Consider the following 72,089-nt stretch of genomic DNA (forward strand, 5'->3'; position numbering starts at 1 on the left):
AGTAGGCTTGGGCACGCACTGCCAAAACTGGGTCAGTCCGCCTCGAGCACTGGGCCGCGTGACGAGATATATAGTCAGAGTCCCACAGTCCACGGTTTTCGTGTAGCTCGTTGGGGTCACCGAAGATTGTCCTCCCTGACAGTTGCACGGGGTCCCATACAGCTGTTGTAGGAGGTGTGTAGGGTCAGCCGGCCGGCCCAATCCGGCCTCCGTCGGTTGCACAGTCAGCAGCAGGATCATCATTGCAAACCCGCAGGGTCGGCACCGGACGACGAGCCGCATGTTCTCTGTAAGAAGAAAAGAGAGAATCCCTCTCAGGGGTTCCCCCTGGAGCATTCTGCGGACTCGGAAATCTTTAAAAACTCTCACTCCTTATGACCCTGAGGTAAGTAGCTTAAAATTTTTTTTTTTTTGTTATCTCAAATCAAATAAAACACTGGTAGGACAAGTTTTGCAACCAATATTACAACTCCAAAAAACTCATGTTTTAACTAAACCATTACTCTTCGAACCTGTTTTTACTACAATTATTTCAGCTCACATTCTAATAATCCAATGCAGATGTATAAGTACATTGACACAACAGCATAAGACCTTTAAACCATCAATTTTCATGAAACATGAGTAAATCTTCTTTGGCTTAAGTTCAACAGTTTTTGTACCTTAGTTCAAATCATGAGCTTTCTAACTTTATCAATTCCACAATACAAGCATGCTGTCAAACACAGAAAGAGCCCTTCGGGTATTTATATATATATATGTATATATATATATTTTTTTTTTTAACCAAACTTCGATAATAGCATAGAAAAAAAAAATTTTGACTATCAAATGTCTACGGAAACACAAGTAACTTTGTTTATTTTGAGGGTTTCTGTACCTTTGTTGTTTGAAAAACAGCTAAATTCCTCATTAAAATTAGCAGAGGCTTATAAGATAAACCTTGCACTCTGAATTCCCAATTCACTTTTAGATTTCTGGCTCTAGTTCTGTAGCTGTTTCTAGATAGTACAGATACTGGAATTCAAAAGAATTTCAATTGGTAATAACTATTAATGTTCTTCCAATAAAAAATTTAGACTAAAAATTTCAATTTCGTTGTAGGCGCCATATTCTAATTAGAAATCTTTGTTTAAACCTGGTCTAACAGGTTCCAAAATCACATAGATCCTTTAAATTGCTGAACTGCATATCACCCTGATCTCTCGAGATGATCCTGTTTTCCCCAGGCCTAATTTTTTTACCACTGATTTTCATTCTGGCTCCAGCACTCAAGTGTTCCACATAGAGAGACAGACAGACAGACAAACAGACAGACAATAAGTTCACTAAAAACACCACATGTACATGTGCACACATCTGCAGTTGATCTATCGATCTGACCCTTCAGAAATGGCAGGGAAAAAACTGATAGACTGAGAAAGGAAGGAACAAGTCCCCAGGGCAAAGTTAAGCCCTGTGGCCGATTGGGAACATTGCTCCCCGTTTCTCTGCCTGACCAGCCAGCTTCCTGCTTATTAAAATTGGGTCAAGAAAGCGCTTTTGTTGATATAAGCCGGCAAAACAATCCATGACAAAGTTGTTGAAACCTAAGTTGTCAGATGTTACAATTTTAAGATCAAGACTACTTCTGAGGTGGATAGACCACCTTAGCGACACTCTTTTTCATTCCTGATATTATTAAACACTCAACCACATGATCTTGCATTTTCCTGACTTCTCTGCTGATAATAATAAGCATAACTAAGAGAAATATAATGAGACAAATATACACACACACTAAAGGCACTCGCACAAATCACACTCCTGCACTCATTCGGACCGGTCCTCTTTCATTCCGGTGCGCACCCCGCGCACCACATTCACACAGAAATTCTTAAACCTGCCCTACGGGAGTCCACATTACCTTTGGTCTTGTCCCCCTGACAATGGGGTTGCTACAATGTACATCGGGCTCTTTCTAATAAGAAGCTAGCAATCTAGAGGCAAATGGGGGTGGGGTGCTGGGCTGTTCCTGCAGTAACAACTTGGCGGCCTGTAATTTTTCAATGGGAAGGGGGCCCTAGGTGTCAATTAGTAAAAAGCCCATTTGTGAGAGAATATCCCTGCCCCAGAGTTTGACAGGGAGCCCAGGCAGAACATAAGGGCATACAGTCCCGGATTTGCCCTCCTCGGTGCGCCAATCAAGTGGGGACAAACTTAACATAGGGTTTTGGGATTGGCCTGTACCCTGAAGGTGAGTCAGTGAGGGGGTGAGGGGCCACTCTTTTGGCCAGTCTTTTTTGGCAATGATCGTTACATCTGCACCAGTGTCAATCAAACCCGAAAGCACCTTCCCATTGATTTCATCCTTATTTATTTCTAACTTCTTGCCCCCACCGGGCAGTCCTTTTTCCTTATTTATTTCTAACTTCTTGCCCCCACCGGGCAGTCCTTTTTCCTTATTTATTTCTAACTTCTTGCCCCCACCGGGCAGTCCTTTTTCCTTATTTATTTCTAACTTCTTGCCCCCACCGGGCAGTCCTTTTTCCTTATTTATTTCTAACTTCTTGCCCCCACCGGGCAGTCCTTTTTCCTTATTGCTGGGTATTTTCATACGCGCGCCCAGCCCTCCTGATTGCTCGGTTTCTGACAAACTGTCTTGGACCTTTTCCAACACCTGCCGGCCTTCCCTGACCACTATGGAGCATGCCTCATCCTCCAAACAATTTTGAACCATCTTCCAAGTCGCCTCAGTGCCCATAGTAAAGACACAAGAGCAAAAGAGAAGGCAAATCCAAATAAGGAGGACAAAGTGCTCCCCACCACCAGGAAACGGGCATTCTTTTCTTACCAACGCTGGGCAGTGGTCCGCAGCACGCCTCTCCGAGCAATCGTCCTGCAGTTCTGAATCCTCCCTCCAAAAGGAGGGGTTCTTCCTCGCGGTGCAAGATGAAATTCCCGGGTTTCGGCACCAGTTGTTCGTGGCCCGCGTCGCGATTTCCCTTCGCCAGCAAAGAGTGAGACGACACGGGTTGAGGATCCTTCTGCAGCAATTTTATTCCATTAACTTCATGAGGAGAAAGAACAACAACCCGGGTAATGGCAGTCCTTATATAGCCTGGTTGCCCCGCCTCTAAGGTGGTGCTCATCTTCTATTGGCTCTCGCCCATCACCCCATAGGGTGGCGCTCATTCTATTGGCTCTCGCCAATCACCCCATAGGGTGGCACTCATTCTATTGGCTCTCGCCAATCACCCCATATGAGGTGGCGCTCTATTGGCTCTCGCCACGCATGCGCAATGCGGTCGTTGCGCATGCGCAATGTGGTTGTTGCGCATGTGCAATGTGTTTGTCGCGCATGCGCAATGTGGTTGTTGCGCATGCGCGATCATGCGCATGCGCACATGCGCAATGTGCTCTGGCTCCCTACAATTATAAAATAAAATACATTGTGAAAGAAGTATAATCATGACATTTTTGAAGATATAGACAAAATGTAGTTGAATTTTATATGGAGTAATAAAACCCCTACACTAGCCAAAACAATCAGGGAAAAAGCAGACAGAAACTTCCCTTCCTCAATTTTAAATTATACTAAAAAGTTTTAGTAATCAAGCAGTATGGTAATTCAATAAAACAGACTCTTAGACCAATAGAATAGACAGGATAGCTCCTTGGGTTGTGGACAGTTAATCTTAAGCAAAGGAGAAAAAAAAATATAAAGTGAATCAAAAAAAGCCTCATCTGGGGCTGGAGCAATAGTAAAGCGGTTAGGGCATTTGCCTTGCATGCTGCCAGCCTGGGTTTGATTCCCAATATCCTATATGGTCCCTCACGCATCACCAGGAGTAATTCCTGAGTGCAAAGCCAGGAGTAACCCCTGTGCATCACCATTACTTAAAAAGAAAAACATAAAAAAAAAAAAAACAGAAAAATAACCAGAGAAGCCTCATCCAAAAACACCATTAGAACAGGCCAGTCACATACGAAATATGCATGCAGATCCATTTTTAATATATGTACAAAATCCAAATCAGAGTGGATTAAAGACCTTGACATCAGACTTGAATCCATAAATTATATTTAAGAAAACATAGATAGAACACTTTATGACACTGAATTCAGATGAAACATCATGCTCTAATCTCATTGACCAAGCAAACAGAAGCAAAGACAAATGAGACTATATCAAACAAAGAAGCTTCTTTTGTCTTTAAACTGAATCACAGTGAGATGCAGTTACAAAGTTGTTAATGATTGAGTTTCTGTCATTTAATGTTCCAATACCTGTCCCTTCACCATATATTTTTCTCACCACCAATGTCCCAAAATTCCCTCTCTTCCTTTCCATCTGCCTCTCTCTCTCTCTCTCTCTCTCTCACTCACCTTTCAGTCATTGATCAGTCCTCCTAACTTGTTTTTCCTGGCCTTAGTCTCATACTTTTTTAAAATAAATAATTATACTCTTGTTTGTTAGTCTCATACTGTATTTTTTTATATCCTGCAAATGAATGAAGCCATTCTATATCTGTACCTCCTTTGTACCACAATAGATACAATGACCAGAATAAAAGGAAACACCACAAACTGGGAGAAAATATTTGTCTACCAGGTGGTCAAAATGTATATTGAAAAAATGCACTTTATCACTATGTATTTCTTCACTGCACTTCTCCTGATAAATTCCCACTCAAACCAATACATCAAAATCACGCAAATTCTTGCCCCAGAACTCAAAGTTAAGAATAGTTTGACCTTATTTTACCCTTCTCTTCCCCAGCCTAACCCTACTTTATGTTTGCCGATAAGATACTGTGCCTCAGGGGGTGAGCCCAAAAGGGAATCTATTAGTTTTTTTTTTATGAAAAAAAAATATGAATTTATTCTGGCTTCCACTTGTCTATAACTTACTGTTTTCTAAAAGTGTGCTTGCTTTTTCGCCTCTGGAGAAGCCCACTAACTCTCTTAAATGTGTTTCTTTCTCTCATTTCTTCTCTAACATTTCAATATTTGAATTCATTCTCCTGGCTCCCTTCCTCACATACAACTTCTAGCAACAGTGGAGTGATCATTTGTCCTTGCTCATATTTGGGATATATAGGGAAGCAAAAATCTGCCTCTCCCAAAATAGGTCACTGGCAGATGATGAATTTCCTGAAAGGGATCCTGAAATGAATGAGAGGTTGCCTTTTCAAGGAATATTCACATGTAAATTTCTACCTTAAGGAGAAGACTGCAACTGGAGCAAAAGCACGTTTATAATAGCAAGGGCATTTGCCTTGCATGCTGCCGACCCAGGTTTGATTCCTCTGTCCCTCTCGAAGAGCCTGGCAAGCTACCGAGAGTATCCTGCCCCCACGGCAGAGCCTGGCAAGCTACCCATGGCATATTCGATATGCCAAAAACAGTAACAATAAGTATCACAATGGAGACGTTACTGGTGCCCCCTTAAGCAAATCGATGAACAATGGGATGACTGTGCTATACTGCAGTGCTTAGGAGAGGATGGAACCAATAGCAAAGGTAAAATTTAAATTTTCTGCTATATCTTCAACTTAAAACCATTATTAGTAACCTTCTCCTTGTTCCCTGCATTAGCTGAACTCTAATGATCGTGGTTAAGATCACAAGGAGATACTTAACTCTGTGACACTTCATTGATGAGTAGAGGTGGTGTGCATATTATAATAAAAAAATGCTTCTTAATTTTCTTTTATTAATTTCTGATTTTTTTTAATTTGTCTAGTTTCTGGAGAATCTAGAGTTATACAGTGTAATATTGTCTTTTCTCCAACTGAGAAAATGGGAGTGAAGAAGAGACATCTCCTAAAGCTCAGACAGACTACTTTATTGAAGGCGTCTGAGGTGGAGATGCTTGAATCCAGACGCTACTGGGTCCAAGCCATGGAGTGGTAAAAGAATTTGACAGGATCAGGAAAAAGTCAGTTTATTGAAAGAACTTCCACTGCTCAGACTGGGATGGTGGAGGCCTCCAGAGAGAGACCCTTCAAGTATACCTAGGGAACACTTTTTTTCTTTTTTTTAATCTGGGCTGCTTCAGGCAGGGAATGTCTCCTTTCTGTAGATTAACTAGTCCAGGAAGGGGGCAGGCAGGAGATAAGTATTCAATTTGGAGAAAAAGTAAATTGTATCTAAAATATTATAAACCAATCACATCATAAGAATTAAAAGGACATAGTGGGCCAGAGAGATAGTACATTGTATAAGGTTCTTGCCTTATATATGTCAGACCCACATTTAATCCCTGGCACCATATATTGTGTCCTGAGCCTGTCAGGGATCATCTCTAAATTAGAGACAGAAACAAGCCCTCAACACAGTCAGGTGTGGAGCCCCAAAGGAAAACAACAAACAAACGAAAAACAAATAGCAATTGGATCAACTCTATAATGTTCTGAGCCATCATGTAAAGATGGAATTATTGTAACCTACCCTTGGAAGAAAATAGTGCTGTCAGTTCTGAGAATTTGGGTGGTAAAAGCAGAGAATGTACATCTTTCTGGACCAAATTGATGAGGTAGAGGCACCTAGTACAGTTCTAGGAATGGAGAGACAATGAGGGTTTCTAGATCACTTCACAAATTGATTATCTAGAAAGGAGGGTCTCAGCCTGCCAGGTCTTTGAAATGCAGACTCCAGTTAGGTGTCTATTTCGGGTGTTTTCTTCTGCTAGACCACTTCATACATGAATCACTCTTTAATAGGGGGGTGAGGCGGTGGGGAAGAGTAGCTTTGGGGTCCACACCATGCAGTCCTGAAGACTACTTGAACTCAGTGTTCCAAGATGGTTCCACGTAGTGCTGTGGATTGAGTTTGAACTGTATGCAAACTATCTCCTCAGCATAATTAAATCTTACTCTACCTCTTGTGGTATATATGTGGTATACATGTCCACTTCTGAATCAGTATGACTTGTAGCACTTTACTAGATGTGAATTATTTACTAAAAACTAACCATGGGAGTATGGTTAGTGTAAATTTTGTCCTGTTAAATAGAAGAGAAATGGCAATTTGAAAAAAAAAAGAATTTTGCTAGAGAAATAAAAGGGCAAATAGTGGCTGAAATGATAGCATAGCAGGTAGGGCATTTGCCTTGCACATGGCCAATCCAGGTTCGATTCCCAGCATCCCCTATGGTCTCCCCACCCCAGCACCACCAGGAGTAATTCCTGAGTGCATGAGCCAGGAGTAACCACTGTGCAATGCTGGGTGTGATGCAAAAAGCCAAAAAAATGGAAAATAAAGGGGAAAATTACTTGGAAGTATAATAGTTCTTAATGTAAATGAAAAATTTCAGTGATTATTGAAAGAAACTGTCAGCACCAAGAGATATGCAGAGAAGTAATTACTTACATAATATTGAGGAGTCTCTTGCCCCCATGCCTGCCTGTCTTCCCCAGGGTCCCTCAGAAGGGCTGGGTTTCAGTTTTCCTCACTGCCCCAGCAGAGCTCCCGCAACTGAAGACCTCTGGAGCCTAGCCACAGCCATACTCAAGGCCCCTTGCCACACATTCAGATGAGCCTCACACATGAAGCTATCAGCAGAGGAACCCAGGTGTGTGGGAACCGGGGCTGAGACCTCCAAGCCTGCTCTGATCAGGACTGGGCCGTTTCCGCCCAAATTCCCCATTTTCCAGTAGCTAGACGGTCACACCCAGGGACTGCCCCTGGCTCAGTGTAATAACACCAATGGCCAACATCCAGAGACTATAAAGCCAAGCTCCTGGAAGCACAAGGCCACAAAACCTAGTTCTTTTAGCCTAGTTCTCCCTCTGGGAGAACCTGGCAAGCTACTGAGAGTTTCCTGCCAACATAGGAGAGCCTCACAAGTTCCCCATGGCGTATTCATATGCCAAAACCAGAATGGGTCTCATTCCCCTGATCCTGAAAGAGCCTCTAATGCGGCACCATTGGAAAGGACGAGTAAAGGGAGGCTTCTAAAATCTCAGGGCTAGGATGAATGGAGATGTTACTGAGATCGCTCAAGAAATTCAACGATGAACGGGATGATGATGATGATTGAGAAGTAAAAGTCAGAAATGTTTCTGAAGAAGGAGAAAAGAAAAGATGCTCTGAAAACTGACAAAGAGATTATTAAGATGAGTGTGAGGTACAAAGATTGTTGGGAAGTTTTAGTCTAAATCTGACATTCTAATTTTTCAGTGCTTCAAAATACCTACCTGGAGGCTTTATATTTATCATTTGGATTTTGTTCTTATCAAAAAGAATGTGTCAATGCTTATATAAAGCAAGGAAAACTAGACCCATTGACCTCTAAAAACCACAATTTCTCCAAGGCTCACTGTTTTCAAACATATTGAAAATTAAAGCCATACAAAATGTTTCTTACTGTATTGATCTCTGAAGATTATGGTTCAGCAGTTCTTAGTAAGACTCTGGAGCGCAGATATGTAATGCACTCACAAAACTTCAGTTAGTTAAGTTTTTGAGAACACTGTTTTACACCATAATGGCTTAATATTTACTGAGTAGTGATCTATGAATATTTGAGCCCATGAAAATGAATACATGGACCATTAAAATCAGATGATTTTTTTATAATGTGCCCCAGCCATGAAATGGATCTAGCCACCAACTCTGGCATCAATCTATGAATAAAGGACCATTTGCTTTACCCCATGCCTGAAATAAGAGCACCACCACTAATGAGGTATCTCTTTGCCCATTGCCAGGAATATAATAAGATGATACTTTTATAACAATATTTCTCTAGAAATATTGTTATAAAAGTATAACATATAGGCTTTATATAATATCAAATATATTTAAAAATATAATATATTTATTATATATTATATATGTATCAATATATTTAATATATTTATATAATATATAATATAAAAGTATAAAATATAGGCTTTATATAATATATAATATTACAAATGTTATAATATTATAAAATTATAACACAGGCTTTATATAATATTTTATAATTTTTTAATATATGCAATTTTATTATATGTTTTACAAAATACATGATATTAAACTTCAAATATGCTTATTTCAGATATTTTTTAAACTACATATATCAAAGTCAATGAGATGTTTTAAAATTCTTACTAAATATTTACAGGAGCAAGAGCAATAGTACAGTAAGGAGATTTTCTTGCAAATAACTTACCTTGTTTCAATCCTTAGATCCGCATATGTTTCCCTGTAGTCCTGTAAAGAGTGGACATTGAGCATGAAAACAGGAGTAAGCCCTGAGCACCATTGAGCGTGGACCATAACCCCTCAAATAATAATAAATAAATAAATAAATAAATGCATCTTAGTTCTCAATTTTTTGTCACTAGAGAATAGAATCATAAATCTTTTTGGTATAGGCTATTTCATGTAGTTACATATATCTCTTGTGGAATAGGGTTTAGAAGTTTGACAGTAATACTATTTTTGTGGCATGAGAAAGAATCTTGGAAGAGGCAAACTCCATCTGGAGAATAAAGGCTGTTGTCTCATCATTTCATCTCTCATTCTTTTTCTACTATCCCATTTGTTTAGAAGCTAGTTGCAAACATTAAGTATGATACTGTGTTTGTCCCAGAGAAAACTCACTTACAGACAATATCAGGCATACTGTTATTATATGAAATACTGCCCACTGATTCATTTTAATCTTTCTCAATAGCTGACTCCATTTTATCATTAATGCATAATAAAGTATCCGTGTCTCTGCAAACTCTGAAGCAGCTTATGTGGCAGTGGAACAATATTTATAAATGAAAGATCTCTAATAAGCAAGATTCCTTGATGTCGAATTCAAAGATGACTAATGATAATTATTCTGTTCTGTGAGATTCGTATGTAAAGTACAAATTGTGCTATTGTTTTGTGGCTGTTTGTGGTATAATTTCATACAGACTTAAAGATGTCATAGAAAAGGATAAAATGATACATAACTGGAAGAATAATGTAATTTTTTTAAGTAAGGAAACAGATCACGCTATGCAGTTACTGCTGGTAATAGCCTGTGAAGACCCTTGCCTCTCTAGCAAGAAATGAGCTGGCAGCTATTGAAAACTGAGTATAGATCTCTGAGATGCAACAGTTTAATTCAGTCTCTGGTGGCTCTCCCCTCCTCCCCCCCAAAAAAGCCTGTAGATTATAAAAGAAAACAAAAAAGACCTTAGAAGCTTAAATTTTTTTTTGCAGAGGCACAATTATTTAAAGAAGTAAAATTGTACAAAACATCCTTGTATATGTGGCTGGAGCAATAGCACAGTGGGTAAGGTGTTTGCCTTGCACACAGCCGACTTGTGCCCTATTCCCAGCATCCCATATTGTCCCCTGAACACCACCAGGAGTAATTCCTGAGTGCAGGGCCAGGAGTAAACCCTGTGCATTGCTGGGTGTGAAACAAAAAGTGAAAAACAAACAAACAAACAAACAAACAAAAAAACATTCTTGTATAGATTCACAGAGTTTTGACAAATATGGAATCTGATTTCTATCTCTACTAATTGTTTATAATATTTACTTGCTCAAATATGCAAAAATATAATAAGGTTTGTGCTTAGATAAAAATAGATGAGAATTTTTAGAAGATGAATTAAAGTGGAAGCAGAAATGATAAGACTCTTAATTTAATGACAACATGTGTATTTTGCATGTGTACGGGTCTTGGATGACCCTTATTTAATCTTGCCACCAATTTTTTTTTGTTTTGCATTTTTGCTCTCATTTTGACTTCAATGATTCTTAGCAATGTTAAATGATATGTTAATAATTATTCACATTTATTTAATGAATGTCACAGTCAACCATACTGTCTAAATTTATGTTATTTTTTTCACAAGCTTGAAAAATGTATTTACCTACTTTGATTAACTATGGATTAGATAATAGCTTTTTTAAAAATCTCTATTTTCTTGATGCACATTTCTATACAAAGTGCTTAGTTTCCTTTTGTTCTTATTTTAAAAGATATACTGTGGTAACTAACATAATACCAAAAACTTTAACCAGGAATAGCATTTGATAGAGGAACAGTATTTTTGACATTCTATATTGATAGTACCATCTGAATCTACTAGTACTTTAGTCAAAGTACCATCTGAATCTACTAGTACTTTAGTCAACAAAAATTTAAAGTCACATATATAAGATCCAGCAAATCATGAATCAGAGGTGATACAGATTTACATATACAAATAACACTGTCACTAAGATAAACTATTTCAGAAGATAAAAAGAGATACTGTTTTCAGAATATATTTTTCAGTAATCATTCTTTGGTTGATATAGAAATGGCAGTGGAATCTTTCTGCAGATTATTCCTATTTTCCAGTATTGTTGCACTTGAGTTAAAACAACTTAATATTCAACTTTCAAGCCATATCATAAATAATATAAATATATGATAAATATATTATAAAATGAGTGTTGAATACAGAAAATTCAATTATATTCAGCTGCCACTATCACTGCATTTATATCAAACAATAGTGATCAGAAAAACATGTAAAGTACACACCATTAGAATATCTTATGTGCATAGGATTTTATTCCTTAATTATAAAGCTAATCACTTAACCACACCCATAGTATTTTTAATCTCTGACTGAGAAAAGAAATAGTATTGTTCAATGTAGTTGCTCTAAGGTCAATTTCTCACTGACTCTAGTTAGTTCATGCTATTATTATTATTGTTTCAATCTTCAGCATTCAATGTGTCTAAAAATTATTTTGAAAACTCAAGAGTGTTCCTTGTGCCCATTAAACACTTAGATGGAGTTTTGGTGTTATTGCAATGGCATTATCTTTATTATGATCTTCAGTGAAAAATACATAGGCTATCTGGATATTCTTTCTACATGAATCACTGTATCACTGTCATCCCATTGCTCATCGATTTGCTGGAGCGGGCACCAGTAACGTCTCCATTGTATATTATTATTATAGTTTTATTTTGGTTGGGGGAATCACACCTGTTGGTGCTCAGTATTTACCCCTGACTTCGATCAAGAGTGACTCCAAGGAGTGTTCTGGGCCCAAATGAGAGATTGGCCCATGCAAAGCAAGGGCCTTAACTCCTATATTATTTCCTAGTGCTAGGTCTAATATTTATATTTTACCACTTTAAAACAATTTTAATCTTTCCCAATAAAAATTTATATGAGCATTCTCTGCATTTTTACAAGCCAAATAACAAAAGTAGGCTGATTTAATTTTAAAATAGTCCAGCCCGCCAGGGCCAGGGCTCCGCTCCGGCCAGCCGGGTTTTCGGCCCGGGTGCCCATGTCTCTGCAGAGCCGGTGGATGTGCAACGAGTGGGAACCAGAGACAGCTTTATAAATTGGGGTTCCAGCAAGTGCTTGCACCCATGTATGGAGACTGTGAACTAAGCTTTTGCCCCACGCCGGCTAATGGAGGAAATAACCTTCCTTCTTGGTCTCTCCCCTCCGGGAGACGGCATGGTGTCGACATTTTGTGGGTCCATTGAGACGGTATGAACTTTTGACGCGAGAAGAAAAAAAAAAAAAGGTGTGCTTTGAACTTGAAACAGCCGCGGGATACAGGGCCAGCCCCTGCCAGGGCCGGGGCTCCGCTCCGGCCAGCTGGGTTTTCGGCCTGGGTGCCCATGCCTCTGCAGAGCCGGTGGATGTGCAACGAGCGGGAACCAGAGACAGCTTTAGAAATTGGGGTTCCAGCATCTGGCAGAATACATTTATAATTGCCAGCAATGTGAAACGGTTCCTTTTGAACAGGTCTGACTTGGAGGGGAAACTCCAAATAATAACAGTAAGTTTTTGTTGAAATATTGAATGTTTTTAATGTAGCAGCCAGCTCTCTGGACTGTGAACTAAGCAAAAGCCCCATGCTGGCCGACGCCTTGTGGCATACACCATACTATGAGGCGCTGGAAGGAGGATGAGGGGGAAAAAGGAAAAAAAAAAGGGAAAAGGAAAAAGGGAGAGAGAGAGAGAGAGAGAGAGAGAGAGAGAGAGAGAGAGAGAGAGAGAGAGAGAGAGAGAGAGAGAGAGTTATGTACTTGTAGCAGTGGGGCTGCATATCTCTTCACTTCCAGCAATGAAAAACTAATTATCAAATGTAGTAGGTCTGTCTCTCTTGCTTGGAAACTCTAACAACTATAGTGAGTTTTGTGTTGAATTATGGAATGTAATCAAGGTAAAGAAAAAATGAAGTGAAATTTATTAGTTATACAGTAGGGGGTAGGGGGTGGGAGCGGGGGGTATACTGGGGTTTCTGGTGGTGGAATATGGGCACTGGTGAAGGGATGGGTGTTTGAATATTGTATAACTGACATATAAACCTGCAAACTTTGTAACTTTCCACATGGTGATTTAATTAAAAGTTTAAAATAAAATAGTCCAATATTTTGACCTTGAGTGGATTTTCTCTAAAATTTGTGAAGTCATTCCTTTAATTGTAAGACAAATGCAATGTAATACTTAAAAGGGCAGAGTGGTGGCCAATTTAAACCCTACAGCTAGTCTCATTTTTTAGGTAGAGATTAAGTAGTTGTCCTCTTTTTGAGATGCTAATAAGAGTAAAAAGGGAATTTTATATCACAATAGTCTTTGTGACCACTCCCCCAACCCTACTACCACCAGTTGCTTCCAGGTTTGTAGAGTTTGCTGTGTTTGAGGCTATGAAATTTCTTTTCAGATTAAGTGTGCTCTTTGTGGGGTAGGGGCAGGTGAGAGAGGGGATGGATGGTGGACTCTGAGCCCTGAAATGGAGATTGTAGACTGAATACTTGCAACTCTTTCCAGGATTGGTTTTCCTAGGGAAGGGAGGGAGCCTGCATCCCACTGATCTCCTGCAAATGGGAAAACTCTCAATTCTTGAATGTAGCTATTATCTTTCACATTTAATAACTTATCTTCTGGCACTTTGAAAATAAAATGACACACTAAAACTAAAACTTCAGTTTAAAATATCTCGAGTAAGTCAGAACCTTTTAAGCTACTAGACCTTCAAAATAACGGAGACATTATTTTTTAATTTTATTTTTTATTTTTTTGCTTCTTGGGTCACACCTGGCGATGCATAGGGGTTACTCCTGACTCTGTACTCAGGAATTACTCCTGTCGGTGCTCAGGGGACCACATGGGATACTGGGAATTGAATCCTGGTTGGCCATGTGCAGGCAAACCCTCTACCGGCTGTGCTCTCGCTCCAGCTCCACTGTCACTGTCATCCCCTTGCTCATTGATTTGTTCAAGCGGGCACCAGTAACGTCTCTCATTGAGAGACTTATTGTTACTGTTTTTGGCATATCCAATACACACGGGTAGCTTGCCAGGCTCTCCCACGCGGGCTCGATACTCTTGATAGCTTGCTGGGCTCTCCGAGAGGGGCGGAGGAATTGAACTTGGGTGGGCCGCATGAAAGGCGAACTCTGTGCTATGGCTGTTCCTCTAAGAAACATTACTGAACCCCTTCATGGAGCCAATCCTGCTCCTGCCTTACAGTAGGACTTTGAAGATGCAAGACAAGAGGACAAAAAAAGAAACAAAAAAAACAGAGTTTATTTTAAAAAAGTAGACTTTATGCTATGGCCGTAATGATGAAAATCAAGTAGACCCCTTTTCAAGTCATCTCTAACTGTTTTTCTTTCTGGAAAGTACCCAGTCATATGCATTTCGATTATATTTGCCATCAAATCAGAGAACTGGAAGACATCTATTTTAATTTCCTCTTCCTCCCAAATACAATTACTACTTTACATCACTGAGTAAAACTAATTTACTGTTGGTGTTTTAACCACTCATTCGGGATATGTGATTACACTTTAACTCTTAGTTCTTTGTCATTTTCTTCATTCTAGACCTGACATTAGTGGACTATTAATTCTCATACTTGCATAAAGCATGTTGTACCCTGACAGCCTCAGACAGAGTTCAGAGTAAATATTTGCTTTAAAATGGCTAAGTCAGAAGTTTTTAATCCATTGATCTTTCTAAATTTGGGTCAGTTTTAAGGCTAGTAATGATAAAACAGCTGACTCACCATAATCTGAGTGGAAGAATTTTCCACCAAAGCTTTCAGCAAGGCTAAAATGTCCTTATAAATAGTTTAGAAAGACTATTTTCTTATATATCTTCATTCAAATTAGAATCCTTTTTTTTATTTTTCCAAATTCACAAAATTTTCTTGCATGTTTTTAATTTGATTGATGTAAATGCAAATGAGTAAAATATTGGATGAAACTATAAATGCAACCCTTATTTGTAAGGCTGTATTCAATCAGTGAGATTTCAGCTTTAGTCTAAAAGTTCTGAAATTATACAGTAACAAAAAATTTGTAAAAAGAGATCAGCTATTTTCTTTTAGGAGTAGAACTTCTCTCCCAATTCAGTGATTGTTGGTTATTTTTAAAATTCCTGCAACTTTTCATTTTCATATGTTTGAACACTTAGTTAGCCAATTAGTGTCCAAGTAGATGAAAGTAGATTTCTTGTTGTTTCTTAACTTTTAATTATATTGCACATAATTAGAATATGTGGCTAGAATGATTTCTGCCCTTGAACATTTAATTATGGCTTGAACCAAAGCTGTATTTTTCAATTTGCAAAGATTTGACAACATAGATAAATATCTACATGGTATATTAAATATAAACTTGTTGAATATATATTTATCATAGTTAATGTTAGTAAATAATATTTCTTAAAGATTTAATAGTTCATTATGTTAATCATATTCCCTAAATTTTATGCTATAATTATAATATCTCATAACTGATTTTTAATATGGAAATTCCTATACAGAGCACAAAGCTTGCATAAATAAAAATAAACCTTATTATAAAAATTTATTTTTAACAACAGATAATTTAATTAACAAATATTTATTTCTTAATGGTATTTAGTTAATCTTCATTTATAAATTCCTACTGCTTTAGTAGATTAGTTTTCTTTCTTAAAATGTTTTCAACTAATTTTTCAGTTCTTAAAGTAACAGTTTTCCTTATCCACATAAATTCATGTGTTGCTTTTCATAAAATTAATATATGATGCAGATGTGACCAGTTATGTACATTGATTCAGAACCAATCCCATTGAACATTAAGTTAGCTTCCTTTGGATAAACTCTAAGCAATGAATCAACAATATTTTATTTCTATGCTTATTTCCTTTTTTTTCTGAGGGTTTTAGCGCTTTCAACTTGTGTCCCCAAAAAGTGATAGAGTTTTCAAAGCTTTCTAGATACTGCATAGCATAGTGTTCTTTAATTGTGATTTGCCGACTAATTCTTTCATCATTATAAAAATGTATGTATTTTCACTTTTCTATTGTAGTTCTTAGCCCATACATAGTATTTATCTCCTGAAATAGGAGAAATCAGATGCTGGCCTCTCTGGGATAAATCAGGTCAATTCATCACTAGTCTACCCATTGTTGGCAAGTTATTAGGTTATTATATGTGACACTAGGCTTATTAGGTCTTCCTATTTATGGCATAGATACTTTATTTCTTAAAACAAATTGGTCGATTCATATTTCTTTTTTACTTGTGCTTGCCAATTTCTGTAAGGAGGTAGATGTTGGTCAACCTAGTTTCAGAGTACTGAAATATTTGTCATTTAACTTATGTAGTGACAAAAATTTTATAAAAATTTATTTGTAATTTTATTGAGGACAGACATTGAGCCAACAAAACTTTTGCTGTAATCATATGCTAGCATTGTGATTTTGTTTTTCGTTTTGTTGTTGTTGTTTGTTTGTTTTTCTTGGATGCATTTGGCAAGGTACTTAAAAAAAGAAAAAGAAAAGACATGGGACCCAAAAGACAGTACAGCTGGTAGCGCACTTGTCTTCAAGCCTTTGATATCTACAAGGGCCAGGGGGATTGCCCCATATCTGGAAGACTGCTTTATGAGCAGAGGGGAGAAGGCAGATGGAATCGAGAGGGGATTACTAAGAAAATGATGGCTGGAGGAACCAGTTGGGATGGGAGATGCATGCCGAAAGTAGATAATGGACCAAACGTGATGACCTCTCAGTGTCTGTGTTGCAAGCTATAGTGCCCCAAAGTAGAGAGAGAGTATGGGGAATATTGTCTGCCATAGAGGCAGGGAGAGAGTGGGAAAGGGTGGGGGGGTATACCTGGATGTTGGTGGTGGGGAATGTGCACTGGTGGAGGGATGGGTGTTTGATTATTGTGAGATTGTAACCCAAACATGAAAGCTTGTAACTATCTCACGGTGACTCAATAAAATTTAAAATAAATTTTAAAATAAAATAAAATTTAAAATAATTTTTTTAAAAGCCTTTGATATCTAGCACAACATAATTATGAAATGCGACTACGTTCTGTTAAGGGAGTTTAAAGGGAAGAAATGAGAGTATGAACATTCTATGCAATCCTAATGAACACAGAATGAATATATACACATTCTGAACATTTTCAAACTATCTATATATCTATAAGTAGGTAGATACATAGATGTAAAGTTAAAGATATTAGTCTGCCACTGTCACTGTCACTGCTATCCCGTTGCTCATCGATTTGTTCAAGCGGGCACCAGTAATGTCTCCATTGTGAGACTTGTTTGTCACTGTATTGTGTACATAATAAGTGAGACTATTGAAGAAAATATTAAATTGTATAAAGCATATGAAACTATCATTTTCAGTGATATAGTTATTGATAAACCTCTAGGTTTTGATATAGTTATACTACCAAGAAACCAAGTAAAGCTAGACTGTGTAAAATTTACAAATGACTTTGAGATCGTCTATTTTTATAATGCAGATTGAAAAACTAATGGCATTATAGTTTCCAGAAGAGTCATATAACCCAGTGTGAATCCTTCTGTAATGACAAGAATAATGGAAATAATTTGATCCCAGGGACTTTAGAGGACAAAGAATAATAACCAATATTATGAAGCAATAGTGGTTATGAAAAATCAGAAAATTTCCTGAAATTAATGTACCCAAGAAATATTTTTAAACAATTGATTAAAGACTCTTACACAAAGGGAAAATATTAAAATATAAATGGTAACTTATTTATTTCTGACATGAAAATCACATTAGGACATATATAAAATGGCTTTTTTTATGCTTTATAAAATTTATCAGAAATTAAATGCCATTACTTAAAACAAGAAGCAACTATTCATAATACAAAGTTCTTTCTGACAATAAAAACCAAATAATTCAATCAGTAATGATTACATATATATAGATTCTAGTTTGAATTAATCTAAAAGATACATTATTTAAATTTTTAGAATCAGCACAAGAAATTTTGAGAACTTTTGTTCTCAAAATTTTTTGAGAGCATTAATTTGAGAATGTTGATCTTAATAGTGTTAAGGCTACTTACTCAAATCCTGTGATACTCTTAATTCAATTATTAATAACAGTTTATTTATTAATTGATCACATCCCAAATTGTGATTAACAACTTTTCTCAATTACTTCTTTTATTTCATGCATCTCTCTCTTCTTTCTGAAGATGTCTTTTTTTTGTTTGTTTTTGAGTATTGCTTTATCTTTCCCCTTTAATAAAGCTATTTTATTTCACTAATTTTAGAAGTTAATAGCTTATGGTAAAGAAAATAAATTTACTTAAGATGGACATCAGATTTTAAGCTGATAATGCTTTTGCTTGAAAACTTTAAAAGAATATATGTATTAAATTATAATGATTACTTGTAATTGAAACAGTTGTCATGTAAAAATATAAATGTATCACAGAATGATATTGTAAAACTTTTTTAACTATACATTTTATAAAATCCAAATGTAGATCAAATCCTTCCCATTTATCTCCCATTAGCTTTATATTACTAGTGATACTTAAGAACCTTCGTCCTGTGTTTTATTCTTTGAATTTGATCAAAAGTAAAAGACAGACAATTTGTAAATAGTTGCATTGAAGGTTTGAGTCAGGACAGGATGTAGCTGATCTCTGTAAAGTGCGCTTATTCTGAAATCAGTTATTTGGTCACACAACTACTTGTTAAATTAGAAAATGCAGAAATGAAAAATAGAAAATAACTTGGTGAACACAAGAATCTTTATAATATCATCCATTCATTTTTAATCTAATAATATGCCTTCCAAAAAGAACCTGTTAAATCGATATAGAATTTTTAAGTCATTCTATTGTTTTTTCAATATTTCCTATACATAATTAAACAGATATCAGAAATACCCAAGCTTATCATTGTTATGTGTGTTTAGTTAAATTTTCACTTCTTAAATGTAATGTAATTTTCCCATATCATGTTGAATTTTACCCTGATTTTATGAAAAATCTTTGTTGCTGACACTATACTTTGTTGCTAATACTATATTATTTATTTTCTGTGTAATATGCTTCTTAATTTTCTTTGTTAGCCTCCCAAATTAGTTCTTTAAAAATCTCTTCTAATGTATCACATTCTCAGTGCCTTGAATTTAGGAATGAACTGAAATATCTGAAATATCTGTTGCCAATTATTTTATAAATATCAGTTCTTATGTTATCATACTTATTTTATTTTGTTGGCACTCATTAGGTCAACTATGTATAAAAGCACTAAATACGAATGTCTGGATTAATAAAAACCTGCACATTCTCCTGAAATAAGAATATCATAACAAGAATACTCATATCCTTGTTTTCTTAAATTTTTAATTGAATCACCATGAGATAAACAGTTACAAAGTCATTCATATGTGGGTTTCAGTCATACAGTTTCCAAAGCCTGTTCCTTTACCCAGTGTACATTTTCCACCACCAGTGTCCCAATTTTTTTTCTTCCAATCTCCTGTTGCCAGTCTACCTTTATAACAGACACTTTTCTTTTTTCTCTCCTTCTTTTCTTTTGGCCATTATGGTTTGTGATACAGGTACTCAAAAGTTATTATGTATGTGTTTGTGTGTATGTATGTATGTATATATATATATATATATATATATATATATATCCCTTTGCCTACTTTTAGTACTCAATTCTTGTCTAATGTGATCATTTTCAACTGTCATTGTTATAATGGTCACTTCTCATGTCCTAACTGCTCTTGTTTTTAAGACTCTTTCTCAGCTGTCTCTTAAATGGTAAATTATGAGATCTACCCGCAAAAAATTCCTGCCTGTAAAAATATTTCTGTATGCTTAAGACCTTAGATAGATGGCTCAATTTGGTGAGCTAATGTAATGATATCAATGTCATCAATATGAATGCTAATTTTATATTCCTCAGGACATAGACCTTGGTATACCAGCTCGGTGAGATATATATTAAAACTGAAATTTATGGGAAACTTATGTTTTCATTTTTTGTATTTGTTTTGTTTTGTTTTGTTTTGTTTGTGAGTTATATCTAGCAGTGCTCAAAGATTACTCCTACCTCTATTCTCAGGGGTCACTCTTGGGGTGGGTGGTAGCCCATATATAGTACAAAGAACCAAACCAGGGGTTGTTACATGCTAAGATTAACCCATGGATTATCTTTCTGGCCCAAGGAAATACCTGATTTGCTCTCAGGGTCTGGAAACAGAATGAAAGAGCTGAATGTTTATACGCTGACCCCAGTGAAAATCTCTGGGGACATTTGGTAGAGACAATACTGCAGTTAGATAAGCTCCTTTGGTCAACAACATTTCACATACATTGATAGCTCTAATGGATGGGAGAATTAAATGTTTGTAACTACATTTCAACAGAACAATGTATGCTTCATTTCTCCTGGACTTCATTCTTCTATTGCTAGAGAGATAGATGGATAGATAGAAAGTAAATGTAGAAAACTCTGCCTTATCATTTCTGAGAATCACTGAATCTGAGGTAATTTTTGAACAAACCATTATAAATGTATAATTTGTAAATCTAAAGAAACAACAATTTGGGAGTAGTCGTTATATTTATTTGCTCGAAAAAGTAGCAAGGAGTTTTTTAAATGAAGAACCATAACATTCAATACCTTGTGTTCAGTAATACTTGTTCATTTTCATCTCTAGTTGCATTAAAAAATGAAATTCAAAGCATTTGTATCATTTTAAACTCTCTATTTTATTCTGAATTTATTATTTATATAGGTTAATCACATAAGCCAATTCTAAACTGTGTTTTAAAAGTTGTATATATAATTTGTGAGGTTCAATCCCATATATCTAACTTGAAAATTCATACATGTGTGTAAAATTTAAACTTTAGCTAAGAATGAAAAGTGGCCATCTTAAGGGTGTGATGTAGATTTTAGTTTATATAGCTTATAAACTAAAGGCAATTAGAGACCTCCCTAGAAGCCTCCATTCCTCTAGGAGAGCCCAGAAAGCTACCGAAACTTTCCTGCCGGCATGGCAGAGCCTGGCAAGCTACCTGTGGCGTATTCAATATGCCAAGAACAATGGGCCTCATTCTCCTGATCCTGAAAGAGCCCCAAATATGGCAGCATTAAGAATGATGAGCAAGGAGAGGCTGGTAATGTCTAAGGAATAACTAGACTGCCCAAACGAAGAAGGACTAAAATGACTGTCTGTATTTTCAATACATGTATGCTGGCATCGGAAGCATCCATTGAGGACCTGATGGAGCAAGCACAGAAGATCAAGTACAAGATCATTGGTCTGGCCAAGACAATAAGGTATTTATCATATCACACCATTTTCGACACTAGAGAAGAACTGCTTCTCGGAACATGCGACAATAGAGGCATCAGTGGTGTCCTTGTCAACACAAACTTGGCCATGAGCATTAATTCATTCTAATGCCTAACAACCTGAATCAGATGATTATGCTTGAATAGATGTGGCTCACTGCCAGCAGTTTCTATCCTTGTCACCTATGCACCAACATCCAACTACGATGAAGAAGAAATTGAGAAGTTCCTCATAGGGATGGAGCGATAGTACAACAGATAGGGCATTTTCCTTGCACATGGCCAATCCGGGTTTGATTCCCAGCATCCCATATGGTCTCCTGAGCACTGCCAGGAGTAATTTCTCAGTGTAAATTCAGGAGTAACCCCTATGCATCACTAGGTATGGCTCAAAAAGAGAAGTTCTACATAGAGCTGGAGAAGTTCTACAAAGAAGACCACACCTTCTACAAGATCATCGTTGCTGATTTTTATCCCAAGATAGGTCTTAGAAGGTCACCTGAAGAACTTCACATACGGACACATGGCCTAGAATGGAATCAACAATGTGAGATACTGTCTGAGTTCATCAGGTTGACCAAGACCATCCATGGTATCTCACAGTTCCAGAAGGCCGAATCTGAACACTGGACATGGGACTCTCCCAGTGAACAATTCCACAACAAAAGTTCACCACATCATATTCAATCGATGGTTTTTCTTCCTGCACTAACATATGCCTCAGAGACCTGGGCCCTGTAAAAACAGAACGAAAACATTATTTGGGTGTCCCAAAAACGAATCAAAAGAGCTATGCTTGGAATATCACATTTCACTCAAGTGAGAGAAGGAATACAGAGTTTGGACTCCGTTGACGATCAGGAATCAGGGACACTGTCTTGTTTGTCAAAAATCAGATGGGCCGGACACGTAATGTGATTTAACGACGACCACGGGACTAGAGCTATTACCAACTGGATTCCACGGGACGTCAAAAGACCATATGGCTGTCCACCTACAAGTTGGTCAGACTTCTTTGTCAAAAGCCTGAATAAACGATTTGAGGCTCTTCATGTTTCTCGAGCGAGCAGATACCATTGGGTTACACTAGCACCTGACAGGGATGAATGGAGCTGTTACTGGCGCCCGCTCGAGCAAAGTGAAGATCAACGGGATGACAAGTGATACAAGTGATAGCTTAGGAACAAAACAGTGCTATTATACTTCCACTGCAGAATAAGTCGATAAGGAAACTAATGTTCCTAGAAGTTATATATAATATTTCAATGGTAAGGCAAAACATACCATAATCAAAAATTCTTTTTTTTTTTTTTGCTTTTTGGGTCACACCCAGCGATGCTCAGGGGTTACTCCTGGCTTTGCACTCAGGAATTGCTCCTGGCAGTGCTTGGGGGACCATATGGGATGCCGGGGATCGAACCCGGGTCGGCTGCATGCAAGGCAAACGCCCTCCCCGCTGTGCTATCGCTCCGGCCCCCATAATCAAAAATTCTTATTCCCTTGATGGGGCCAGAGCAATAGGTAGATTTGCAGTTAGTTTACCCTGATTCGAGTCTGGGGACCCCATTTGTTTTGCCAATCCTGACTGTGATCTCTGAGTGTAGAACCAGGAGTAAACTCTAAGCAAAGCTGGTATTGCATCAAAACAAAACAAACAACAACACAATCTAAACCTCTGTATTCTGCATCATTAATTTCAAATATCATTGACAGATACTCAGTTGACCTGTCCTGACCCCATACCAAGCCAGCTCCACTGGGGCACCTCAGATGGAGTGGGTGCGCCCTCTCCACCTGCTCCCGATGAAACCCCGATGGCCACAAGCTTCTAGAAGCAAAATCCAGGTAGACAGGTTCAAAGACTAAGTCTCCAGGCCACATGGTTGCAGTGGAAGGTGGGCTGTCCCTTTCCATCTTCCTGCCCACTTGGGGTCCTGACCCTCATGCCCACAATCTTTTGCTAAGTGCCATCTGAGGGCATCAATGACCTTGGTCCAGAAACTCCCAAACGAACCTGAAAATGAATTACTCCCTACAGAGATGTCTCTGGACCCCAACCATTTACAATTTTAGAATTCCAGAAGTGCCTCTCATGATATTCATAAAAGGAAATAGAAAATACATTATCTAGCATCTGCTTCTGGTAGGCAGTCTTGATTGGTAGTGGGAAAATTTGAAATAATGTTGGTGGGAAAGTGTAATGGTAGTGGGATTGGTGTTGAAATATTGAATGTAATCAATTAATGTGAACAACTGTATGAAAATAAAATTTAAAAAGATATTAAATTAATGTGGAAAAGTGCTATAACTTATAACCTAAAAGTTGCAGGAAAGTAGAAACAAAAATTGTTTTTACTAAAGGTGCTAATAGATTTCTGAATAATATTTTGTATTTAAATTAATTATTTTATGAAATTTCTAATAAGTGCCATGCATAATGCTTAGCTTCAGGGAATGTACAGACTATAAACAACATTATTTTCTTCAAAGAAATCACAGTCAAATTCTCATCTATATTATTTGTATCAAATTTGAAAAGAAAATAATTAAAGTGTCAAAAACTGTCTTCAAGTTTATTAAAACATGATTTTTTGACATTAAAAAACATCTGTTTGGCTATGTGGAGTGCGTTGATAAGGAAACAACAATTGAAAATTAATTTGATAAAAGGCTTTTCCCACCCCAAAGCACAGCCAACTATCTGGTACAAAATGTTGAATATTTACAGAGAAATTTGTATGCATGTGACTGCTTTATTCAGACCATTAAAAAGCCTAATAAAATGTGATCAATATAGTAGAACATGGTAAAAATTAAAAGAGATTAGATGAACATTATAATAGATAACCAGGTTGTTTTTTTTCTGTTTTATTGTGTTATAGTTTTTCTCAAACTCTTTATAACCATGACCACCTTCTGAACTTTTCTCCTTTTGGTGCCACACATCCTATGAGTTGGCCTCCTGACCTTAAGCTGTGGTACCACATTTACAAGAATTTTACTTGTGAGACTCTTTTTTAGCACAGCGGGTAGGGTGTTCACTTTGCACTCGATTGACCATGATTCGATTCGTCCGCCCTTCTCGGAGAGTCCGGCAAGCTACCAAGAGTATCTCGCCTGCACGGCAGAGCCTGGCAAGCTACTGTGGCATATTCGATCTGCCAAAAACAGTAGCAAGTCTTGAAATAGAGACGTTACTGGTGCCTGCTCGAGCAAATTGATGAGCAACGGTATGACAGTGATACAGTGAAATATCCTGCAGGGGGGTTTCTCACCCGCTGGTTGAGAAACAATATTCTAGGATTTTCTATTCTGCTATGTGAAGAAAGAAAAATTATCACATTTCCCAAGGGACCATTTCAAAAATGTTTGAGGTTAGTAGGGGCTAGGAGCTGAGAAAACCGAAGGTTGCAAGGAAATTGCAAGGAAATTAGAATAAATATGTTGAATGACTGAGGAAAGCTTCCATTTTAGAAGGTGGTCATTATTCACCCCAGACTAGATGGTTGCAGATGATCACTTGTGTCCAAATATAAAAATTATCATTTCAGTTAGATTTTTGGATGACTATGTTAATTATCTTGTTAAAACTACCAAGCTAAGAAGGTGGTATGTGTGTGCTTGTGTGTGTGTGTGTATGCATGTGACAAATTCAAGGGAAAGTAATAAGTTGTATTTTTTCTATTTTATATTGTCTCTATTAATACCATTCTGTGGTAGGTGCATTTAGCTAAACAGTGCCTAATTCAAAGAAAAATGTTCTAACTTCTACTTGAATAATTTGAATTTCTTTTTCCATTGCTGTCTTTGTACTAAAATATTTTAAATCATGTATTTTAATTGTTAACTTAAAAATTAGATATCTGCATTTGTGGGTGCAGAAAAACTTTCTCTTTGGCAGTGACACTTTCCATGAATTATGATAGAAAAATCGGGAAAGAATAAATAATGAAATTTTAATGAGAACAAATTTTCTAGTATTATGAAACTCTAAATCAGATTGACCCAACATTGGATCTATCTACTGCTCCTGAGAGAAACTACCATATTACTTGCCTCTGATTGTAATGAAGCTGAATGTTGAGAATTTCTGACCCCAGGCCCCTGACAAGCCAGTTTCAGCAATGGACATCACAGTACAGCTATTCTTGACATTCACTGCCTTCCTCTTCATCACCACCTCCAATATTTCTCCACCTTATTTGCACACATGTCATGTTTTTTCATGCTGTGCTTCACAACTATGGGTTAATATAATTTTCTCCACTGTTTCCTAAAAATAACTAGTGTATGTATAAACCAATAACACTCTGTCTCTACTGGACATCAACTCAGACTCCCTCTTCCTTGCATTGATGCTTGTTCTCCAGCCAGTGCTGTTGGACATCCTTCCCAATCTAAACCATATTTTTATGCCAATAAAATATTTCCCTTGTATTCAACTGTCCTTGTGCTTGTTAATACAATACTATATGGCAGGAATAGTTCCATGGAGAATTACTATGGCAAAAATAAATATAACATGGTTCTTTCTCTCAACATGTTTGAGTAGTAACAAGAAGAAAGTTAAATTAAATAAATTAGGTATAGTAGTATAAGTATTAATGATCCACAAGTGAATCTTCCAGAGGACATTGTGATTTATATTTCTACTTTTCATATAAAAGGTTTTCTAGATATGTATTTTTTCTAAAATCTTTTTAGATTTAATGATAAATTAATAATGATTTCATTAACAATATAAAATATTATTAACTATAAATCAATTATATTAATTTTAATTAATACAAATATATTAATTATGGAATTAATAATGACATATTATTAATTGATAATAATTGATGCTGATATTGATTATTGTTAATTTTATTATTACAGTATATAATTGAAAAATTGAAAAATTTCATTGTCTTATGCTAAATAGTTGAGATTGAATAATATTTATATTTTCAATCCCATACAGCACTGAAGCTTTTTTTAAATTTATTTGCAGCAGAGGTAGTGGGTGGAATGTACCTGATTGTCCTCAGGTCTTACTCATAGCTCTGTACTCAGGGATCACTCCTGGCATGCTCCAGAAACCATGTGGGGTGTTAGGGAATCAAACTGGGGCTGACCGTGTTCAAGGAACACCTTTTAACTCCTCTGTCTAGCCCTTGTATGTTTTTTATAGAAGCTATACTAAATTATACTAGGATTGGTTCAGTTAAAGACCAGTGGTGGGAAGCCACCTGTGCTACACCCAGTGGCATTGTGGAAGGAGGGCATACAGTCTTGGGGGGTCAAACTGGGGCCTTGTATTCCTTTACTAGACATTTCTCAACCACTTGAGTTATATTCCCAGCTCTTCAAAACCTTCACATTTTCATTCATTTGTTCTAATTTTCTCCTGCCTACCTAGTCCCAAGGAAACTGACCCTTGTAACATTATAAAGGTGTCCATAGTGGTATTGGAGTAATAGTACAGCGAGTAGGACATTGCCTTGCCTGTGATCTCCAGCACCCCATATGATCCTCTGAGCACAACCAGGAGTTATCCCTGAGTGAAAAATCATTAGTAAGCCCTGAGACAACCAGGTCTGGTCTCAAAATAAAATTAAGAGATTCCCATAGCATCACTATTAAGAGACAAGTGCAGAAAAAAACAGAGAGATGGAATCATGGCATATTTGGAAAGGCAGGTAGAAAAATAATAAGAACCTTTTGTATCCCACCCCCTCTGACCACGACTAGGCTCTTGATGGAAAATGTTGTGACCATTACTTTGAGGACCTACTCCTTAGTGACTGTTGCCCCTAGAAAACTTAAGACAAAACTATGTAAATCCAATCAAATAAATCATACCAAGTATCCTATGAATCACATTTCCACAAAAATAGAAATAACTCATAAAAAGATGTGCATAAATTTTAGCACCCTAAGTCTGAATAACAACTGCATCAAAATGGAAATCAAGGAAGAGATTAAAAAACAATTCCTTGAGACTAATGATAATAAGGAACACATTATCAAAACCTATGAGATACAGTAAAAGCTATACTTAGAGGCAAACTCATAGCAATACAGGCCTATATTAGGAAAGAAGAAGGAAAATTCAACAACCTAAATGCACATCTCAAATGTCTGGAGATCCAACAACAAATTAATCCGAAGTCCAGCAGAAGGAAGAAAATAATAAAAATCAGAACAGGAATCAATGATAGCACTACAAAAAGTCAAAGAAACTAGAAGATGGTTCATAAAAAAAAATAAATAAAACAGATAAACCTTTGACTAGACTCATAAGGGAAATGAAAGTACTAAAATAAATAGAATTAAAGAGGGGATAAATTACAACAGAACCTCAGCTCTATAGTTCAAAGCTTACTATGAACAACTCTACCTTGTTAGGTTGGAGAACTTAAAAGATCTGGAAAGATTCTTAGAAATATGTAATCTACCAAAACTGAATGAAGAGAAAATAAAAAACGTAATAAACCAATCACTACCGAGAAAATTGAAACAGTAATTAAGAACCTCCAAAAAAAATAGTCCTGATTCAGAAGGGTTTACCAGTGAGTTTTTTTCAAAACTTTAGAGAAGACTTACGGCTGTTGATCATTAAGTTTTTCCAAAATATCGAAGAAACAGGAATACTTCGTAGTAACTTCTATGAAGCTCATATTACACTGAATCTCAAAGCAGAGAAAGACTTTTCTAAAAGAAGAAACTTCAGACTGATCTCCTTGATGAAAATTGATGCAAAACTCCTCAACAAAATCTTAGCAAATAAAATCCAACAGCATATCAATAAAGATATCATCATGATCAAATGAAACTTATCCCAGGGTTTCAGGTATAGTTCAATATATACAAATCAATTAACATAATACGTGATATCAGTTTAAAAAGATTAAAGAATCATCTGATTATATCAATTGATGCAAAGAAAGCTTTCACAAGATTCAACATCGATTTGTGATAAAACCCCTCAAGAAAATATTGGAAGGATTGTTCCTCAAGATAACAAAATCTGTCTATAAAAAACCCAAGGCAAATATTATTCTTATTGATGAAAAACTGAATGCATTACCGCTGAGATCAGATGTAGGGCAAGAATGTCTACTGTTTCCTCTCCTATTCAATTTATGTTAAAATGGTAGCAACAGCTGTCAGGCAAGAAAAGCACATCAAAATAGTCCAAAATGGAAAAGAAGATGTCAAATTATCTCGATTTATAGGGAACATGTTATTATACATAGAAGACCCAAAATTATCCACAAAAAATACCTTACAGAGTCAGTAATTCAATGTATAAAAGTGGCTGGCTACAAAGTCAATAGAAAAAAAGTTCGCATTCTTATAAACTTATATTATAAAATGAGTCAGAGGAGAAAGTTTTCAAAAAAAATCTATCCTATTCAAAGTAGTGTCCAAGTACATCAACAATCTAGCAATCAGCAAAAGTAGTGGAAGATCTTTATCATAAAAACTTTATAACTCTTAAGAAAAAAAAAAAACTTAGGAAATGGAAAAAGTATACCATGCTCTTGGGTTGGAAGAACTAATATTGTCAAAATGACCATCCTATCTAAGTTACTATGTAGATTCACTGTAATTCCTATACAAATTCCAATGAGATTCATGAAGGACTTAGAAGAATCTATAATAAAATAGGCATGGAATTCATTTAAAAGACCCTGAATAGCTAAAACCATACTGAAAAAATAAGAAATTGGAGGTTATCACATTGCATAATTTTAAAATACACTATAAAGCCGTAGTGATCAAAACAGCATGGTATTGGAAAAAGGATAGACTTTCTGAACAGTCAGTCAGCATAGAGTATACACAACAGTCCTCCATTTATATGGTCAGCTAATTTTTGACAAATGAGCTGTGAACATGAAATTGAGTAGAGAATTTCTTCGATAGATGCTGCTGGCAAAACTAGATAACAACATGTAAAAAATTAAAACTGGATCTGTATCTCACAACTTACAAAAAAGTCAACTCAAAGTGGATTAAAAATCTAAGATCAGACCAGAATCTATAAAATATATTGAGGAAATTGTAGGCAAAGTACTCCAAGATCTGAAGGTGTCTTCAGCAATACAATGCCACTGGAAAAGGTGACAGAATCAAAAATAAACATATAGGGCTACATCAAATTAAAGAATTTTGTATGGCAACAGAAACACAAGCTAAAGTTAAAAGACAGCTAACTGAATGGGAGAAAATATTAACTTCTGACACATTTGATAAAGGGTTGATATTCAGAGTATATAAAGCACTCATAAAAATGAGCAACAAAAATGTACAAAAACCATCAAAAATGTGGAGAGGTAATGAACGCAGACTTCTCTGAGGAAGACCAGAGAATGGCCAATAGGACTGAAAAATGCTCACCATTACTTGTTATGAGAAATTCATATGATGATAACAATGAGATACCATCTCACACTGATGATAATGGCATGTATCAGGAATACTGGGAACAGTCTATGTTTTCAGGATGTGGTGAAAAAGAAACTTTCATGCACTGCTGGCCAGAATGTTATTTGGTTCAACCTTTATGCAAAACAGTATGGAGGGCTCTTAGTAAACTTAAAAGTGAACTTCCATATGACCAAGCATTTCCACTTTTGAGATTCTACCCCAGGGAAAAATCTAGATGTCTAACAACAGATTAGTAGATCATGGTGATGTGATATATACACACACAGACACACACACACACATATAAACACACATGCATATAAATGTGTATGTGTCTATGTAAATATATAATGAGATATATATGTATATATACAATGTAATATATAATGGAATATTATGCAGCTGTAAGGAATGATGAAATCATGCAATTTACTGCAACATGATTGGAACTGAAAGATACAATGTTAAATTAAGTCAGAAGTGGGAAGAATAAATGCAGGATAATATAACTTATTTGTGGTGTTTAGAGTAACTAAATGATCTGTCAGAAGGATGCCTAGATCACCCTTGGTCCCAGAGTATAGAGAGGAGAAGAAATGAGAATAAAGGGTATGTATTCAAAAAATAAAAATATGAAACCACGGCACTCTCTCACCACCTGTGTTAGGTGGTCTCGGGCCTCTTCCTTGACCGGGAGGGCCAATAACAATGGGTGGATAAAGGAGGAAATGAGGGCCAGGTTGGTTGGTGATTAGTTGCAGTTTATTCCAATTTCATCTTGATTCTTCTCCCTCTGTATGCTCTTAGAGCCTTAGTTATATTCTCAAATCATGAGGGGTTGGGGTAGCAATTGCACATAGGTGTGGTCATACACCTTTACAGATGTAAAGTCCTTCCCTCAGGGAAAGCTTCTTCTAGGACAAATTCTCATCCAGCAAGATGACCCACCTAAGGGTGAAATACTATCTAGGGGTGCATTTCTCCTTTCCTTAGACCAACAACCATTTAAACATTCATCTTAATTCTAATTCTTAATAATATTAGTCATTTTGTATGGACACAGTAAGAGATACATTAAGCTTATAGGGTGGCTCTACTGAGAACTATAGATCTCAAACTACAGTGCTCAGGCCAGATTAATCTTTCCTAACCCTATCAGGGTCCTAATCCAGTTGTTACTTTTTGATCATGACAAAATTTGTCTGTGATCATGCTCTTAGCTTATAGTTAAGTATTATGGCACTTGACTGGCCCATTTTGATGCCTGGGTAGCTCATAGCTTGCCCTGGGTCCATCCACTGCCTCATTGGGACCCTGCTTTTGGGGTGCTAGGAAGTAAGGGCAACTGAGGCTTAGTTTGAGAGAACAGCTGTCCAGGAGTGAATATTATTCGGAGTCAATTAACTCCCAAGTTACAAAAGCATAGCATTAACTGTCTTCCTGTGTCTATACAAAAAAGATAGGACATTGCCCCAAAGTAACTATGCAAAGGACATAAAGAGAAGAGAAAAGCAATATTTAACTTACAAATGCAAATTAAGCCTGACCTTACAAGTCAATAGAGTCTGCTTAGGGGATAAAGGTGATTGATCCTTTGGGGAAGAAGAGCACAGAGAAGAGGTTACAGATAAACACAGAGGAATATGAGTGCCTCAGGAGTACTGTGTTAGGTGTAACCTGATAAAACTAAGCTTCCTGTGGCAGGGAAGAAAGGGCATACCAATGTTAAACTAAAATGTTTAGAGCTATATTCCAATAAATATAGAGGAATGGGAGTGTCTCAGGAATATTGTGATGGGTGTAACCCAATAAACCTAAGCTCCCTGCAGCCAGGGAGAAAGGACAAACCAATGTTAAGCCTAAAATGTTTAGATCTATATTCCAACAAAGGGAAAGGGGAGAAGAGACAAGTAAGAAGCAATGTAGGCAGGGATTAAGGGATTAAGGTACATAGGTGTACTAAAGAATGATAGAGCTAAATTTGCAAACCACTTATCAACAACACTGAGACACAAACTTTAATAACCAAACTGAAAAAATATCTGTCAAGATGGCAGGCTGGGATAGTGAGTGGACAATACAAGGAACCTGATAACACATTTAAAAAAATTTTAATTGAAAAACAAAATTGTAGGTTATTTCAATCTCATTGTCATGCATTTGCTTATAGGGCCCACTGCTTAGAGAGACTTCATTAGAAAAAAAAGAGGATATACAGAATAGTCTGTATATACTGAGACAATACTTTCTTCTCTCCATGATCAAATGAAACTTTTTTTTCCTTTGCCAACCTAGCAGAGATTAAATAAATGCTTATCTTTTGTTTGGTTTTTCCTTTGTTGTTGGGAACTTGAAAGAAAAAAATCTGCATGGCATATTTTTAATATGATTAATTTATCTTGCTAAAGATTTTTTATATTTGTTTTATGAAGCATTTGAGCTTTTATCTTTTGCCCTAGGGCAAGTCTATCAAAGTACACAAAACATTAGTAATGAGAAAAAGAAATAGTGAAAAATGTCTTGGGGTACTTTTGAAATTATAATCCATAAAATACTTCAAATAGTTATATAGCTAAAGGAAAAAGAAAAAAATCAAAAGTCAAATAATTTTTGTTATATAAGTTAATAAATGCTAGTAACATGACATTATATGAATAATAAAGTTCATATATAATTAAACTTATTCACTTATAAATTAAAATTTAGCTTTCTGTAAAATAACTGTAAGAATTTACTATAGTGCTTTCTAGTAATCCAATAAGCCAGTTATTTGATTTCTACTTGATCAGAAATTTTGAGTTGGTAGTAGTTTGGAAGCTCTATGTACTCAAAGCTATGTACTCAAAACAGTAGAGTATTTCAAAGTAAAAACTCAATGTTTTAAAACTAGAAGGGTGCAATGAAGTAAACAATAATATAGAAGCATAAAGAATGATTTTATAATCCAACTTTAGGGGCACGAAAGGGTCAATAGTACTTCAAATGTAAATCTTGAAGGAAACAGTAGTACCATTATTCAAGGCAACAAGTACAATTTTAGAGCAGTGATGCTTATTTGTAGCAAGAATACAGGTGCTCAAGTAGTGAATTTAAGCAAGTTAGAAGCTTGATATTTCTGCAAATTGGATATAAATACTTAGATGTAGGATAAGAGAAGATAAGCTACTGAGGAAGACTGTATCTAAAATCTAAAGAGCCCCCATTTGTTATTAAATTGGAATTTATGTGCATAGATGTTCACCAAAGAAGTTTAAGCTAAATTGATAAAAAAAAATGACATTTTGAATGGTTATTCTAGAAGTTATGTGAAAGTGCATTCAATTGAATGAATTTGTTTCACCTCATGTCCTCTGATGTTATCATACTTCTTTCTGTATGTTTTGTACTCATCAGGATCTTTGCATGCAGTTTATAATGCATAACTTTCTTCCTCTTGCTTTGTTGTCATGGGAATGTTCTCTTTTGCCTGCTTGTTTACAAAGGCTGACTCCAAGCAGCAAGAGTCTTAAATATTTGCATGCCTCTTTCTCTTTTATTTTTTTATCTTTCTTTTTTGTTATTGCACAAAGTATAATGGCCTATAAATAGGATTCTCTTTGCCTCTGTTTTTTGCATGATTTTTCAGTAAAATTTGTTGCCCTGTGAAAAATATTTCTATATTTGTTTTGAAAGTAAAAAAAATAGAAAACTTAAGAATTATTTTTCTAAATGTATCTCATTGCTTGTACTCGATATTTAGTATTGGTATCCATAAGAAACTGGTATCAAAAGTGGCTTTAAAATACAGTCGTGTTCTAAAATTTTAGTCAAACATTAAGCAAGTCTTATGTGTCTTTGCTGCTTACTTGTGTCTAGAGTCTATTTAGAGAAAGAAACGAAAACTATTCCAAGTTTTTGCTAAAGAAATAGGCTTTAGATTTAAGGAGCATTTTACCAAGTCCATATGTGTGAAATGCAGTGGGAAAATGTGCAAAGCTCAGTTTAGCAAACATGAAGCTTAGAGGGAATTGTTGGGAGGAATTAAAGAAGAGGGGGAAAGTGTATTGATCTGTAGGACAACGTTGGTTTGCCCTTCCTCCCTGGCCGCTGTGAGCTTGTGTTTGTTGGTTTCCCCCCAAACCTTTCAATTACCTTTGTCTCATGATCAGATTCTGACTTGTAAATATTGTCTTTATCTTCTCCTTAATGTCCTTTGCATGGTTATTATTTCAGAGCAGTTGCTTTTTATATGGATATAGGATGACAGTTAAAGAAACAAGCCTGTGGTTTGGGAATTGATTGACTCCAGAAAATATACGTCCTGGACATCTGTTCTCTCAACTTAAGCCTCAGTTGCCCTTACTTCCTACATCCCCAAAAGCAGGGTCCCTAAGAAGGACTGGATGGACCCAGGGCAAGTAGTGAGCTATGAGCTACCCTGGCATTGAAATGTGCCTGGCCAAAGTGTCCTAATGCTTAACTATAAATTAAGAGCTTGGTGACGGACAAATTATTATGAACCAAAAGTAATAACTAGATTTGGACCCTGCTGGGGTTAGGAATGATCAATCCAGCCTGAGCACTATGGTCTGAGTCTATGGTAAGATGTCCCCAGGAGAGTAACCCTATAAGCCTAAAAATATCTATTACTGTGTCCATACAGAATGCCAAATATTAGGAAAGAGAATTAAAGTTGCTAATTAAGTTACAGGTGTGAGGAGAGGAGAAACACACCTTAAGGGCTGTTTTGCACTTGTGGGCTGAAGGTGGTCGGGAAGTATGGAAAAACATATTTGATCATGCTTCCCATGGGGAGGCATGTTTGGGGAGGCATGGTGAGAGGATAAAAAAGAGTGGCTTCGGGCACAAAGGGTTGGAGAGATTGATTGTTGGATTGATTGATTGAAGGAGAGACAGCAGAGAGAGAGAAAGAGAGAGAGAGAGACAAGAGATTCAATATATGGCAAATAATCAGCAACCAGCTTGGCCCTCCTTCTAACTTCGTCTGTCCAAGGCAACAGCCTTTCCTGGTGGAGAAGTGGTTAGAGAGCACCAAACATGGGAGGCGAGAGAGCCACCCACAGAACCCGTGAACGTCCTTTCACCTGTAATCCCTGCACACGTGAGGGGCTGACACAGCCCTGCAGTTGGGGAATTTCACAGCTCTGCAATGCGTGTGAAAATTTTCACACTGATCTAGAAAGGAGTAGAAAAATCCAAAACCTAACTAAGACTACAAACCTTTTGTACCTATTTCTGAAAGTAAAGGACCAAAAAATGCCTCCAGATCAGAGGTCAGGCTTTATGACAGAAAATTCAGAACTTTCTACCTAAAATACATCCCAAATTCTAGGTGATGAGAGGGAGCAAGTCACAATCAAACTGTCAAAATTGGTCCAAGATGTCCATTATTGTGCACTTACATTTGTTGCCCCTTTTATTATAGCATCCTCAAAATACACAATTCTTGATATGCAATGAAAGAAAAATATTTAAAAATCATTAAAATGAAGGATCACTGGAGTCTACTATTTCAAGTTGCTCAGACATTGCACACAAATTAGACTTTGTTTTTCTAGTCATTTTTAGATGAATATGTTGTGATTTTTTTTTTTTTTTTGCTTTTTGGGTCACACCTGGTGATGCTCAGGGGTTACTCCTGGCTTTGCACTCAGTAATTACTCATGGCAGTGCTCAGGGGGCCATATAGGATGCTGGGAATTGAACCTGGGTCAGCCGCGTGCATGTTGTAAACCTTTTTTGCACAACAAATATCTCGTTCTCTTTTCTCAATCTGACTCAGAGCTACTGACAAAAGCAAGTTATTTTTGCCTTATCTTTTTGCCCCATGATTCCTGTATAACAAACTATTTTATTGTTAACAGCTTTTTAAGAATTTCAACTTTGCCTCATTCATAAATCTCTTTGAGGACGCTGAGCACCTTCTTAGCATGACACCATGCTCTAATGTATGTGTTCATAATATTAAATAGAATATTTATTTCAATGTCTATTAATTTATTTTGGGGTATAACTGCCTTTCTCCAAAATCTGTGTAAACTAAACTCATGCAAAAATCATTCATATTAATACCCCGAAGATGGCCAATCACTTCTCTTAATTATGTACTGATAATTTCTACTATTCAATTCTCCACATTATGTATTCAGTTTTGTGTGCGTAATTGTAATGTGTCTAATAGTTTCTACACAGAAGCTGGACAATTAATATTTCTGTCTCTATGTATCTCTCTCTGTCTCTCTCTCTCTCTCTTACACACACACATACAAACACACAGAATTGTTTTAAGTTTTAGTTATACCAGTAGACAACATAAATCAAATTCTTTAGAAATTTGTACTTGGAAGCTGCTTCTAAGTTGAATGTTATAAATTCAAACTTTCTTTTTCCTTTTAAAACTTGATTTTCCTTTATGGGATTATTCCCTATTTGGACCACCCACTTGCTTCTATTTTCTTTCCCGCCAATTATTTTTCCCACTTTTAATTGGAGACAAATAAATAAACATACTTCCATATCCATACTCCAAATTCAAAGGGTAACTAAATTTCAACTTCTTTTCCTAGCATGCCAAGTCCATATTTTTTGTTGTGATAACTTTATACATTTTGCTATGGCTTACTTTCACGTTCTCTTCCTCATGTTTGTGTATGGATGTGTGTGCTCAGAGAAGCTGAGAATTAAAGACTCTATTCTATACAATGCATCAACTCTATCAAGAGTCAAATTCTTATCTTGCTTTGAACCCTCAGGGATCATTGACTTCAAAAGAATATATTATGTTCCAAACTAACTCCACTGCTATAAAGAAAGGCATAAAATTGGCCCCTGGAGACTAGTTTTTCAATCCAATATGATACTGTTTTGCTGCATACATAAATAGTTATCTTTTGCTCTGGTGCTCGCATGTTCATGTGTATTTTGATCAGGCATACTGAACAAAACAGAATTCTGCTACTCTTTCTGTTAACATGATATTATCAAAATAAAAAGGCCTCATTCGCATTTTAATCTGAAGGCTTATTTTATGATCTATGCTATTTTTGAAATACATGTAAGTAATAAATCATATGGAAAGAATCACTTTGTGCAAAATGTCAATTGTCTGTGAACATACCAAGTCAAAGCATAGGACTATATATTATGTATATAGTAGAAACTCGGGGGGGTTGAAATAATGCACAAAAAATCATACAGAAAAGCAAAGTGCATATATGATTACTATGAATGGCATCTAATTCATAAATATAAATATTATGTGCATATATGTACTGCATATATATATACAATGATATATTTGTGATTTTGTTAAAAGAAAGAAAATTTCTGTTAACACTTCTTGAATATTGGAGGCAACTTTTCAATATTAAAGTTTAAAAATTTAAATTAAGAGACAATTCAATTGGTATATTTGAAGTCTAGTTAGTTTGGACATAACTATGTGAAAAGCTCAAATGTTAGAATCTTTTCAAGTCATTTATTAAGGCTGCAAATATCTACCGTTACAAATCAAATTAGGCAATAAGATAGTTCAAAGCAGAACAACATCTTCTTGATTCATGCCAACAAAGATGTTATGAATCTCCTTGAAAGAGAAAATGCTTAACAGAGGACAGCAATAAAATTACAATTAAATCTTTGTAATATGCATTGTAGTAACTTCTACTTTAAAGATAAGAGCTTCTTCTTTGAAGAACTTTGTATGACAAGAAACATGCCAACAGCTATTTTTATGTCTTCTGTTCTGAAATTTATGTTCTAAATTGTCATTAATTTTTACAAATGCACAGGTAAGAATTAGTCAGAATTTTATCTTAATATATACAACCATCATATTTTGCCTAGAGTTGATAAGTCAATGTGTACAATAGATATTTTATTTTACAAAATTCTCAAGAACATGCTGATATAAGAAGAAATGCTGTTTCACACACACATACACACACACTAGCATCTATACATATACATATATATCTGATATATACATATACATGTATATCTGATATGTGTGCTCAAGCAGAGAGTCTCTTGCCTGCATGCCTGGCTGTCTTCAGAGGGGGTGGGCTCCAGTTTCCCTCCCCACCCCGAGCAGAGCTCCCGTGGCTGAATACTTCCAGAGCCTAGCCACAGCCGTGCTCAAGGCCCCTTTTCACACGTTTGGACAAGTCTCACACATAAAGGTAATGGCAGAGCAACCCAGGTGTGTGGACCTGGGGCTGAGATATCCAAGTCTGCTCGCATCAGGACTGGGCCTCTCCCGCCCAGATTTCCCATTTTCAGTAGCTAGGTGGTCACACCCACGGACTTCCCCCAGTGCCATGTAATCCCACCAATGGCCAACATCCAGAGACTATAAAACCAAGCTCTCGGAAGTGACATCTTATAGCCTACTTCTCCCTTTGGGAGAACCTGACAAGCTACCCAGAGTTTCCTGCCCACATGGGAGAGTCTCACAAACTCCCCATGGCATTTTCATATGCCAAAACCAGTAACAATGCTGAGTCTCATTCCCCTGACCCTGAAAGAGCTTCTAATGCGGCATTGTTGGGAAGAATGAGTAAAGACAAGTTCCTAAAATCTCAGGGCTAGGATGAATGGAGATGTTACTGAGACCGCTCAAGAAATTCTACAATCAATGGGCTGATGATGATGATGATGATGATGATGATGATGATGATGATGATGATAAGTACTCAAAGCTTAGTCCTTCATATGAACTCAGGGATCATTCCTGATGGGACTTAGGGAACAGGATGGGGTGGTTAGAATTGAACCTGAGTTAGGCATGTGCAAGGCAAGGACCCTATCTCAAGTTCTAAGTGTCTCTGGTGTCTATATATTTATAATGTAAGCAAGATGATAACTATGACAATTTAGAATAATAATTTGCTTTTGAGAATGATTGTATTGGACTACTTAATAAATCATTTGACATAATTTCTATTAAAATAAAATATCAGTTTATTTTAAAACATTAATACTATTTTATTTTAGAGTCGTGATTTCAAATAATTGTTAATGGTAGGGTTTTTATGCATACAATGTTACCAATGTTCCAACTCTAGACCTACACTCAATGATCCCACTTCCTCCAAAATTTGTCCCCAATGTCCTACCATCTATACTCCCACATTGGTAAGCCAGCTCTTTAGATCAGACTTCCGGTTATTTCTTTTGACCCTTTGTTATTCCCTTACTATGTTTCTTTATATTCAACATATGAGAGACATCAACCTGTATATTCTCTGCTTCTTATAACTGAATTAATTCCACTTGAAACCCTCTAGATCCATCCATATAGTGGAAAATTGCATAATTTCATCTTATCTTTTAGCAGAGTAGTATTCCATTGTGTATGTGTTTTAGAGCTTCTTTACCTAATTATCTCTTCTTGGACAGTTGCATGATTTCCAGATCATAGGTTTTTCCATATCAAGTTAAGAAGTTTATACATCACAAAAGATATGAGGATTAGAAAAAAAAGACACCTTACCCCACCCTCCAACTGGAAGATAATATTGATCTACTACTCATCTGATAGAGGCTTGATATTCAAGACAAAAGAAGCACATATATAACTGAGAAACAGTGTCAAATAGCTCTATCAAAATAATAGGGAGAAGGAACAGACTATTTCTTAAAGATACCATACAGATGACCAAGTAAGTATATTTAAAAACTGGTCTTTATCACTTATTACCTGATACATGCAAATTGAAATAATAATGAGATGTCACCTCACACCAGTGAGATTGGCACACATAAAAAGAACAAAAACAACCAGTGCTGACATAGATGAGTGTGGGGGGTGGAGGTGGGGGGCAGGGTTCTGGGGGAGAGGATCTTTCAACCTTTGCCGGTCAGAATGTCAACTGATTCAAACTCTGTAGAAAATGATATGAACATTTAAAAAAAAAACTAAGAATTGAGTTTATACAGGACTCAACAAGTCTGCTCTTCACATCTTCCCTAAAGGTGAAAAAAAGATATTTAAAAAATACATTCGTTCCCCAGATCCCCAGTTTTCCAATAGCTTGACCCACAAACTGCCCCCAGCACCATGTAATCTCATCAATGGCCAAGAACCAGAGACTATAAACTAAAGCTTCTAGAAGAGAACAATGCAGAATTTCCTGGAGCTCGACCCCTTACACTCTTTCTCACTTATCAAAAGTAGCACACATGTGTTTAGCTTTAACATACTTGCTTGTATTCTCTTATCTATGGACTTAAATGGCTCCAGAATGAAACACAACAACCTTCACACAGTTCCTTTTTATTGTGGTGGGAAGGTGCTTGGTGGTTGGATTCATGTTTGAAAATTATCTGTAATGAACTATTGGGAATTAGTTCATGAAAATTTGTTCACTTTTATGAAAATAAAATGTATATAATAGAATTTTTAAAAAAGGCATTTGTTTTCCTTTGTCCTTTGAGTACTATTCACAGATAGGCAAGATCTGGAATCAACTCAAGTGTACAGCATAGGATAATGATTTAAGAACTTAATACAAGAAAATGTATTATACATTAATATAAATGTAAATTATTTTGCCTAATTCAGTTTTTAAAGTATTTAAATTGAATTAAATTTTATAATAATCTGTAACCATTATATGCTTCTTTGTAAAGCAAAATGAGTTGGAGAAGTATTTTCTTTAGTTTTCCTTAACTACACCTAGAAGCTATAATCAAAACCATCCACTCAGTATTACAGAAATATGAAGAAAACACACCGGAAAAACATATATAATGAATATTTAAAAATGAATAGATTCAAGCAACATATTCCACTAAATGAAAAAACCCATTATTGACATTTTATGCCTTCTTATTAAGTTAACAACAAGAAAACATGTGAAAGCCACAATATAGAAGAGTATCTCCTTCATTGAACTAGAATATTATTGCTGCTTATAAAATGGGTGCATAATATTACTAAGCACTCAGACTCTTTCTTTTGAGCTGTTAGATAAACACATACAGAAACACACACATAGTAAATTTCTTTAAGTTAATCCCAGAGCAAAGTCTTTTGCACAAGTATAAATTAAATACGAGCAATTTTTCTGTTTGCTTTTCATTCTCTAACTCTCACTAAAAATGCTGGAAGTGTTTTGAACTCCTTACATCACGTACAAAAGGGAGAAGAGCATAGTGCATACAGCATTGTATGAAATTTCATAAAAATTTTTAAATATGTCTTGTAATATCAAAACTAACCATGTACTTATAATTGCACTATATGTATTATATCATTAATATGTGTTCAGTAATTACTAAGTGAGATAGTGTGATAAACTATTGAATTGTATTGATGTCTTGCCCCTGAAGAAACAATCTGTTTTTTATTTCCTAAATAATTAATTTACTTTTATCCATAACAGCTTGATCTCCCTACATTCTATATTTGTGCAAGTGTGTGTGTGTCTATTAAGTAAAATTCCCAAGAGATTAATGTTCTTATTGTATAATCTACATAACTAGAAATGAATTTGATACACTGATAGACAAATAATAATTAAGTCATGGTTCAGAAAGCCAACGCTTTATTCAACAAAGTTTACTGAAAGAACACTACTTCTTTAGGATAAAAGTATCTTAAAACAGATGATCAAGTTATTAAAACCAATAATAATTACAAGCCCATTAAACTAATAGAGGAATTAATATGTAAAAAAAATCCAACTGACATATCTGCATTTTTGACTATGGGAACATCTTCAGTATGGCTAGCCATCATCAGATTCTTCTGTTTCTATAGGTAAATACCATTCTCTCATTCTGAACTGGAATTCCCCCACCTTGATTCTGGGATATATCTTGGTTGATCAGTGAAATGAGTGACAGTTATATCTTGAATTCTTGAAGCCATGTTGTTAGCTGTCTTTCATTGTTCATCTAGGTATACTAGATGTACACTTTTACTGGATCAACTAATACGTTCTCTGAGACCACCATCTGATGTAAAAACACAGTCACCTGAACAGATGCAGGATATAGGTATGCCTGCTGGGGAGAAAGACCAACGGAAATTGGAGCACCAAACACATGATTGAAGAAAAAGACCTTTGGAAATTGTGTCCTCTAGTCCTTCATGATCAACTGACATCAACATGAATCAGAAACAAACACTGAGTCAACATACTCCTGGATTCCTAACCCACATATCACAAGCAAATAAAATAATAAAATGAGGCTCAAATTTTGGAGGTAGCATATTACACAGAAATGCATGAATAGTCACTTTTCATACCCTTACTGACTACAGAGAAACCAAAACTACAAGCTTCCAATTGGAAAGAGAAGGAACATATCTTTTCATTTAAATGATGCACCCTGTGTTAACTATCTGGGAATTTCTGACTCAGATTTAATGGAAACTATTCTGGTTCAAAAGGTAAACAAGAAAGAATCTTCTGACTGAAATAGTTTGACTGCTGGGTCAGAGAATACATCAGGGACTCAGACATTGCTTTGACATATATTTTTATCTTGATTCCTTGTTTTTCGGCATCACTTAGGTATAATAAACATAAAAGCAGCTCATTGCCCTATACCGACACTGATAATGCATTATGTATGACGTGAAGGTCTTCCCTTGCCTTTTAGCTGGGTTCTTTCTACAAGGCAATTTCAATGAATTTTTAATCTTTGCTTTTACCCTCCTTTAAAGCGGAGTTACAAGTGTATCTCACAGACAGCTCCGCTGAGCAACCAGGTATTTGTCAAGTTGCCACATGAGTCATTTTTCCAATGACAAAGCAGGTGGCTGCCCTGAAGGGGAACATAAAAGAATCTCAGTAATCATGTCCTACTTGAGTTGCCTACATACTGCTGACTCAACAGCTGGCTCTAGCCAGAAGAAAACAATGCAGGAGATAAAATATAAACTAAAAACAAACAAGCCAAAGGAAAAACATGTAATAAAACCATCACATAAGCAATCACCATTTTCTTTTTCAAAGTAGAATGATTTCTTACCATGAATGCATTTTAAATGAAAATATATAAAAACAAATTGCAAACAAAAAATGTCTATGTTTTTATTGGATCTAGTGCTTCTTTAGCAAAACCTGCTAGAAGATATTACAACCAAACATTATACTGTATTTTTTTTCTTTTTTGCTGAATACAATAGTCAAGTCCAGAGGGATTTGGGAAGGTCTGAGTTGAATCTCATAATAAAATCTGTCTCCAGAATTTTTCAGGTCATGCATTTTATCACGATTTGCTGGAAATGTAATTTCTGGAAATACCTGAAAGTATATACGCAGTGGAGGTATCATTCTCTTCTTAACAAACAGTGGATGATAAAAGTACCTTTAGTGGATCCTGGGGACTTCTGTAAGTGACCTGGGCCTAGGAACATGTAAGTAGGTTTCTTAAGATAGTTTTCTGTTTCTGAGAAAATGAAACAAACACTACTGCTTTTAAAAAAATTATGCAGTTATATGAAAAGATCAGAATCTCTAGTTGGATATGATAATGAAATATGGAAAGAACGAGAAATTTCTTCTTTATGGTGCAAGAGGAAAGAGAATTACTTGTGTAGGTTGAGGTCACTGATAGATTTGTATGTCTGAGATAGGAATATGCCTGCGACTATCCGAAAGACCTCACTTCTGAGTGACCAATAGCATTACCATATACAGTAGGAAGGATGTGGATTGAAAACGGGGAGTAGGAAGAAGGACGAAAAAGGAGAAAAGTAAAGCAGGTTGAAAGATAAGCAGTGTCGGGGTCCTGGCATACTGGAGTATGATCCCCCGGACTTACTCCCTAGAAAGGAGAGAGTGGGTAGGGGAGAAGCCTCTGCCCTGGTCCTCTGCAAACTGCCGGATTCCTGCAGTGCTGCAGCCAATAAAAAAACCGAGAAAGAACCTGGCAGAGCAGAGCGGGGCAGTCTGGTAGTCAAACAGTTCTCCGTTTATTGGTCCTTACACAGGGGTTTTTAAACATATATTCAGGGTGGGATACTCACATAAGGAACATAGTTTACGTTCATGCCGTTAAGCATGGTACAGATGTCAGCTAATGATTTGCATATTCTGCTTAATATCGGGTTATCAGTATGGGTAGGTGGACACAGTCACGTTCCTCATCCTCAACCAGGGTGCCTAGTGTGGGAGTGCAGGAGCAAGCCCGTGGGTCTTTGTAAACAGGGCTGGCTCTTATTTCCAGGAGCAGGGGCTTTGGTCAAAGTCTCAGGCTATTGCTGAGACCCCAACAAACCAGGCCCATGAAGAGACGTCCAAATGTGTGTTCAGCAAGTTCCCACCATGATGGTCTAAAACCTAAAGAACAGGAGCCAAAGAGATAGTACAGATGGTAGGGAGGCACTTGCCTTGCATGAGATTGACCTTGCTTCAAATCCCACCACCAGGTACTTCCCTCAAGCCAAGCAGGAGTGATCCCTGAGTGCAGAGCCAGGAGTAAGCCTGGAGTCCAAGTGGGTGGGGTCAAAAAATCAGAAAATCAAGATAAAAAAAAAGAACAAAGAATATTACCACAACAATTTGTAATATTATTGATATTTCCATATCAAAATCATATCTGATTTTGACCTCATGCTCAAATTACTCTTTGCAAATATTATATATTAATATGTACAACTTGATGACTTCATGTATGCCTACATTGTAAAATAATCACCACTATTAAGATAGTATAACTCTATCACCTCTTTTAGCTACTTTTGTGTATATATGTTGTGAAAAGAATTTTTAGGATCTATTTTCTTAGCAAATCAGCAGATCTTTTTAGTCACCATATTCTATATTAAAGACCTGCCTTATTTTACCCAATCTTCTACCACTCTCCTTACAAAGCAGTCATATTGACTCCCCCAAATGTCAGAATTTTAGTATCATTGTGTCTTAACACTCATATTCACACAGACATACAGACACAGAAACATACAACACACACAGAGACAGAGTCACACACACACACACACACACACACACACACACACCCCTATATATTTACATTCTACCAGGAACACTAATCTATTGCCAACCACTGCTTTTGAGTGCTCAATTATAAAATTTAACCTGTACTAATTATTTCCCTGACTGTGGAAAGGTCGGACTACAGCTGAATCTCATGAAGACAATGGTCATGGGAAACAGACTAGTTCCTGATGTTCCGTTTACCCTCAATGGAACTTTAACATCTCTGAATGCAACAGTTATCTGTACTTAGGTTGAGAACTCAACATGACAAACAACCTGGCACCTGAAATATGCAGTAAGAAGAGAACAGCGTAGAATGCCTTCAAGAGCATGGAAGAAGTAGGTAAGAGGACAAAGAACCTCCGGCTCTGGGTACATCTTTTTGACTTCACCGTTCTTCCTGCACTGACATAAGCCTCAGAGACCTGGGCCCTAGGAAAACAGGATGAGAACACTATTCGGGTATCCCAAAGAGGAATCAAAAGAGCTGTGCTTGGGATATCACGTTTCACTCAAGTGAGACAAAGAATCTGGAGTTCCAACCTCCATAGACGATCAAAACTCAGGGCCGCTGCCTCGTTTACCAAGCATTGAAAATCAGTTGGGCCGGACACATAATGTGATTTAGAGACGACCACTGGGCTAGAGCTGTTACTTACTGGATTCCACGGGATGTCAAAAGACTGCGTGGCCATCCACCTACGAGATGGCCAGATATTTTTGTCAAGACCCTGAATGAATGGTTTGAGGCTCTTTATGGTCCTGGAGTGAGCAGATGCCATTGGGCTACACTAGCAGGAGACAGGGACAAATGGAGATGTTACTGGCACCCGCTCGAACCAATTGACGAACAATGAGATGACAAGTGATACAACTGATACTAATTATTTCATTGTTAAGTTTCCAACCATAAAATAATTACTTGCAAAAAAATTTCAATGCTTTAAAAATAAATTAGCACACTGCACCCTTTCTCCCCACTATCCAACACACAGACTCCAACATACTTTAGATGTTGCTTTTTGTTAGTATTGGTATAATAGTCAACATTTTATGTCTTTTATATCCTGCTGCTTTATATACCCAAATAAGGCAAGAATCATGTCTGCTCTTTTAAACATTATAGCCCAAAGCCTAGCATGACAACTGGTATAATAACAATAAATTTTGGTTAAATGATGAATAACAAGTATAAAAATCTTAACATATTTGTTTCATAGAAACAATAGAAAAGCAATAAGAATATATTTTTCCATAGATATTTTGATATGTATACTTTTAAAATACAGATTTAATTTTTATTAATTATTAAAGTAATTCATGCGATTGTAAAACTTGAAAAAGTTTGTCCAAAAGAATATTTTGCAACAATAGAATCATCATCATCATCATCATCATCATCATCATCATTATCATCCTGTTGATCGTGGATTTTCTCAAGGGGTCTCAGTAACGTCTGCATTCGTCTTAGCCCTGAGATTTTAGAGTGCTCTCTTTACTTGTCCTTTCCAAAGGTGCATTGGAGGTATTGGAAGATGGGTCAGGGGAATGAGACCCATCATTGTTACTGGTTTTGGAAAATGAATATGCCACGGGGAGTTTGTGATGGCATATGAATGCGACATGGGGAGTTTGTAAGGCTCTCCCATGTGGGCAGGAAACTCTTGGTAGCTTGCCAGGTTCTCCCAGAGGGAGAATTAAGCTATAAGATGTCCCTGTGTTGTTCAGGGGCAATATATGGTTTCAGGGATTAGAACCAGGGGTAGGAGGCATCTTGGGAAAGGCAAGCAAGTGTCTGACCTCACCTCTCTGCCATCTCGAAGACCCCAATGAAAATTCTCATGTCCAAAACTGAAATGCATCGTAAATATAAAATATATAGGTTTTGAAGACTCAGTATGAAAAAAAGGTTAACTAAAATCAACCTGCAGGCACATGAAAAAGTGTTCTACATCACTAATCATCAGGGAGATGCAGATCAAAACAACCATGAGATACCACCTCACACCACAAAGACTGGCACACATCCAAAAGAACAAAAGCAACCTCTGTTGGAGAGGATGTGGGGAGAAAGGGACCTTTCTACACTGCTGGTGGGAATGCCGACTGGTTCAGCCCTCTTGGAAAACAATATGGACGCTTCTCAAAAAATTAGAAATTGAGCTTCCATTTGACCCAGCAATACCACTGCTGGGAATATATCCCGAAGAAAAAGTATAGCCAAAATGATATCTGCACTTATATGTTCATCGCAGCACTGCTTACAATAGCCAGAATCTGGAAAAAACCTGAGTGCCCTAGAACAGATGACTGGTTGAAGAAACTTTGGTACATCTATACAATGGAATACTATGCAGCTATTAGAAAAAAATGAGGTCATGAACTTTGCATATAAGTGGATCAACATGGAAAGTATCATGCTAAGTGAAATGAGTCAGAAAGAGACAGACATAGAAAGATTGCACTCAACCACAAGAGCTAATTAGAGAGAGAGAACAGAAGGGAATGCCCTGCCACAGTGGCAGGGTGGGGTGGGGGGGAGATGGGATTGGGGAGGGTGGGAGGGACGCCGGGTTTACGGGTGGTGGAGAATGGGCACTGGTGAAGGGATGGGTTCCCGAACTTTGTATGAGGGAAGTATAAGCACAAAAGTGTATAAATCTGTAACTGTACCCTCACGGTGATTCTCTAATTAAAAATAAATAAATTATAAAAAAAAGAAAGATTGCACTCATCTGTGGAATATAAAATTACAGAGTAGGAGACTAACACCCAAGAATAGTAGAAATAAATACCAGACGATTGACTCCATGGCTTGGAAGCTGGCTTCACATTCTGGGGAAAAGTCAGCTCAGATAGAGAAGGGAACACCAAGTAAAATGTGGTTGGAGGCCACTCAGGGGAAGGGTGATGCGTGCTGAAAGTAGACTGGACACTTAACATGATGGCCACTCAACACCCATATTGCAAACCACAACACCCAATTGGAGAGAGAGAACAAAAGAGAATACCCTGCCATAGAGGCAGGGTGGGGTGGGGGGAGATGGGATTGAGTGGTGGGAGGGATGCTGGGTTTATTGCTGGTGGAGAATGGGCACTGGTGAAGAGTTGGGTTCTCGAACATTGTATGACGGAAACACGAGCACTAAAATGTATAAATCTGTAACTGTACCTTCATGGTGATTCACTAATTAAAAAATAAATTAATTCAAAAAATAAAATCAACCTGCAGCAACAATAGATATAATTTAGATTTATACTACTGAACATTTGAAATGTGCTGTAACTGAGAATTTCAATTTATTTTTATTTGAGATAGTGTGATTTGTAGTGGTCAATGGCAGAGTTGCGTGCATACAATGTTCTAGCAACACACCTACCATGAGAGTTTCTACTTCCCTCCACCATTGTCTCAGGTTCCACCCCAATCTCATATTTAATTGTTTTAGTCATAATTAATATACATTTTAATGTTCACATTAATGAGTAGTATGTATAATATTGAACAGCATTGTTTAACAGCATAGATATGTACTTAATCAATGCCCTTTACTTGCTATATCTTAATAATGGACAGTAATTAAAATCTAGAGGCAACCTAGCAGGAAAAGAGTGAACTATTCCCTTTTATTCCAAGAAAAATCTTTGAGGGTTCCCTTTTCTCCTCCCCCAGTGAAAATTGTTATGAGTCCCCATGAAAACTCTTATCAATGATGGTTCTTTATTTTGTAAAATTTTTGGGGAAAGTAGGATAAATTAATATTTTTTAGGGATACAACTAAGGTCAAATGAATACTTGGCATACATGAGATCCCTGGTACAACACAAAAAGTATATAAAATAATTTATTTTTAAATATTTTGACTAGTTCTGAAATTTGAAGGAATATATCAGGTCTGCCAGTCTCTATGAATAATTTTACCTAAACATATTCAGGACCCCCAGCACCAAAATAAAGTCTATAGATTGGATCGCTCACATTTTTATATTTAAAATATTGTTATGCATTTATTTTCACACACTGTTGGTCAGTTCTTTACTACGTACTACTGGGTTTCTTTCTTTCTTTTTTTTATTATTTTTGCTGTGGGGGCAAATGTCTGAACAGACCACTCTCTGCACTTCGGAGTATATATTTAAGCTTTGTAAATATGCTATTGATTAGGGACGATTGTAACTCCGCATTAGGGCTTATTAAAATTCAGTACAGCACATGTCTGCTCATGTAAAAATGTAGAAGTAATATCCATGCACAGAACCCAAATGCCATGCTCAATTAAATGCCAAGCACAATCCCAGTGCATCTGCGGGGTGCAAGCTCTGGTCACAGCCTAATAGTCAATTGTGCAGTGACAAATAAACACGTCACATACTATGTTAAGATAATTTTGTATTTTAGGAAAGTCTTAGCAATTATGCATTTTGAGCCTTTCTGCCTCGATCTTTTATTTTAATCATGGAAAGTAAGCAGTTCTTCAAAATTAGTGGTCTAGCTTGAAACAAAAAAATCCCTGTCATTATTCCTTCAAGTTGTTCATCAATTTAATTGAAGAGTATAAACATGAACAATTACAAAAGTAATTTCTTAGCATTATGCCTCAGAATTGTCTCCCGCTCCACAAACCACATAGGGTAATCAATTATTTAACTTTTCTCTTCATATTTAAGTCTTTATATACATGTGTATGTGTATTTAAAGAATTTGACTTATCCTGACAAATTCCCAAATATGGTGTACCTCTATATTTATAAATATATTCTATAACATATCACATTAAACTCATGGACAAAATTTATTTAAACAAAAGTAACTCACATACTTACTGATTCTAGTTTGCAGAATTGGAACTTTATACTCCAATCTGAAATAATAAAATCTCTTTTATTTCTTCAAAAGCAATTTTTGATCTGAGTCATATTGGCAAACCTTTGCTTTGGGAAGAAATTTTGTTTTAGTCATAATTGGATCTCTTTCCCGTGTTGAGTCAAGCAAATATCCTGAAGTGATTGTCAATGTTGATGTTTTCATAGCCCATATACCACCTTCAAAGGGAGGCTGATCCACTGCCAGCATCCAAGAGATTTGCAATCCATAACCCTCCTGTCTCTTCTACTTGGGTCTACATATGTCAAGTAATCACTGAAATTTGCCTCCCACTCCCACTGTTACCACCACTTGTTTTTATGTTACAATGCTAAAATCTCAAGGAGAGAGGACAGACTCGGGTTTGACAAAAGAGCATAAAAGCAACACCCAGGCTTGTTTGATCCTACAAAGAGAAAATTTGGTAGGGCATAGCTGAAAGGACCTGTGGTCTAAGACTGAAGAGAGAGCTGAAAGGACCTGTAGTCTAAGATTGAAGGTTAAAACAAGTATATATATACTGACCATCTAGAAATTTCATTGGTAAATGTGGTTATGAGAAGAATGAATCTGGAGGGGCTGCATAAGCTCCATCTGGCTCACCAGGAGATTACTACCCATAAGGGCAGAGGATCACTGTCACTGTCACTGTCATCCCGTTGCTCATCGATTTGTTTGAGCGGGCACCAGTAACGTCTCTCATTGAGAAACTTTTTGTTACTGTTTTTGGCATATCCAATATGCACGGGTAGCTTGCCAGGCTCTGCTGCGTGGGCTCGATACTCTGGATAGCTTGCCAGGCTCTCCGAGAGGGGCGGAAGAGTCGAACTCAGGTCGGCCACGTGAAAGGCAGACGCCCAAACACTGTGCTATCACTCCAGCCCATGGGCAGAGGATAAAGACTGAATTTCAATACCCACTGTCACTGTCACTGTCATCCCGTTGCTCATCGATTTGCTCAAGCAGGCACCAGTAACGTCTCCATTGTGAGACTTGTTGTTACTGTTTTTGGATATTGAATACGCCACAGGTAGCTTGCCAGGATCTGCCATGTGGGCGAGATACTCTTGGTAGCTTGTCGGGCTCTCCAAGAGGAGCGGAGAAATCGAACCCAGACTGGCTGCATGCAAGGCAAATGCTCTACCACTGTGCTATCACTCCAGCCCTTCATTACCCAAAATACCATTAATTAATTGAAAAGCAACATCGTTTTTAATTGAAACTTACTTAGAAAGATTTGAGGTGGGTGGGGAGAGAGAGATAGGGAGAGGGAGAGAAGTACAGACTACAGATTTCTCCAGAGTTGAAATAGGCAAGCAAAGAAATGCCGAGAGAAGCAAGCAAGATACGTGTTGATGTGTTCAAGGGTGAGCAGAGACTTGAAGAACAAGCCAGAGTTATGAATAATTTAGACACCTATGTAACCATCAACAAAAAATCAAATAAAAATTCAGTTTAGATTATATTTGAGAACTAAGCCTGTATTATTTCTAATAGCAAACACAGGAAAAAGTGTGACCTTGCATTTCACAAAGGTTTCTTAGATATTGCGCCAAAAGCCAATCCAGGAAGAAAAAAGTGTATATTGGATTTCATGACGGTTAAATCATTTCTGTTCAACCACTGGGCAAATAATCTAGAAATTATGGACTAATTTTTGTGAATCTTGTATTTGATAGAAAATATGCATGTAAAATATACAAATAAACTTTACAATATAGTAAGAATATAAGAACCCCAATTAAAATGGTCAAAGCATATTCATTTTATTTGCAGTATTGCCTAGCTTATAATTAACCATTATTAAATGGTTTATAAACTAGTTAAGATGATAAACATAATTAATCAGTACTTATGGTGGCTTTTTGCTCAGAGTTCAGCAGAGGAATACAAATGAGGTTCTTATTGACAGCCATTGTCTGTAGCATTGTAGCACTGTCGTCCCACTGTTCATTGATGTGCTCGAGTGGGCACCAGTAACGTCTTCATGTGAGACTTGTTGCTACTGTTTTTGGCATATCGAATATGCCACAGGTAGCTTGCCAGGCTCTGCCGTGTGGGTGGGATATTCTCGATAGATTGCTGGCTCTCCAAGACAGATGGAGGAGTCAAACCCGGGTCAGCCACATGAAAGGCAAATGCCCTACCCGCTGGGCTATTGTTTCAGCCATTGTCATCATTATCAAAAGAATCTGATGATATCAAATGTTGGCCAATAAGTAAAGAAATTTAAACATTTGTAAAATACTCCTAGATTGTAAAATAGCACAACTGCTTTGGGTGTGTGTGTGTGGCAGTTCCCTTAAGATGATAGTATAAACTTGATTTTATTTCTATATAGGGCAGATAACAATTTATGTTTACATGAAATATTTTATACTCAGCAGCATTATTCAGAAGAACAGCTGGAAATGGTGCATCTTTGAATACACCATCAAAATGTGATGGACCTATATAGTAACAATTCTGCAACAATAAGAAACTGATGTGTTACAAATGAATGGACATCAAAAACCTTATAATTCAAAAATTCAAGGCATCAAAGGGTTGGCACCCTATTCTATTTGGGTAAAGTTTCTGAATAAGTTAAAACCATAGATAGAAAGGAGATTAGTGGTTGCCTGAGGCTTAGACAGGATGGAGGTTTTTTGCATGGTTGCAAGTGAACCAAGTAAGAGAACGGTCTGCAACTATATTGTGAGAGTGACTGAATGTGTACGTTTACCTTGAATATTGAATTGTGTACTTTCGATGGCCATATTTTTAAAAGATTGCCAATAAAATGGCCAATTAGAATTTTCTGACCTTATTTCACATTACATATAATGTTTATGTGAAATTTGCTCGCACTATTATTTTATAAATTGAAGGGGCAAAAACTGATTACAATATCCACTTAGAATCCTACATGTCTATTTATCTTCACTCTAATGTATTTTTGAAATGGAAATTTTTTTTGTTTTGAAAAATAAGTCAATTAAAAAGTCTGTGAAAGAATTTTCAGTATCTGTGGCTTGACTAGACACTTGTAGTTTTTGTTTCTAGTAAATTTAGTCAGCAAACAAATTGAAAAAAAATTAAATTACAATGTTAAAAAGTTAGTCATGTTTGAGTTTCCAGTGTGTAGTGTTCCAACACCAATCGCTTCATCAGTGCCCACTTGCCTCCACCAATCTCCACAAGTTTGCTCTTTCCCCACAGCCTTACTCTGTGGCAGGCACTTTTTCTTCCCTTTCATTTTCTCTTTCTCCTCCAATCTTTTAGACACTGTGTTTGCAATATTGTTACTGATAGGATATCCTGCAAGTCACTTTACCTTCTTTTAAGCACCTTGTCGTAGTCTAGAGTGACCAGTTTCCTAACACATTTTAAATATGAAGCTATGGCGTACTTTTAAGTAAATTTGATATAATTGATATTTTCCTAGGTCTCCAAGAGTTGATCTTGCTTATAACTGCATTAATATGAAATCATCGCAATTCTTAAAGACTTAACTGAATTCATTGAAATTATTACAAAGAATATTTCCTTGCTATGCCCTATAGGTTTTACTTCCATGTTCTTCCTGTGATGACCACACTAGTCCTTGCTCATCAAGTTTTTACCTTTAGCTAAAGGTAGAAGAGTAATAGAATCTACAACCTTTATTTAAGCTCTGTGACTGGGAGCTATTCTATTTATTTCCTCACAGTTCCTAAAATGAACCTCAAATCTCTATGATGTTGAAGATATCCCCTAATAAATTTCTTCATTCAGTGACTTTATTACAATAAGTGAATGACTTTTGAAATCTATATTTTTTACCTTATTTTCCTAGACAAGACACCTTTCATTTTTGTTGTTGCTTGTTTTGATCAGATACTATTGGTTTATCAGATGGTCACAAACTTGGTTTTAAAGATAATAACTCAGAACATGTTCCAGTATTCTATATATCCTTTATTTGTAGTTTTTGAGTTTTTGACTAACTCATAGACAATCCCTCATCTCAGAGACACAAGTTTTTAATGTGTTAATTTTTCTTGCTCATAGATCTTTAGGTCAGGTTGAATAACTGCTTCAGTCTTTCGTTTTTTTCTTGGCTCTGTTTTCATGTGCCCTCATAATTCTAAATCCTATGGGTACTGTGAAATAAACCTATAATTTATGGTCATAAAGACCAAGGGGAAAAAAATCTCTTCCTGAATCATATAGCTGGATAAATCCAGCTCAATAGTGTTGGAATATACATGCTATCCAAGGGGGGAAGCATTGCCAAATTTCCATGACTGAAAACTATAGATGTATTATAGAAGGATTGCCTTGTATTGGAAGAATAGTGCAATCTATCATAAATCTTATCAGTGAGATTCTATTAGCTCAAAGCTAAGTGTATCCCTCTTGAATTCTTTTTCCCTTTTCTTCCTTAAAATATTAATGTAAGTATATCCCTCTGTCAAGACAATTTCAGCAATAAATTTCTGATCCTCTCTACTAAACAACCACATAGATCTCATACCATTTAACATTAAATATGTTTTTTCTTATGAGTTTTCACATTCCTGGGATAATTTTACTTGAGACGATGGGAATGTGAGATAGCAAGGCTATCTCTCCATGTATATTTAATTATTGATTTAAGTGGGAGAAGTAGTGTGTATTTTCAATGTATTCTTTTCTTTCATCCAAGTTAGCTGTATAAGAAGGCCATCAAAAGTAATATCAAGCTTAGTTCATGTTATGTCTGTTAATAATCCATTGGTCAAAGTATCACATAGCGAAAATTAGAATGATGGAGAGCGATAAATAACTTATAGTATCAAGTTATCATTGATCATCACTGTCATATTTGGACATTTGCTTCAAGCATATACTAAAGCTGGTTAACATTTATGTTGCAGTTATTAAGAGGGTTTTCACTTGGTTGAGACAGTTCTACTTGAGGTGGCAGAATTGTGAAGCACTTAATTTGGGGCCAGAGATATAGCAGAGTTGGTAGGACATTTGCCTTTCACATGACCAATCTACCAATTTTATCCCAAGCAACACATATGTTTCCCAGAGCTCCCCAGGAGTGATCCTTTTAATGCAGAGACAGGAGCAAGATCTAAGTATGGCCAGGAATAGCATCCAAATGAAATAAAAATACAAATAAAAGCATTGAATTTATAGACTCCCTATGCAGTTCCTTTAAGAAGGACAGTTATTTGCTGTGTATACACTCCCTTTGGTATATCTTGTCATGGCAGCTAGCTCATGCTTTTAAATTTTTGTAGCACTGTCATCCTGTTGTTCATTGATTTGCTTGAGCAGGCACCAGTAATGTCTCCATTGTGAGACTTTTTGTTACTCTTTTTGGCATATCAAATATGCCATGCGTCGATTGCCAAGCTCTGCCGTGCAGGCAGGATACTCTCAGTAGTTTGCCGGGCTTTCCGAGAGGGATGGAGAAATCGAACCCAGGTCAGCCGAGTGCAAGTCAAACGCCCTACCAGCTGTGCTATCACTCCAGCCCATATCAAATTTCTGTATTAAACTTTTCGTACCAGTACAGCAAATTTATTTGGTATATTTCTGGTATGAGGTTTGATCAGAAAATTTTCAAAGTTAATACTTTTTACAGGTCCTGATAAAATTACTTTGCCAAAATTCAATGCATATATTTTATAACTGTTTAGGATTTTTTTGCTATAACACCTGCTTTTCAACACATTAAAATAAATGCTGATCAAAACACTTGGTTAGAAAGAGAGAAACCACTCTGAGTTAAAACAATACATTATAGAATTAGGTTAAGAGCACAAAAGCCTAAGAGGTTGAAGGTCATTGGCACTGAAATAGTCAGTTAACTATGAATCTTTTGTTCGTAATCAAATCTAATTGTGACACTTTCCAATAATTTCCCGAGGATGACAGTTTCTGCTTTATTGAGTTTCCAAGTCATGTATAAAATTTGTTCATTGTTTCAGTGTTAGAAAAGCCAGATGAATAGGGAATTCTAGGAAATATAACAGTTTTAAAGTATGGTGGAGCTAGTGAACAGCAGAAAATCCAGCAAATCATGCCATTACAAATGGGTAAAGATATTAATTTATAGAAGTTAACGGTTGATTTCCTTAGAATGAGTTTCTTATGCAACCTGAATTAAAAGAAATATTTATATAACAAAGATCAGGACGTTAACCTGCAAGTAAATGAACTGTAGATGTAATTACAAGACACATATATGAACATCTTTAAAAGACCATTGAAAGAGTTTTAATTAAAATCACTGCATCAATTATCTACTAAAAATGAATCCAACATTTTATAAAAATTAAGATCAAATATAATACCAATGTACCAAAATAGCTTTATATTTGACTTATTTAATATTCTTACTCTATATTGAATTTTATGTATACATTTTATTCTTGTTTTATGTTTGTCTTTCTTAATACCTTGTATGTATCAATCTTTTATTGGTGCCAGTATAAGTACTATATACATATACATATATACACAAAAACTTGGTAATAATTACCACTGTTGACCACTAACTATTACTTGCTTCATTTTGCATAATAGATGGTATTGAAAATGGCCTCTTTTTTGATCAGTTGTATCTGATCAGATCCTTGTTGAATCTGGAATTAATCTTCTTATTTTTGTATTTATAAATGTAGTTAGGAAGCACTTTATAAATGCTTATTTGACAATTGTATTTGAACAAGAAATGTGGAATAAAGGGACTCTCCAAATTTTAAATAGAGATTTTGAATTAAGCATGATCAAGGTTACTAGAAATAGACTTCAAAGTGTTACCAGTACATCTTTTAAAAAACTTCCATTTACCCCAATATATTTGATAGAAAACTCATATGAATGGATTGACTACAGGATATGACAGAAACAGCATAAACCTCAGATGAAAAACTGGATACTTGTTTATAATAGCATTTCCTTCAACTAATAAGAATCCATTAGCTTTTAATAAATTAGAACTGCTTTTACCTGAAAAAAAACTATGAAGTTATTATTTAGAAAATAATTATGTGTATGCTAGTATAAGAAGCAAAGTACTCTGTTTAATTATTATATTGTTTGCCAAATATATGATCTGTATATGAATGTGCTGAATGAATTTTTTCATACCCAAAACAACACAAAAGTAAGGCACAGAAAATCGAAATAATGAATAGGAAATGTGTGACTGAAATCATTGAAGAACTTCAAGTAGATCAGCACCACATAGAAAGAAATATAACATATACAGATTCTATCAAGGGAGTCAGAAAAAAAGGCAAATGAGAAAAGAAAAAATTCCCAAAAAACAAGCCCAACTTTTCTTTGAGATGAAAATCTTCAAAATATAGATAAGAATTGTGAAAGTCAGACAATTCTTACGGGCTATCTCTCTGCAATCGACCATAACATAGTCTGTAGTGCACTTTTTCATGTCGTTAAAAACTTTTTCCTTCTTTTTTAGTTTTTGCTATTTTAATTTATTAGAATTTTTACAGTTGCTATGTTATGTGTTTTATTTGTCAATTTTTCATAAACTAAAGGCATAAAAGGCACTGAAACGTTTTTTAGAGTTTTAATTCATTTTATGCATATTTTCGCAAAGTTAACTCCTTAGTATAGTTTTATCACAATACTGACTTTGCAGGTAATCATTTTGCACATATATGAAATAACAGAAACTGCCTCAATAATTGAATAAATGCATTAATGTTCCTGTGGGGAATGGTTAGTTCGTGTAGGTACTAAGAAACTTGCCTTGCATGTGACTCGCCCTAGTTCAGTCCCCTGCAGTGAATATGTTCCCCTGAATACTGCTAAGAATGATCCATGAGCATTACCAAAACTAAAATAATAAATGAAATCCAAGTATTTTATTTTGTAAAATGGCCTGCGATTTTTTATGTATTATATTTTTTTGGAGAAACTATGCATATTTATTTTATTTTATTTTATCTTTTTCTCTTTTTTTTTTTTGGTCACCCTAGTAGTACGCAGGGTTTACTCCCGGCTTTGTGCTCAAGGACCACATCTGGTGAGCTGAAGGGACCATACGGGATGCTGGTGCTAGGGATTAAACCAGGTTGGTCATGTGAAAGTCCCTACCTACTGTACAATCTCCCTGTCTCATTTTTATGCTTCTTACATAAATTCCCTTTATTAAAAATGTATTTTTACAAGGATTTAAAGTTTTTTTTCCAGAATTTCATTTTTGGACTATGTTATTTTGTGTTTTAGAGTTCGGGATTTTGATATTTTGAGATTTTAGTATTCAAATTATAAATTTTAAAATAATGAACTAAAGCTATCTATATCTGTGCATTTATATTTAGATGCTTAATACATAAATATTTGTCACTTACATATGGATAGATGTGTATACATATTTATTTATATGCCATTTAAGTTTAAGAACATTGCAAGACATACATTATTTGGGTAACATATAAACCAACTTTCTTTAATGAACTACAAAATTAAAATGGCATGGAAAGATAAGTAATTATGAAATATTTAATAGCTTTTAAACTTTTGAGCTTAAAATTAAAGATTACAAGTAATCCAGAATTTGCATCTTTTTATTACTGTATAAAAGTCTACATTAATAGTGAAGTAGAGTCCCTTTCTCCCCACATCCGTGCCAACACTGGTTGCTTTTGTTCTTTTGGATGTGGGCCAGTCTCTGTGGTGTGAAATGATATCTCATTGTTGTTTTGATCTGCATTTCCCTGATGATTAGTGACATAGAGTATTTTCTCATGTGCCTCTGAGTCATTCGGATTTCTTCTCTGAGAAAATTTCTATTAATTTCCATCTTCCATTTTTTCATGGGTTGGAAGTTTTCTTCTGGTAGAGTTCAACCAGTGCCTTGTATATCTTTGATATCAACCCCTTATCAGATAGGTATTGGGTGAATATCCTTTCCCATTCTGTAGTCTGTCTTTGTATTTTGGTCACTATTTTTTTTGAGGTGCAGAAGTTTCTTAGTTTGAGATAGTCCCATTTGTTTATCTCTGTTTTCACTTGGTTGGCCAGTGGCGTGTCATCTTTGAAAATACCTTTAGCTTCAATGTCATGGAGGGTTTTGGCAACCTTGTCTTCCATTACCTTATGGATTCTGTTGTGATATTGAGATCTTTAATCTACTTTGACCTGACTTTTGTACATGGTGTTAGATGAGATCTGAGCCCATTTTTTTGAATGTACACATATGTATAATGGCCTCTATCACCCACATTGTGACATTTAAACCTCTGTCTACTCTACAATTGGAGATCATTTCTGTGAGGTTATAATCAAAATTTCACTTTCAGCAAGAAAGGAATGTTTGTGAACAAATTATGTATATAGTTTTTCTCCCACTAACAACATTTTTTTAATATACCCATTTTAGTATCAAAGATGTTTTTGATACTGTTGTTTTATGTTTTCAGTGCTGGCAATTTTACATTAAAACTCACATTTTCATCTGTTTTGTGTTCCTGAACTTTGTCAGTAATGTAAGTTATAGTCTAGATATGGTTAGATGAATGAGTCAGAAATAGCATATTTGGGGGGTCACAAATGGATAGCGATGATGAAAGCTAATGGGTAGATATTGACATGAAGAGTTCAAAAGATATTATAGTTAATTAGAGCAGTACCCACACACTCTAGATGGGTTTAACACCTCTTTCACATCTTCCCTGACACATGGAAAAAGTAGTTTGATTTTCCATCTGATGTATTTAGAATTATTAGAAATTTACAGACTTATTTTACATGGTAGTAGTTTCGGTATTCTTTCTTGTTGAAAACCTTGGCTCTTCTTCCATTGCATAATTTCCCTTACCTAATGTATTTAATCTATTTGTTAAAATCAAGCCGAATAACATTATGTTCCCATAGTTTAAAAAGAACCAAGATCTTTATGGTATGATGCATTGCCATGGTACTTTTATATTGTTTTGTTTTGGGGTCACACATGGTAGTGCTTACGTGCTGCTCCTGGCTCTGTGCTAGGATCCTCTTGGTGTGCCTTGGGGGCACAGTATGGGGTACCAGGAACTGAATCGAGAGAAAGAGAGAAGAAAAGAAAGAAAGAAAGAAAGAAAGAAAGAAAGAAAGAAAGAAAGAAAGAAAGAAAGAAAGAAAGAAAGAAAGAAAGAGAGAGAGAGAGAGAGAGAAAGAAAGAAAGAAAGAAAGAAAGAAAAAAAGAAAGAAAGAAAGAAAGAAAGAAAGAAAGAAAGAAAGAAAGAAAGAAAGAAAGAAAGAAAGAAAGAAAGAAAGAAAGAAAGAGAAAGAGAGAGAGAAAGAGAGAGAAAGAGAGAGAGAAGAGAGAAAGGAAGAGAGAGAAAGGAAGAAGAAGAGAAAGGTCTGTGCCTTGGATGTGGTTTTTCATCATTGTCAAGATTGATCACTGATTATAGAGACAGAAATTGATCTTGAGTACAGCTGACTATATCCCCCAACCCAAATTAATAAGTAAGTACTTTTTAGCACTGTAGCACTATCATCCCGTTGTTCACTGATTTGCTCGAGCGGGCACGAGTAACGTCTCCATTGTGAGACTTGTTACTGTTTTTGGCATATCGAATAACTATGGGTAGCTTGCCAGGCTCTGCCGTGAGAGCAGGATATTCTCGGTAGCTTGCCAGCCTCTCCGAGTGGGACGGAGGAATTGAACCCGGGTCGGCCACATGCAAGGCAAATGCACTACCTGTTGTACTATCGCTCCAGTCCAAATAAGTGCATAAATAAGTAAATAAATAAATAGAAAGAAACATATAGAGATGTATAGTTCTTAGTCCTTTATATGGAACTGCATTTAGGAGCTATCTATTGCCCCTGTTATGTGAGAAATATAAATTTCCATATTCTGAAAGTCATGGAACTTCTTAATTTAGATAGGTAGACTTGCTTACTCAGTATTATTTTCTATATAGTCTTAAATTTGTGGAAGTTATTTTTGTTGCCCCTTAAGTAATCACACAAGGGGAAGTTTCATTGCCTGCTAGCAGCCACAATTCCTGGAGAGACTTGTATAATCAGATTTTCAGATGGCAGACCTTCCAACAGCAAATTTCAGAAATGTCCCAAAAGGCAGGTAAGCAACATCTACAAACAGCAAATCTACAGAGCACCAGCAAAGAAAGTACAAACTGCTGAATTTTCTACAAAAAGATCTTTGCTTGTTTGAAAGCAAGTCAAAGTACCTTATTTTGTTTTTGTCTTGTTTTTATTCTTTGGCATATACCCTTTCTTAGCTTCTGATAGTATTCCTATGGAATACCTTGGTTTTTTCTATCTGTAGCATTAATTTACATAGAAATTATCATTTCATATAATTGTTTTTGAGTTCCATGAGAATACGTCTCTGCTTCAATATTATATGATTTTAAAATCACATGTCAATATTTATGTATAAATATTTTTCTTAGCAGTCATCCTTTGCTCTATATCTATTAAGTAAATGTTTTAACTAGAACTATAAATGACATGGACCTGCAACTAATCAGTTTAACAAATAGATTACATCTATAGTTTTGGAAAAATAAACGTGTTAATAACAATTTTATTTTTTTGCAAGAAATTATCTACATAACATCTATTCTACTGATGAAAGCTTACTTTTCTGTTATAAACTTTTATATACTTTTCTGTTAGAAAGTTCTGTTATAACTTTTCTTTTATAAAATACTGGCAAAAGTAATCCTCACTAAATGTGTGAAATAATGTTTAACTAGATGTTAAATTCCTTTGTGCACATATTTATAAAAGGTAGTGGAAATATCTGCAACACTTGGTGATGGGCAGTTCCTGTATTTTAATATAGGTATGATAATATTACATCATAATGTTTACCAGTATGTATGGGTTCACTATATAATTTTAGTTCTAGAGTTTTTGCTCACCCATGCTACATTGTGCCGATCCAACATTTAGAATGAGATGTTCAAAGTATAATTTGAATTCTAGAGAAAAATCACTTGTATCACTTTTAGTCCCGTTGATCTTCGATTTGCTCAAGTGGGCGCCAGTAATGTCTCCATTAGTCCCTGTCTCGAGCTAGTGCAGCCCAATGATACCTGCTCACTCCAGTAACAGAAAGAGCCTCATATCCACTACCCAGCCACGGCCACCCTCCAGGTTGCTCTCCGGACACTTGGGCCGAATCTCACCACGAGTGAAGCCCCACAAAGCCAGGCAAGCAGAACTTTGTGACCTTAGAGAAAAATACTTTAGCCAAAATGAATACATTCTTAAATGTTATTTGAATGTCACTGGGCTTAATGAACAGCTCTTTAATATGTCTGTGAAGTTAATCCATGCATTTTTTTGAATTGTTTTTTCACTAAGAATAGTCAATCTGCTTGCCCTCTGATTAATTTCATACTTTACAGCTAAATTTGTGGTATGATCCATTAATTTTCCTGCTTCAGGTTGTTGGGGAAAATATTTTCATCCTTTGATGTGTTAAGTACCATGCACCAAGATAAAGGAGGCTTCGGTGGAACAATTGAAATGAAAGATCTGTGTTTCTCAAGATACTTAATGGGTGATGGGAGCTAATGTGTAGGTACTGGTTGGATGGAAATAATTATTCAGACTTGAGTCGAAAATAACAGAAAATGAGCGGCCCATTTAGAGTATATACAATTTAGGTATCTGCCTCTATTTTGGGATACAGGAAAGTAATTACTTGTATTTTCTTTGAATATTAATCTGATGCCACTGAATGCATTAACAGGTCCCAGCAGATCTCAGAGTTCTGGTAAAGGAATAGCATTTTCTCAAAATGCAAATGTATTTCATCAAGGAACATAGACAGATATGAAATTACTGCACTTCCATATATATCTATATTACTAGATTTATGTTTTTCATATTCTTCAACTTAAGTTCACAGTAGTACTTTAGTAGGGCAAAAAGAGAACATCTTAATGATACATGGGAAGCATGTTTGGTCTGTATATGAAGAGAAAAGAAGGCATTGTGAAAACAGTTAAAAACATGCAAACACCCGGGGTACTGTAATGTGTATAATACAAATGAGTAGTTGCAATGTTTAAAAATTAGTGCTTGAAAACTATTCCCATTAATACCCATGTTCAATACTAATAACGTAAATTAAAAGAATTATTCTATCTGGACTCAAAATGGGCTTGAGGAAAATTGCTATGTACAATTTTTAAGTTATTTAAATTTTTTTTAAGATACTATCTTTAGCTTTCAGTGAGTCATAAATCATTTTCAGTTCTCTTCTGGTTTTGATGCAATTGTCCATTACAAATCACTATTGGGCTGGACCTTCATTCATAAGGTTAAACAGTAATACCTTCCACAGTGATTTTTGGTTTCTTTAAAATCAGGACTCACCCATTCAATAACTTAGCATTTTCCCTTTTCACTTCCTGTTCCATGAATCTTCAACCAAGCTAACTAAACCTAAACACAGGACTTATATGACGCACATAAGATGGAGGATAAGCATAATATTTAACTTGTGAACTACAAAAACATCAGGAATACACTTGGCATATAATATTGTGTATGTTAAAAATATATATCCTGTTTAAGTTGCATATATTGTGACATAATTGCCATTATACAGCTTTAATAGTACTTCTGTCAGGTCAACAATAGGAATATGTATGCACATATAACTATGTATAAAATGTTTATATATATATATATACCTGTGTATATATACATATATACACATACATATGTCTTGCATGTACCAATCAGGGTGTCATCATCCATAGCACCCCATGTGGTACCCCAAGCCCCATTAAGGGTGACATCTGAGCACAGAGACTGAGCACTATGGGATGTGGCTCCAAAATCAGGAAAAAAGAAAGGAAGAAAATTAATTATTACTTATATATGTATAAATATAAATATTATGTTTTTTCTTTATATAAATCATAAAATTCTGCTCAGAATCAAATATAGAATATATTTTGTTAAATTACTATAGGCTTTTACTTAAAATGTTGATTCTGTCTTCATGATAGATTAAATATAAATATAAATATTATGTTTTTTCTTTATATAAAAGAGACTTGATACTATGTAAATGCTACTCCAGATCAAACATTCCCCATGAATTTGAGCATTATTAATGATTTTATAAGAGTTATCACTATGTTGACTAAAAACAATCATTCATCTAGGATGGAATTCTAGATGTTGATTTTTAGGGGTAATTATTATCAGCAATAATTGTGCTAATAACTTATTGCTGATTTTTTTACTCAATTCACTGTTTTTTCCCTAAATTTATAAATAAATGCAGAAACATAGAACAAATATCAGTAAATAGATATGTCTATTACTAAGATAATCTAGAGAAAGCATATAGATTTTTTTTTGTCTCAAAGATTAGTGTTTCAAGTTTCCATCAGAGTGCATGCCCACCTTGGTCTACACTATTTCTAAGACAGGAAAAATTAGTCTGCAAGAAATTCATCACGTGAGTAGTGTAGCACAAGGTTAGTTTTGGGCCAGTGACCTGGAAAGGTGACAGGGCTTGGTATATAGGAGTTTTTGCTAGGATTTGTACATGGCTGCTGGATGGCATGCAGGTTAATACAGTGGCCTAAAGTGACAATGACTTCAGAATTATTGTTATGTACATTCATCATAGGTCGCTAGATCACAGTGAATCTGAAAGAAACAGAAAACCTTCTTCCCTCACTAGCTGCAACATTCTGGATTTTAGCAATGTCTGTTTTTATTTTTTTTATTATACATAAAATGAAACTTGGAGACTAAAATGCAAGGTTTACTGTATTTAAGATATCTAAATTTTCCCTGACAACAACAGAATTAGATAAACTTAGCATGCTACATGAACATATCTATGCATTAGTCACCAGAGACTTAAATATATTGTTCTTTTCAGGCTCAAAAACTTTTTCAACTTTGCTGTTTTTAGAAAAATATTTAAGGCTCCCAAATTGGTGAAATAGTTTGAAAGCAGCCTAAATACCATCTTGGAGATTCTAACACCATTGTCATTGCAAGAAATGAATAGTAGAGTGTTTCGTGAGGAGGGATAATGGTGGCTTGTCAACTCTGAAAGTGCTTCTCCTGAAATATCACTCTTTCAGCAGCATTTCCAAATGGGATTGAGGGAGAAATCTTCCTGAGACTGTACTTTGGTAAATAAGCAAAGTCTATTTTCAATCAAAATATGCTCTGAGGAAACTTATTCTGTTCCTTTCTAAGAGAAATTTTGTGCACACTTTTCCAATTTACGTTTTCAGATATATGGCAGAAAATAGGAGTAAATTGACACACATAGATTGAAAAGAAATTGCAAATACATAGTAAGATCCCAAGCTAGATCTTTGAGAAAGAAAAATGCAGTTTTAATTGTTTACTGGGGTCTTCCAAATTAGATTCTTTCACTTTAATTTGAGAGCTCCAGAATGAATTTAACACTTTTTTTTTTATCAAATTCAGTTTCATTTCATATAGATATGAAGGACATTTGTCCAAGTCAGTGTTTGGCTTTCTCATTTTTTTTTTAAATTGTGAAACATAGAGTAGAGGTTTTAGTGATAATACAACGCATGTTGGAAATATATTTATTTCAAAGTAAGTTTAGTTCATGGACCTCTGCCCTTTATTGTTCTCATAGAAGACATTCGATATCAGGACTAGGATATAATGCTGAGACTAGGTATTTTCATTTTAAAAGTGAAAAAATACTAGGTGCTGTAGCTTGAAAATGAAAAGATTATGATCTATAGAATACATGCACACCCCTTTACTGAAGAACTCTTGAGTTAGCAGCATAGTAAATAGGAAGAGCATCAGTAATAGAGATATTACATTATTTTTAACTGAGGTATTAAAAGTTATGACTTGGGTTAGAAAAGTTCTGGTCTTAGAGTTCAAAATTAGAATATATTCCCTGCTCTATCATTAAGTCCCTTTTCTTGAACAAATCAGTTTCATGAGTTCCTCTTTTCATCTTCCGCATACCAAGCTTATCAGGGCTGAAAGAAACAAATAGGATATTTTTTTTAAGAATAACCGAATTCATTTTAATAATGTGTAATTAAATTCGTGTGTTTATGAAGAGAGAAAGAGAAAGAGAGAAAGAGGGAGAGAGAGAAAGAGAGAGAGAGAGAGAGAGAGAATATAAACCTAAGACTTCACACATGCAAAGCAAGCGCTGTTAAGGAGTTACAGCCCGAGCCCCAAGTTTTAATAGTTTGCATTTATAAAAAGGTATGACCTTGGAAAACTTATTTACCCTTTTTAGTCCCCAGTCTCCTCCTATATAAAATTAAAAGGGATGAATTAAATGACACGTAAGGTCTATTAATTACAGGTTGACAGAATTATGCTCATTGTGATTTTGAAGTATCAGGGTAATTCTCCTCATTTCCCTTTTTCTTTTTTTTTTTCAGTATGCAATGGAAACATTTTAATATTTAAAAATATTCATTATTATGGTGAAAGCTAAACTTGATTATCTATCATAAGTGACACTCTATTATCTATCATCTTTTTTATAATAAATTTAACAAATAGGATATTTTGTTTAATTGGGCTTCTGCTTTTTGTTTTGTTTTATTTTGTTTTTCTTGGCTATATCCAGTAATGCTCAGGGCTTATTCCTGACTCTGTACTCCAAGGTCACTTCCTGGAAGGGCCCAGAAGATCATATGCAATGCTGGGAATTTAACTAAGAAATGTATTCTTCTTTTTTAACTCTAAAACATGATTCTGAAGGGGCTGGGGAGGAAGTTCATTAGTCAGGGGTGAGAGCTTTAAATGTACTTGGGACCTAGCTGGAATCCCAGCAACAAGGGCCACTCTGCTCCTAGAGTTCTCATTGGCTGTCCACTATAATCCATGTGCTAATCACTTATAAGACCTGTTTAAGTCCTTCCTTCTTTCCAAGTTCATCAATTGCCTGTTTTGTGCTATTCCTTATTCATATGTGGAAATTGTGTTCATTATTCAGTGTAACTTGTAATTATTAGTAATTACTCTCCTCACCTCAGTATTCTATAAAAATGGAAACTCATATACTCTTACTATATGAACAGATATAGTACTCGCCATTCACTTGATACAAGAGTAAAAGCTCCATTACAAAAATCAAGTTGATTTTATTATATATTATAAACTTAACTTTTAAGGAACAATGATATTTTTATAACATGATTCATTTTAGAAAATCTTAGTTGTAACATGATTTTCTAATTGGGTTTTTACCTTTAACCACAAGAAATGGGCCAATAGTTCAGCTCAATTTAATTTTAATTTTATTTTTATAAAGTTGTTCACAATGATTTATTACATTCAATATTTCAACACCAATTCCACCACTATTATACCTTCCCACCACCATTATTTTGAATTTTTCCACCACTACCGAAGGTTGCCTCAAAGACAGACAGTAAATAATTTATTTTGTATTGTCTGTTGGGCTGGAGCGATAGTGCAGCAGGTAGGGCGTTCACCTTGCATGCAGCCAACCCAGGTTGATTCCTCCCCCCCCTCAGAGAGTCCAGAAAGTTACCAAGAGTATCTCGCCTGCATGGCAGAGCCTGGCAAGCTACCTGTAGCATATTTAATATGGCAAAAACAGTAACAACAAGTCTCACAATGGAGACGTTACTGGTGCCCACTCGAGCAAATCGATGAGCAAAGGGATGACAGTGACAGTGATTGTCTATTATAAATAATCTACTAAAAATGATCCAAAAAAGTTTTCCTTAGAAGAAAGTGTGTGAAAGTTGTTGTATCTCATCTTGGAGCCATTAAGCCCCTGTAGTCACTAACATGCTGTTACAGGTCAAGCCTTGTGTGCTAATATATATATATATATATATATATATATATATATACACATATATGTATATATGTATATATACATATCTATGCACACATATATGTAATATATATATTTTAATCAAGATTGGTTACCTTCTACTTTATACCTCATCAAATGTGCTGTGCTACTCTTAGTTTATCAGTGATATAAAGTATGAGATGCTTCAGGAATTCTAAAATTTTAAATAGGCTATCAGAGCTGAAGTTAAACTTCAAATTGAATGGTGATTTGGGGTCTGGAGGCATTGCTTCAGCTTGTTGTTCTCTTCTGAGATTTATTTGTGAGTCTCTGGATCATGGCCATTCATGAGTTGAGTTTATATGGCGCCCAGAGGCAGTTTGTGGGAGTGACTGGCAGGTTCCCAGAAACACAAGTAAATGGTGGTGGTGGGGGGGACCCATTCCAGACTCCATGCATTAGCATAATTTTAAAAACTAGTTTTACTCATTTTCATATTGTATATTTCTCATGATACATCCTAATCCCCATAGAAATTCATCCCTTTGCTACATTTTTTTTTCTTTTGGGGTCACACCCGGCAATGCACAGGGGTTACTCCTGGCTCTGCACTCAGGAATTATTGCTGGCAGTTCTCAGGAGACCATATGGGATGAATAGAACCCAGGTTGGCCGTGTGCAAGGCAAATGCCCTACCCTATTGCTATTGCTATTGCTATTGCTCCAGCCCCCTGCTGTGATTTGTTTTAAAAACAAATTTATTTCTAGTGAGACTCTAGGGAAAAAATATTCTTAATTTTCTGTGAAATCAATCTGAATAAATTTATATTTGTGACATATATAGAGAGATTAAATATATACTATAAATATCTCGGGTAAGTGGCCAGGGAAAGTATTAATGCTAAGAGAAATATAAGGAAACCTAAGATAAAGTATATGTCAGAAGGTCCTATACACATGTAGAATTGGAACACAAATTTGCTTTGAGCTCTCTAGCGATCATTGTCAATTGAAGAAAGATCTTCAATTACTTGATTCACAGTGCCCAAAGTTAAAACAAAGATTAAAACAGAACTGCTCCCATGTGAGTCATCTCAGTGAATTTTGCCTCATGAATTCTTATAAAGACCATGCAGTGTGGAGCTGGGGAGACCCTACAGGGGTTAGAGTGTGTACCTTTCATGTGGCTTGCCCACAACAGGCACTGTTGGATGAAGTCCTGGCGCCCCCATCAATTACCAGAGTAATATTGATGGGCCCAGACAGTGCAGGGGCAAGCAGTGCTCTATCCTTGGGTCATAGCATTGAGCTAACAACCCAACTGGTTAACATCACCAAAAGTGGCCTTAAGGGCCCCTCAGAGCATCACTTTGGAGCTCCTTCCAAAGGAGACCATACATTATGAGATATGACTACATAACAGAATGTGGAGGAATGGGGTCTTTTAAAAATAAATGTCTTTGCAAATCATTATTCAGAAAGTATCGATTTGTGTTTCAAATTCATATGCTTATATACCTGTGGTTACATAAAAGTTCTCTAGTGACAGGGGATTGTGAGCTCAAAAAAGCTTAAAAAGTCTCAAAATATATACCACTATCATTAACATCATCCATCCATTAAATAACTGTAATTTCTCTTCTTTGGAAAATTCCCAAAGAGATAAGATTTTTAGCAGCTCATTCATGGAAATATATGCTGACAATGGGCAGGGCTCATTTTCTATTGTGAAAACTTAATAGTCTAAGGAAGACCCTCCTGAAAAGCAGATTACTTGACCTTCATTTCATTCGAGATGGGGAGAATAACTGCATAAATAAGTGATTGATAGTTATTATATTAAAGTCAAGCATAATATTCTCTTTGAAGTGGTCTAGTATGTCTATGTTTATTTGCACAATAAAGGCATATATTATTTTGTCATATATAGTGGAGCAGGACGTTCTGTAAGGTTTAACTATGCTTTGAACTGAACATGGCACTTAAATTTCTGTAAATGAAAAATGGAACTTTTAACACTTAACCTGCTTGGATATTATAAAAATAACTGTTAAGAGAGCCTTTGAGACTCTGCATATGTTGTTTCTGTAAACATTTTCTGTAGAACATGCATTCTATATAAAAGCTATAAAATTGACAAATTATTCTAAGATGGCTGGAGTTTCATTTAATTACTCAGCCTTTATGTTACAGTGCATATTTATTAAGCTTTTAAGATTACATATTTGACTTTAATGCCTTTTACCCAAGGTGCTGTAAAATATATATGCTTATATGTGCATATATATACTACATATATACTTATATATGTAAACTACTAAAGACACCAAGTTCTATATAAATCACATATCAATATAAAGCCATTTAATGAAGCAAGTATTTCATATTGCTGTTTTGCCTGAATAGCTATTGATATAAATGTGTACTTTACAGTGCGAGTATTTAAATTTTTTGTCCTAGTGAAACCTAGTTTTATTTTTTGAAGGTTTTTTTTTTGGGGGGGAGGGGCACCTGGTAGTGTTCAGGCTTTACTCCTAGCTCTGCACTCAGAGATAACTCCAGGTGAGGATCAGGGAATCATATGTGGTGTCATGATCAAACATGAGTCCTCAGAGTGTAAGGCAAGTGACCTACCATCTATACAATAGCTCAAGCTCTGAAAACTAGTTTTGTTTTGTTTTTTTTGTTTTATTTTTTGCTTTTTTTGGGTCACACCCAGCGATGCTCAGGGGTTACTCCTGGCTTTGCATTCAGGAATTGCTCCTGGCAGTGCTTGGGGGACCATATGAGATGCCGGGGATCGAACCCGGGTCAGCCGCGTGCAAGGCAAATGCCCTACCCGCTGTGCTATCGCTCCGGCCCCTGAAAACTAGTTTTATATTTGGCTTAAATTGACGGGTATAAGAAAAATACTTCTTTTTTATTTCTAAGAGACACAAATATAAAAATCTTAGCACACTGATGATATAAACATTCAAATGTGTAGAAATGTTTTTGAGAGTATACTGTGTTTTGATCCAATTATTTTGTTGTTCTTTATAGCAAAAGAAATACAGTGGTAAACAAGTTTACACTTATGATCTGTTATCAATGAAATCACTCTATCACTGTCACCCATTGTTCATCGATTTTCTCAAGCAGGTGCCAGAAACGTCTCCATTTGTCCCAGCTCTGAGATGTTAGCAACCTCTTCTTACTCATCTTTCCCAAGGATTGGAGGGTCTTGCAGGGTACGGGAATGAGACCTGTTAATGTTACTGTATTTGGCATATCGAGTACGCCCCAGGGAGCTTGCCAGGCTCTTCTGTGGGCCAATGAGATAGGAGTTAAATTTTTTTACATCATTTAATATTTTACATATTCATACTTTAGTTTGGCTAACACAATAATTGAATTTGTATGACCAGACAAACACATGAAATATAACCTAATGATAACTATCCCCCAACATATATGCCATCATTTTAGAGGAATTGTTATCACACAATAATAAATGCAATAATCTATATTCACCAATAATCTTAATACCTAATGTTCAACAGTCATTTTGTCTATTAAATGTTAAATTAATGCAAACATTTATTTCTCAAATAGTTTAAATAAGTTTAATGTTATTTGTCTGATAAGTGAAGTAATTATGATTTTCTCATTTTTCTCATGCTATAAGATTTTTATTGTTTCAAATGTGAGATTTTTAAGAGAAAGGGTCTTAGAGTTGTTTTCAGTGCAGTTGAAGGATTCTTATCGTTTTATTTTTATTTATTTATTTAAATTTTATTGAATCACCACGAGATAGTTACAAGCTTTCGTGTTTGGGTTACAATAACACAATGATCAAACACCCGTCCCTCCACATTCCCCACCACCAATATCCACGGGAATTCTTATAGTTTTATATATTCAGTTTGCTGTGAATATAAGAGACACTAATAAAGAAAATTAAAACTCAGCACCTATGTTTATCCCTGTGCCCTTTGCAATAGATAAGATCTGTAAACAACCCAAATGTTTGGCAACAGAGATACAGATAAAAAGTTGTGATATTTATAGTCAACCAACCACTACTCAAGTGTAAGTAAAGATGAAGTCTCTCTACAGTTCAAATGGCTCTAGAGGCTGCCATTTGATGTGTGGTAAATCAGGAGAAGAAAGATGTGTACTGGGTGTGTAATACAAAGAAACAAAGCAGGATAATAGACAATGACTAATAAAAAAAAAAAAAAAACCTTTAAGACTATAAACAGAACTGAGTTTACCAAGGTCTCCTATGAGGGAGAGGAAGAAATGAGTTTAGGGACAGTGATGGAGAATGCGAGTGTGTTGGTGGTATGTGTGGTGCAGTAACACAATATACCTAAGGCACACATACTAGTACTCTTGTAGATCATGCTCATTTTGACCCCCGTCAAAAAGAGTAAAAGAAAAACAGAAATGTGTTGCTAAGGACTGACAACTTGGCCTAGCCTAACTATA

The sequence above is a fragment of the Sorex araneus genome, chromosome 1 (genome assembly GCF_027595985.1).
Source record: "Sorex araneus isolate mSorAra2 chromosome 1, mSorAra2.pri, whole genome shotgun sequence".
Classification (NCBI taxonomy): domain Eukaryota; kingdom Metazoa; phylum Chordata; class Mammalia; order Eulipotyphla; family Soricidae; genus Sorex; species Sorex araneus.